Source organism: Juglans regia, unplaced genomic scaffold (genome assembly GCF_001411555.2).
Source record: "Juglans regia cultivar Chandler unplaced genomic scaffold, Walnut 2.0 Scaffold_674, whole genome shotgun sequence".
Classification (NCBI taxonomy): domain Eukaryota; kingdom Viridiplantae; phylum Streptophyta; class Magnoliopsida; order Fagales; family Juglandaceae; genus Juglans; species Juglans regia.
This window is the reverse complement of record NW_023361600.1, coordinates 52,955-111,169: the sequence shown is the minus strand read 5'-3', so window position 1 is coordinate 111,169 and position 58,215 is coordinate 52,955. Positions and strand designations below refer to the sequence as shown.

Sequence of the window (58,215 nt, the reverse complement as noted above, 5' to 3'; positions counted from 1 at the left end):
GTATCGGAAGCCGTATCGGTGAAGGCACTGGAACGAAATATTTTGATACCGGTACAGTCTCGTGTACCATTTTGGGATAGTCGATATATGAATAAATTATATATATAAATATATATAAATTATATTCCAAAATAATAGTCTATATATAAATAAATTATATATAAATACATATATATATAAAAATTATAAATAGCCTAATCTGAGTTGGGGGTCAAAAAATAAGTTGTAATTTAAAAAAATGAAGAAAAAAATAAACATTGGATGGCCAAAATATCGGCCGGTATAGGCCGAAATTGACGCCGGTACCGGTCGGTATTTGAGTTGGTACGAAACATATGGAGTACCTGTACAGGCCCAACGGCCAATACGAAACATTTCGTCGTACTGGCCGGTACGGTCCAAAATTTAAAACAGTGCCTCAAATTGATCAAATTGAAATGTTATGATTGTGTTAATTTACAATTAATTGTAATGTTGCTACAATAGTTAATAGTACAATTTGTAATATTTACTATTTTTATGTGTTTGTAATATTGTAATAGTTTATTAGTTCTTTTAATTTGTATAATTGTAAATTGTAATAACTTAGTACCTTAGTGATGATTATTAGCTAATACTTAATAGTATTAATTGAACTTAGAATATAGTTCATACTTCATAGTTCTATCTATATATTTTATTTTTTGTTTTCATTTTTAAAAATATTATTTTTTAGTTAAATTTTGGGTCCAAAGTGGCCCAAAAACAAATTTCGGGTTTTGGGCCTAGATAACTCAACTGGGACGAAGGATGAGTAGGGGGCAGAGGGCGGATGGATGGAGGTCTAGCCCCGCACCCGCATGGACCACTACAACAAAAAAGACTTTTTGGGACGATTTTGTTTTGGAGCGAAATGAAAATCATCCCAAAAAGTGGGATTTAGGGACAAATTTCAAATTTCGTGCCAAAAAAATGACGTAAAAACAATACCGTTTAAACGCGTTCGAACGGTATAGTTAGGGACGAAATATTTTGTTCCTAATAATGAAACCGTTCAAATATAATGTTTTAAGACGGTTAAATTTAACCGCTCGAAAGTACATTTTAGCGTGTTAAGTAAAATTATTATAGTGGAAAATTACTCTACCGTTCGAATGTACATTTTGGCGTGTTAAGTAAAATTATTATAGCGGGAAATTGCTGTATCGTTTGAACGTACAATTTTCACCGTTCAAATGATGAATTAGCACTGTTCGAACGTTATTTGTAGGGTTCAAACAGTGATCATATGTTTTTTTTTAGAGAATTATATTTGTATTAACTAGTAATTATAAGAAATTGATCAATTAAATAATAAGAATAATATAAATCAATAATTAGTTTAGAAAATATAAAATAATACTAATTCATAATTAAATACTGAATTTACAAAACACTAAATATTGTCCATTCTAAAAATAATAAATAAATAAATAAATAAAATATAGAAAGTACTATGACCGCAACTCTTTGCACGCTTTCTCGATTGCAGCTAAGCGTTCCTTTATCTGTGTTAGTTGAGTACTGATGGTGACCTGAGTCGCAGACATGACATCAAACTTCGTACGTAACTTAGAGATGCAGCAGTAATCTCTGTACGAAATTCAGACACAACAGAACGGACCTCCATACGCATTGTATCGATCACCGCTGATGTATGTCTGCTTATCGCTGCATGCACGATCTCGGCCATGTCCTCACGAGTAGCGTTGTGAACTGATGCCTCGTCCTGTTTGGATGTCTCAGTGGCTGATACTCCATGATCTCCCAGCTGTGCTTCTCTCTGAGGATCAACCGAGTCTGGAACATGTCCACGAAGACGCATTCTCGAGTGTCATGTGTTGCGTGAGAGGGTGGTGCTATTGATCGATCTCATCGGCTTCCCGTTTACGCTCGGCAACATTAGGCACGAAACCGGCAAATAATAGAAATCAGGTGATCAGGATCTCGAATGGCAGTATATGTGACGCCCCCAAATTCCGCTTGGGATCGGACGGACATTTGAAGCGTCGAGACATGCAACACAAGATTACCTGCCCCCGTTCATGACATATAAGATGCAATATTCCTAACATGCATCTAGCATTATGCAATATTCGCAGCGGATAATTTTTTTTTTCGGTAATACTATGCACCAAACTGAAATATCCCAAATACTTAAAACATACTTCATACATAATGACGTACTAAACAACTGAGATCACAACACTAGTCCAAAATGGTTGTGATCAAAAGAGTGTTGGAGATTGAACTCACAAATACAAGTAGTAATCTGAGGTAACTACTGTACTACCATCTACGTCACACCATTGTTTAGTCGATCATTTCCAGTTGGTCGATTCTCGATTCTCCTTCAGATCCTGTAACAAAATCTACCATTCGGGGGGAATGGTAGTTGGGACTACCACAGTGAGATTTGATTACAAATCTCAACAAGTTAACAGGAAACTTCCATACAGGTTAATGATGCATGCATGGCAGTACATGCATGGCAGCAAAAGCATGAATGCATAATCAAATCATAAGTAATCATAACATAACTTGACATACAACATAACATAACTGGCATAACTTAAACTGAAACTGAAGCTTAGCATGAACGTGACTTGAAACATAATACAGACTTGAAACATAGCACGAGCGTAAACTTGTAACATAACATAAACTTGAAACATAACATGAACGTGAACATGCATAATTTGAACATGAATTTGAAACATAACATGAACCTGAGCATGACATAACATAAATGTGAACTTGGAACATAACGTAAACGTGAACATAACATAACATGAACTTGAAACATATTCTTGTCTCATGGGATTACCATGATTGTGTGAACGTAAACTTGAACAAAACATAACGTGAAACATGACTTGCACAAGAAATGCATGAACTTGGAATCTTATTCAATAGACTTAATCATTAAAGTGACCATATGGGTGCTACACAGGTCCCCTTGAGCCGTGTGTCCCTGTCGATTACCGCATCACATCACAGGTTTCTATACCAGCTGTGAGTGCGTTAATACGTACTCCACAGTTGTTGTGGCCCCACGTATTCTATGTGTCACAATTGTTGTGTCTCACATAGTGTATGCTCCACAGTTGTTGTGGCCCCATACTTCATGTCCAAAGTTGTTGTGGCCCCATGACTTATTTGTTTGTGCCACACTTGCTATGGACACACGTAACATAATGTGTGGCACCATCGGCTTTAGTGCCTGGCCCGCTCCGGTGACCAGCTAATTAGGCCCCATTCTCAACCTGTTGACTGTACTTCATCAACCCAGGGAATTTCACACCTATTTAGACACTCTAACTTGAACAAAGGAGTTTCACTAAGATATTACCCCATCCTAGTGCCTAGGGTCGTGATTGACATGAATAACTTAACTGGCATACATGACATTTCGTAACGTGACGTAACATGAACGTGACATAAAATACAGAAGTCCTGACGTAGCATAACGTGACATGAACGTAAAATGACAGACATGACATACTTCGAGACATAAATGTAACATAAAACATTTCATAACGTGGCATACATGTAACATACAACATTTCGTAACATGGCATACCATACAACAGACAACATTTCTTAACATAGCGTAACATGTAACAGTGAATATTACGTGACATGAAATACATGTAACAGATGGCATACTTAACATGACATACTTGCAATGTATAGCAATACGTGACATAATATCTTGTGTAACAGATGAATAATTCATGACAGAATAAATTATGTGTAACCGATAAATATGCAATGACTTGGCATGGCACATATGATAACATGCATACATACACTTTAGTTCCCTTACTTATCACTCATACACATTAAACTGATAGTAAGTTAAAAGCTAACTTACCTTGATCTTCGCGCTTCGAGACAAAATTCAAGTGCGATCACGAGAAACTGAAAGTAGTGATTTCTAAAAATTAGAACTTAATCACTAACAATTATGAATATGGAAAGATATCAACTTAGAGTAAAATTACCATTTTACCCTCTACATGTGGGAAAATGACTATTTTACCCCTAACTTAAAGATTTTGCATCTTGACTCCAAAACTTACCACAATTTTCATACCTTATATAAATTTTGTTCTAAGCTCAAATATCAATTCAAAAAAAATTTAAAACTAAACACAACCATCAAAACTCTATTTGGCCGAAACTTACAAGGCTATTTCCTTTGATTTTGTTGTAATTCTTTCAAATCTCAAAACTCATAATTAAACCAAAATTTTTCCTTCTACTATACTCATAACATATTCCTAAGAATAATCATGTTTTGAATCATGAACAAAAGTCATCAAAATCACTAAAACCATACTTGAACTTTTTGGTTTCCCTTCTAAGTTTAAAACAGATTTTTGTTTCTAACTTGTTTTGATCAACCTCTTGATCCATGACTTATATAGATGTGATCTTCAAACCAAAACATCACATGGCTTAAAAAGGTGTCCTAAAACAGATACAAGCTTCAAACTCAAGATCACATGGTTAAACATCACCTAAAACATAAATTTAGCCAAGAACATCATCACTTTGGCCTAACCAAATATCTCAATGCATAAAATTTCATATCTTCGAAACTAACATCAAATATCTTCAAAATAAAATTCCAACATGTATATAAGATGCTTAGGATCTTCCAATAAAAATATCAAAGCCATTGGAATAAGATTAAACCATAAAAGATTTAAACTTTCTCAAAACAGAAACTGTTTTTCCTCTTCCAGTTTCTAAGTTTCTAGACTTAAGAAAATATTTCAACAAAAACTTTTAATCATGCAACAAATCCTCAACCAATAATCATATACACATCTTAACAGTACTCCATAAAAATTTCGGACCAAGATCTATTCATTAGCTTGGTCAAAAACTCCAAAATATAACACATTCTCCAGTGTATCGCTTAGAATGACCTTTCTGGGGTCTAAACAACTTTTAACCGATCAAATGATCTCCACATGGAACGAATAAGGTATCCACATAAACTAGACTCCAAAAGAAAGAACTTTAATGAAGAAAGCTTTGCGAGAAAACACTTACAAAAGCTTCGAAACAGGCGTTCAAAAGAGGTAAGAAAAACTGTCATAGAGTGTCTTTTGTGTTCTATGAAGGAAAAGTGTAAATGAGAGCTGCTTTTCGTGGGAAGTGGACTGGAGAGCTTCTTACACAAGCTATGTAAAGTGATAGGACTGAAGGAATAGTTGAGTGTTGGCCTTTTCTTCTCATAAAAATCAGACCAAGATCTTTTCTCAAGGTGGAGTGTGAGAGTGAAAGAGTGAGGTGGCCCTTTAGCTTTGTCTTTCAAGAACCTTCTAGGCCCTTCTTGTAAAGATCTGGCCAGCCAAGTGGGGGTACAAAACTTAGCCATGAAGCAATCCTATGGTGACCAAATTCGTGGGCCTTAATGGGCCTAAACCGAATGGGCCTAAATTTTGGGGTTTAAAGAGGGTTTGGGTTGCTATCAAGCCCAAATCCAATATCACTTGGTCCAATCAATTTTTCAAGGTTAACAAGGTTGGATAATGATGTTCTAACACAAATTTGAAGGATTAATAGCATGTGGAAGTGATTTAATCAAGTGATTAAACACAATGCTAGAAATCGGATTAGAAAATGTTTAGAGGCCAACTTTAGGGTTTTGGAGAAAACCGTTTAGAGTTTCGATTTCAACAAAGCTTTTGGGCTTTCAATTGGATTCCCACCATTTAGGGTTTTACTAGGATTGAAGCCCTCTTTGATCTGGCACAATTTGGTTGAGCAAATGAAACAAAGTTTGCTTAGGTGACATGATCTCACACCTTGATTCCTTCAAATCCATCAAACGCTCCTCATGGTGCCAAGTGTCTAATATTATTAACTAAGTGTGGCTAATATCTTGCCAAGTGTCCACATAAAAGTTCTCTAATCTAATTTGGACATTCCACATTGTGATTTTGAAACACTGCAATTGGTGCGCTTACCGAGGTTACTATTCACTCCGAAAAAGTGAATCGTAAACTTAGCACTAAAAATTCCTAAATATTCATATTAACCGACAGTGAAAATCGTTGACCAAAATTCAACCTCGAACTGCCCCTAAAAATAATTTCACAATTTCCAACAGACGTTTCGTCTGGAATTATGAAAATAAGATATTGCGCCATAAAATTCTAAATAATCCACTGAGTCTAATGGCGTAGACCATAATACATTATGACACTTCTAACCACCTCAAATAAATAAAACTCATATTTCTAGCACCATAGTGAGTGATAACACTGACTATGTTGACAAACTAAAACCTATGCGATTGGTCGATTCGTAAAAACTTATGGGGTTTTCACGAGATTCCTAAAGTCAATAGAAATTTCACCAATGAATTTCTAACGGGCTGTTACAGTATATCTGTCAAAATGTACAGGTATTCTGATCTAATCCTATCGAATATATACCCTACCAGGTCGATAGGAATACCAAGAGCGACCCGTATCATAAATTTCATTTAATTAATGCCAACCTCTGTCTTGTACTGCCGAGCGTCAATATTGTTGGTGATTATCAAATTCAGGATCTTGAAAAAAGAAGATAGATATGCCTGCTTGATGCTCTTCGTCCCATCATATGGGGGAGCAGTTGGACCAACAACCAAATCCCTCACCTCATGATCAACAAGCGTATCGACCTCATTTGTATAAACTGGTGCCTCCTCCTTAGCTGTCTCCGTCTCAGCTTGAAGGATAAGACTCTCTAGGCACCATGTTCGGATATGCATCTGGCAGTCTAGAAATACCGAGATGCTCATAATATTTGTCATATTTGTCATTTCGCTTCATAATATTTTCAATTTCTTTGCAGGAGCGAAGTTCTATAAACAAAATAAATAGATCAAAATTGAAGATTAATCATCATGCAGGTTCAAAATCTTTTCATCGCCTCTCTAAGAAATTGGTATTGCTATTTTTTTTATTGGATATAGTTAATTATTTGGATGAATCAAAATGAATTTATATCTTAACATATATTTATTGTAGTAAGATTTAGATACCAATTATGATCTAACAAATTATATACTGCATCGCACACTGATCATAATGGAGAGTGAACTCATCCTGATGTAAGTATTATAACATGTTTTAATTAAATATATTATAATATTTATGACGATATTAATTCTTTATCTTATATATATCTAGGATAAAATGGTAGTCATACGTGCTGAATCTGCGTCAGATCAAAATTCTTCAACAAGTGATATTGATATTTTTACACAAGTCCTGGTTCAACGTTTAGGATATTTGAGGGGTTTGAATCGCTGTGTAAAGCCTTCTCTCTCTTCCTCTTCTTTCGGGTTTGCATCTATGACTTCTATAGTGCTAGAGAATGCGAATTCTAGAATCGAAGAATTGATTGCAATGTAACATGAGTTAGATGCTCAATTGGCAAAACAAGCAGTCATGGAGATGGGCCTCAAACAACATGAAGAGCAACAAGAAGAGTTCAGAAGACAGATACAACTCCAAATGCAGCTGCTTATGCAACAGTACAGGCCTCTAAGCAACTGATGGTTTTTTGCATATAGATTTTGAGATTATCTATTTATGTACGAACAATGTCAGTCTCACGATTATTTATTTAGTTTGCATTTATTATAAAACTTGTGTAAGTATTAAACAGTTTCTAATTTATTTTTTCAAATATTATGAATGTTTATTTGGTTTTTTATTATTGAGTTTAAATAAAATAGCTATCATTCAAACGACCACATAATGTTTGAATGCAATTTATTATATCGTTCGAACGATCACATAACGTTCGAACTCCATTTATTTTCATAGCGTTCGAACGATCACATAATGTTCGAACGCCATTTGTTTTCGTAGTGTTCGAACACAACTTCTAACGTTTGAATGCTTATATCGTTTGATCTGCCCCTTGAACGTTCGAACGGAAAGCTAAATTTTTACCATTCAAACGTGTGTATAATTTATTTTTGTTCAAACGTATTTTGCAATCATTCAAACAAATTAATACTATTCGAACGTAAAATTGTAATCGTTCGAACGAGTTTTTGGGACGAATTTCAACCGTGATAAAAGAAATTCCCATTCGAACGTGTTCGAACAGTTTCATTCAAATTCGTCTCGAAAGATAGTTTTTGAAACGAAATAATGATTTTTGTCCCAATATATCTTTTGGGACAGTGTTGTTGGAACGAGTTCGAGACGAATTCTTTTCGTCCTAAAAACTATTTTGATACCAATTAACTATAATTTGGGATGAAAAATTTCGTCCCTAAAGAGCTTTTCTGTTATAGTGGATGGGGGCGCGATACAGGTAAAATTTCCCCACCCCCACCCATGCGGGGGCGGGTAGCACCATGACTTTCCATCTAAGGTTGACTGGTACTAGTAGTATTTTTATTTATTTTTGTTTAATAATTAAGGAAGTAATTATTATTAAAGTTGTATATATTTTTAATTTTTTTAATAATTACAGATGTTAAAAAGTTACTTTAAAAAAAATAAAAATTTCAAATATTAGAAAAGTTAAATAAAAAGATAATAAAAGAGAGTGAAGACTGTCATTATGCTCCTTTGAGTTAAAGGAGAAGTAATGCTACGTAGAAACTTGGTATGCAAATTCATTGGCCTATGCGTTTTAAATTTCGTTCTTTTTGTATGCATAATTAATATTGATGATTACGAAAGGAGAAAGCGGACCAAAGTCGACTTTTGAGTAGACCACTATATATATCACTACGAAAGGAGAATAATAAATTTCAACTGAGAATTCTGATGTACTCAAAAACGGCAACTGATAATTGATGTGATTTTTCATGCCACCGCTTGACGTTTTTTACTTTTTTCCGATTTAGTGGCTTTTATTCGGTACTATCTCTATTGCAATAGATAACTCCTATGATCATATTTGTCAGTTCTCAAATGCAATAGATAATTCCTATATGGATGATGCTACATAATTGTCGGTTCTAACGACACATCAGCAACAGACTCCGCTATTATATGTCGGTTCTCAACTGACAACTGCAATAGATAACTTCTATGACCATAATAATTGTTTGTTCTAACGACACATCAGCAATAAATAACTCCGTCATTATCTATAGTAAAAGATTTGTAATCTTCACCATATCAAATTAATTTCTTCGATCTTTCTCTAGAATATGTAGCCAAGTCACTCAACAGATTTACCATATTAATTTACATTTTTGCCATCACCCTATTAAGTACATGGTGAGAGAAGTTGTGTAGAACCTTCGTATGCCATAAGGGCTGTGATGGGTTATCATCAGAGTTTAAGATTACGTTTAAATGTTAAATTGAGTTGAATTGAATTGAGTTGAGATGATAAAATATTATTTTTTAATGTTATTATTATTTTAAAATTTAAAAAAATTTAATTATTTATTATATTTTGTATTAAAATTTAAAAAAATTATAATGATGAGTTGAATTTAGTTTAATAACCAAACATACAAAAAAACCGAAAGTTTATGCTGTCTACCTAGAACTAATTTCCATCTCAGGTCGACCAGTACAACTAGTACTCCATGGCTAGCTTCTACTATATATACATACAGATTACCTCTCAATGTTCTTCACATTGTCTAAGCCCGCAAATTACCAATCTTCCCTTCCACAATTAAGCTTCTGAATCTCTCGCATTGCATTCATGGCCACTCAAACACTCTCTTCATCTACTTCTGAAATAAAAAGAGATCATTCATCTTCGCCTGGATGGAAATATGAAGTTTTCCTTAGTTTCTATGGCAAAGACACTCGCAAAGGTTTTACGGGTCATCTACATGATGCTTTAAAACGGAAAGGCATTTTCATCTTTAGGGATGACGAAACACTCAAGCAAGGAGAATACATTTCTGAAGCGCTTCCGAAAGCAATTCAAGATTCACAATACGCCATCGTCATTCTTTCAGCAAATTATGCTTCTTCCAAATGGTGCCTCATGGAACTTGCCCACATCGTTGAATGGGAGGAAAAGACGAAGCTGATCACAATTATTCCTATTTTCTATCATGTGGATCCTTCAGACATAAGAAATCAAAGAGGGACTTTTGCAGAAGCTTTTGCCGCTCATGAAAAAGATCCCAAAGTAGACATCAAAGAAATTGATATGTGGAGAAATGCTTTCAGAAAAGTTGGCAACATTAAAGGAGAGCACATACATGACAGGTAACATTTCTTCTTTTCTTCTTCCAATGACAGATAGCAAGCCATTAATTAACATCTATCTATTTACTTAAATTATGACATTTATAATTTTTAAAATGTTTACATTGTGATCTGGTCTGACAACTCGAGTGTTACAAGAGGGAAAATATATGAATTTAAATGTTTTTTTGATCGTGTGGTCTAGTCAATATTAATTGTTCTATCAATTTACAGGTACGAATCAACAATTATACAAAATGTCTGTGGACGTATATCTAATGAGTTGAATTCTAGATTCTCACGTCATGATTACGATAAACTTGTAGCAATAGACTCCCATGTAGACGAAATGATGAAGTTATTGGATATGGAATCGAACGATGTTTGCTTTGTAGGAATTCATGGGATGGGTGGCGTTGGTAAGACAACGCTGGCCGAAATAATTTATGATCGGGTTTCTTGTCAGTTTGAAGGAAGCAGCTTTATTCCTTGTATTAGAGAAAATTCTACTACTGCTCGTGAAATAGCTTGTTTACAAAAAGATCTCCTTTATATGATCATGCAAGAGGAAATACATGTATGCAATCATCTCCATGGAATTAGGATGATAAGTAGCACGATGCGGAATAAAAAGGTTTTTATCGTCCTTGATGATGTGGACAGTGAAAAACAACTAATGGCATTAGCAGGTGATCGAAAATGGTTTGGTCCAGGGAGTAGGGTGATTATAACATGCAGAGATAGTCATCTGTTGAGTACACATGAAGTGAATGATATCCACAAGGTTGACCAGCTTGAAATAGAGAAAGCTTTGCAACTCTTTAGTTTGTTTGCCTTCAAGCAAACCCATCCAACGGAGAATTACAAGGATCTATCTATGGACTTTGTAAATTATACTCAAGGCCTTCCTTTAGCTCTTATAGTTTTGGGTCGTTTCTTGCATACTAGAACAATAGATGCATGGAAAAGTGAGAGAGATAAACTAAAAGCAATTCCTAATCCAGAAATTATGAATGTACTTCAAATAAGTTTTGATGGGCTGCAGGAATTGCAAAAAGAGTTATTTTTGGATATGGCATTTTTGGATAACATACTTCATGAAGAGATGTTATTAGAAAGTTTTGGTCATTATCGCATCGACCTTGATGTTCTCGTCGAGAAGTCCCTCGTAAGCAAAACAAAATATGGATCGTTGTCTATGCATGATTTGCTAAAAGAACTGGGTAGGGAAATAGTTCGCCGCGCATACCCTGAAGAACCTGGACGTCGTAGTAGACTGCGTCGTCTGGAGGATCTCTATCACGTACTGAAGAATGATACTGTAAGTTGATTAGTGTAGACATTAATATAAAAAGGTATATTTTCAGCCTAATTCTTGCTAACCTGTTGTTCTTGGTTACCAGGGAACTGATGCAACTAAAGGCATAGTCCTGGGTTTTTGTCGTGAAACGAAAGATCAGAGACTCAACGCCAAAGCATTGTCAAAGATGAGAAAATTGAGATATCTTAAATTCCATGATTTTCAAACTTTAAAATGGCGTGGAAATCCTTTAAAATACTTGCCAACCAATGAGTTGCGATTTCTAGAGTGGCGTGGATATGATTCGAAATTCTTTCCGAGCAGTTTCCATCCAAAAAATCTTACTGTACTAAGGATGCCTGGCAGCCGTATCAAACAACTATGGAAGGGGTCGATGGTAAGTTTCTCACTCGTATAAATACGTCTTCTTCTTAATAATTCCCCTTTAATTTTCCAAACAAGTTAATATATTTATATTTTGATCCAATTAACTACTTGTTTATAACAGATTTTAGACAATTTGAAGGAATTTGATCTGAGCTATTCTCAGAACTTAATTGAAATACCAGATTTGACTGGAGTCCCAAATCTTGAGAAAATAAACCTTTCAGGTTGTACAAGCTTGTGTGAGCTCCACCCATCCATCGGAAGTCTCAAAAAATTAAAAGCATTGGGACTTGACAAATGTTCAAGCCTTGAGAAGTTACCAGACCTGAGTAGTTTGGAATGCCTGACCGATCTTAGAGCAGAGGAAACTGCTATAACACAAATACCATCTGTCAATCTAATGCCCAAGAGCATCCGTAGGTTTCGTCTTCAAGGATGCAAGTTGATGCGACTTAAATCAACAGATCCCTTCTATGATATCGGATCACTTGTAGAATATCAGAAGGAAGGAATATATGATTACGTAGAAGCAACGTGGATTGATTTTGACAGCAAAGGAGAAAATGTTTTAGACATGGCAGGTGCATGTGCTTCGGCTTTAGATGACGATTTGGTGAGTCAGTTTGTCTCTCTCATTCTTTTCTATAGAAACAAATAAAATATGCCAGAAAAACGCTTTAATAAAATAGATTTCATTTCACAAATAGAAAAATTAATCATCGCCTTGCAATTGCTTTATGTTTGCTGCAATTAACATCTCTTTTTGTGATTATTTTTACAGAAGATGATAAGTGGATGGTCGTGGGGATTCCATATCCCGGAGTGGGTCCAGTATAAAAGTAATGGTTCCTCTATAAAGATGGATTTGGATGTTATTATGAATTTGGAGACGGGGTTTACTTTCTTTATTGTCTGTGATTCTGATCAATTCTTTTCCAATTATCAATTAGGACATACTTCAATTTCTTCGTTATTCAAGGGGTCGATTACGAAAAGTTCGAACGTGAGTCTTACATTATATTTGGAGACGAATGTAGAATTTGGAAGGGTCGATTGTTCGATTGCTTTATTCCCCTTGGACGTATATTTTGGTAAGCAAATTGGGTTGTGGGTGTATATACCGACGGTTTTGCAGTTTATGAATAGACGGCGGTTTATGAATATACAGAGGGTTTTGAGGTTTATGGATATACGGAGGTGGGTCATTCATATTTCATTTCAAACGTATTTATCCAAGAGTCTTGGAAAAAAAGTAGAAGTGAAAGAATGCGGGGTGCATTTAGTATGTCCAGATGATGCTAATTCAAAGTTCTTTAACAGCATTGCTCCTTTTGGCCGTTCGAGATCTTCTAATTTAGATTTCCATCGACAAATTTTTACCCATATGAGAAAGAAAGAGGATAAGGAACGTTCTGTGTTCTTTCGGAAAGAACACATAACTTTCACTTGAGACGCGTTCGAGTGATGATTTAGACAGAGAGTTCGCTTGACACCCGCTCAACAGTTCCCGTGATTGGGAGGCCATCCCGTGAGTTTGCTTGAGTTCTGCTTGACACTTCGCTCGAGCGAATGTTTTGAAATTAGGGTTTTGCACTGTTTGATATAAATACATGTTTTTGATGGATTTTTACGTTTTGGGTTCATTTAGAGCGGCCAGAACTGGTAGAGGACACCAACTTGATAGAGACCTCCTTGTGAGTTCCATTTGTGAGCTTGAGAGCTCATTTGGGTGTATTGAAGTTTTGGGATTAATGAGTGTTTTGTTATACATCTCTTCTACTTCATTTTTGTTAGTGAATTCCTTTGAAGATCCACTCTGCCAATGGACATAGGCTATATTCTAAGCTGAACCACTTAAATCTTGATGTCTTTGTGTGATTGTCATTATTTCTTTTGTTTACTTCCGCTACGATACTTCAAATTAGCCTTTGTTGCATTTGGTGTCTCTTCCCAACATACTTTAATCTAAATCTTGTATATTTTCAAAGATTCTGGCTTGTGATGTATTTAGAGCAACTGCCAATGAAAATAGTTGCATAGTTATCTTTCTCAGTGGGGATACTGCACTGATCAACACTTATAGCTTTGGCAACGAGCCAATTCCAAATTTTGGTTAGAACTTCAAGTTTTGACTATGGTATTAATTTTTGGCTAGGTAAATTCATATTGGACTAACCATTTTAAAGTCAAAATAATAATATAATATTATATATTTTAATAATATTTTACAAATTATTTTTTAATATTTTACAAATACACTCCATATATTAATTAATAATTTATGTTTTACTTAAAATTATTGTTTTCCAACTATTTTCTTCCTCAAACAAACACATTTTAATATACAACATTATCTTTCCTTTTCTTGACCTCTATCTATACAACAATATGGTTACCCTCTCACTTATCAATCCCAAGAGAAAATGCAAACCCCTATGATATAATAGATTACAAAAATTTATTTCCTCCACTCCTTTTCATCTTTCTAATTTCATACTTGCACAGAAATTCTTGTTTTTATAGGTTTCAACTTCAGGCCCATACTTTCAGGTGAAAGAAGCTCCAGAGCAATGCAAGATGAACTCAAGGGGCTTCTTGGGCTGACACTTGATTGAGATGGTCTATACAAGCCGTATCCCATCAGGAAGTACTCCAATAGTATCAACATGGCATGAGGCTACTCCTCTGTTACCATTGACGCATGCCTGAACCTGTACGTTTATTCCCCATAGCCCCTAGTAAATAAAGCTCATTCTCACACTAGCCATATATGAACATAAAATAGGATGGGATAGAATTGTTGCAAACCTCAACTAATGCACTGTATCGCCTATCTAGATTGGAAGTCATGTGGAGAGCCTCTTGAGTGAAATGGAGAGTTATCTCACTCCCTCTGTAATGTCAGGTATGTAGGTCTCCTACTAGACATCACAACATAGAGTTACTTCAAATCTCTAGGCATTAGCATGTGTGTGAATCACGTTTTTTCAATGTGAGACTTCATGAATTATAAAAACACAAGGGCAAGGTAACCCACACCATGTAAGACAATCATCTATAAAGCAGTAAACAATCAATGCACACATAATCGATAGCATATTTTCTAGAGGATGGCAAATCCTCACACTAATCAGTTATGATATATAAAGAATATAAGATATATTAGATGGGTGAGAATATACATAAAATTTGCATATTAATATTTGAGGATGCACGGTCCCGTCCTCTTCCATAAAACAATATGTGAGGATATTGCACTCTAGGGTTGCACTCAACCATTGAAGCATCTCAAATTAGACATTCATGCCCTATGTACTAAATTCCAAGGATTTTACCCTTACTATGGAAAGTAAAGCAAAACCATCTTAAAAATAGGATTTACCCATTGATTGCTCCCAGAAACTGCCAAACATTTGAACTCTGCCTCTTCTCCAAAGACTGTTGAAGGAAACATAATGTCATGGAAGTTAGAGAAAGTGCTCAGTGCTCAGCCTTTGACCACAATTATCACTCATCTTTCAATTAATAAATAGATTATCAAAAGAAAAAAGGAAGGAAAGATGGGAAAAGTTGGAGGACTGACTCTTCTACATGTCTGAACTATATTTGACTCTGATATTTGAGCACTGCCATGAACTTCCTGCCACCATTATTTAAAATCCAGTTATCTACCGACCAAAGTCTCAAAACATGAAGATCAATGGAGGAAATTAAGCACAGACATACCTTGCTGAAGTACCTCTTAAGCAATAACTAAGTCACCACTCCACATGCCATCAAAGTAGAGTAAGTTTTTTGACATCACTTACAGATTATATTAAATCTCGTAAAAGAATAAGACTCTCCAATCCAAATAATTAGCAAAAATGTTTAGAAAAAGAATTTGCAAAAATATTCTCCGACCCTAATAATTAACAAAACATGTGTGCTGTGCCATGGGAGACAACTTACAGCAAATAGGGTCAGGACATAAGCTCATGTTGTAATCCCCACACGCATCACAACAACAAGTCTAGGTGAGAGAGAGAGAGAGAGAGAGAGATCAGTCACTTCCTTTAATTATATATAGATCATGATGAAATAATAAAACAACATAAATGAGATCATTTTTTATAAACATTTGAAATGTTATATCACAAATTAAATAGGCAATAAACTCCTCAAGACCCAATATCCATTCCTGCCATCCTATTTGTGAATTCCCAACCTTAGAATCAGAGCAAAGCAAGGTCTAGTTTTGTTGGCGCTACAGTAAAGCTTAACTCAATTTAAAATACAAAAACAACCATGTAAAAAAAATACAAAAACAAATGAAACCAATCTAATACTAAATCCTAACAGCAACATTTACAGTCAACAACCAGAAGAGCGACTTTAATGCTAACAATTTTTCCAAGCATAGCATCGGGTATTGCCTTGAAAACATAATGAATTAACCGACAATAGAGACAGAGATAATATAACAATCATGGCAAGAGATAATAAAATTTGTTCAAAAGAACATCAAGTTGGTCAGATGTTTGTAGTATGATTGTTCAAAATAACAATCATTTGCGTGCGGCCCTGCACGTGGATCTGCCCATAACAGAGTAGTCTGTTACACCACCATGGTGCATGGCTCTGTGCCAGGTGCGCCTTACACAGCGCACAACACCCTCGATGCATCTTTGTAGCGGAGCTTGCCGCAGCCTTGTGTACGGAAGTGTTGCTCCTTTCCCTGCACATGGTGCTGCGCTTGGATGCGGCCATGGCAGTGGAACACCAAACAGTTGTCGTCGCAACTCCAGTGGGTGTAACATTGTGGGCTGCACAACATGGGTTAGCGTCGCATCGCATGCGACGCAGCAACGATGAACCCAGATGGTCCTCGCTGTGTCTCTTGTGTCGCACAACATAGGGGTGGTGCACTTGTGTGTCTGGCCGTAGTGCTGCCTGTGCAGCATAGTGCCTTGGGCACGCAATATCCAGATAGTGATTACAGTGTCATAGGCTACTTTGCTCGTGGTCGGAGCATCATACTCACTATGGACCCCAAGAGAACTTAAATGTGGCTCCATCGGCATTTGTGCTTGGTGTGCTCCTGTGACCAGCTGGTTAGGCCCTGCTCACTACCCTTTGACTCTATTTCGTCAACTCATGGAATTTTATACCTATTTAGATACTCTAACATGAACAAATGAGTTTCACTAAGATATTATCTCATCCTAGCACTTAGGGTTGTGATTCATGACATGAATCACTTGACATGACTATTCTCGAAATACACAAATTGTATCCAAGATGAAATGTGGCTGAAATATGAAAGGACAGAAGTCCTGACGTAACACAACATGACTTGAACATAACTCATAAGACATGACTTACTTGAGGTAGAAATATTTCATAACATAGCATAACATATAACAGACAATATTTTGTAACATTACATAACATATAACAGATAACATACTTAACATAACATACTTGTAACAATGCATATTACATGCATGACATATATGTAATAGATGACATACTTAGTTTAACATGACATACATGACATTCTCCTTCTTTCTGACATTGTCTTGATAAATTTTATCGTTGAAATGAATAGTACTTACTAAGTAAGTTTCCAGAAAAGATTGAAGGGTCACATTAATCTACTTAAGTTCCAATCTCCTAGACAAAATTTTCTTAAATTGTACACATCCATACTACTTGCAATGTATAGTAATACGTGACAGAATATCTTATGTAACAGATGAATAATTCATGATAGAATAAATTCTATATAACAGATAAATATGTAATGACTTTACATGGCACATATACATACATATACTATAGTTCCTTTACTTATGATCCATACACAATAAATTGCTAGAAAGTTAAAAGCTAACTTACCTCGGTCTTCTTGTTTCTAAATAAAACTCAAGTGTGATCACGAAAAACTGAAACTAGTGATTTCTAAAAGTCATCAAAATCACTAAAATCATACTTGAACTTTTTGGTTTTCTTCTAAGTTCAAAAACAGATCTTTGTTTCTAACTTGTTTTGATCCACCTATTGATCCATGACTTAAAAAAATGTGATCTTTAAACCAAAACATAATATGGTTTAAAAATGTGTCATAAAACATATCTAAACTTTAAACTCAAGAGCACATGGTTAAAAATCAACCAAAACACGAATATAGTCAAGAACATCATCACTTGGTCTATACAAATATCTCTTTGCATAAAAATTCATATATTTAAATATGACATCAAATGTCTTAAAACTAATATTCTAACATGTATATAAGAGACTTAGGATCCTCCAATAAAATAACAAAGTCATTGGACTAGGTTTAAATCACAAAAGATCCAAACTTTCTTAAAACAAAAACTGTTTTTTCGTCTTCCAGTTTCCAAGTTTCTAGATCTAAGAAAATTTTTCATCAAAACCTTTAATCATGTAACAAATCCCCAACCAATAGTCATATACAAATGTTACCAGTACTCCATAAAAAGTTTGGACCAAGATCTATTCATTAACTTGATCAAAAATTTCAAAATATAACACACTCTCCAGTTTATCGCCCAGAATGACATTTATGGGGTTTAAAAATTTTTTGATAGAACAAATGGAACCAATAAGGTCTCCACGTAAAATAGAGTAAAAAAGGAACAACTTTAATGAGGAAACTTGGTGAGAAAACACTTACAAAAACTTATAATCGGGGCGTCAAAAGGAGTTCAGAAAAGTTGTCTGAGAGTGTCTTTTGTGTTCTATCAAAGCAAAGTGTAAAGAAGGGATGATTTTCATTGGAAGGGGGATGAAGGGCTTTTTATACTAGTTATGGAAGATGATAAGTCTGAAATGAAGCTTGAATGTTGGTCTGTCCTTTCCAATATAATATACAAATATCAACCCAAGATTTTTTCTCTAAGTGGAGTGTAGAACTGAAAGAGTGAGGTGGCTCTTTAGCTTTTTACTTCAAGAGTCTTCTAGGTTATCTTGAACAATCTGGTTAGGCATGTGGAAGTGCAAAAAACTTAGCCAAGAAGCAATGCTAATGTGGCCAAATTCGTGGGCTTTAATGAACCTTAACCGAATGGGCCTTAATTTCAAGTTTTAAGAGGATTTGAGTTGCTATCAAACCCAAATCTAATTTCTCTTAGCCCAATCAATTATCCAAGGTTAACAAGGTTGGATAATGATGTTCTAACATAAATTTGAAAGATTAATAGCATTTGGAATTAATTTAATCAAGTGATTAAATTCAATGCTAGAAACCGATTCAGTTAGGTTTTGGAGGTCAACTTTATGGTTTGGATAAAAGCGCTTAGGATTTCGATTTCCACCATGATTCCTTCAAATCCATCAAACGTTACTCATGGTGTCAAGTGTCTAATACTATTCACTATATGTGGTTAAGATCTTGCCAAGTGTCTAAATAAAATTTCTCTAATCTAATTTGGACATTTCACACTATGATTTTGAAACACTGCACTTGGTGTGCTTATCGAGGCTACTATTCGCTCTGAAAAAGTGAATAATAAACTTATCATTGAAAATTTCTAAATATTCATATTAATCTACGGTGAAAATCGTTTACCAAAATCCAACCCTGAAGTGATCCTAAAAAATAATTTCATAGTTTTGAACAGGCGTTTTGTCTGAGAAAATGAAAATTGACTATTATATCATAAAATCCTAAATAATCAATTGAGTCTAATGGCGCAGATCTTAACCCATTCTGACACTTTCAACTATCTCAAATAATTAAAATCTCACTTCTGGCACCACAGTGAGTGATAACAATGACTATGTTGATAGACTAGAACCTATGCGATTAGTTGATTTGTGAAAATTCAGGGGGCTTTAACAAGATTTCTAAAGCCAATAGAAATTCCAAGCTGGCTGTTACAGTGGTCCTTTGACTTTTAGCCGTAATTGGAGAGTTTTGTACTTTCGTTTTTTGGATAATTTAAAAGACTAACTCTATGTAACACTGGACGTGTCTTTGGAAAGATTGCACAAGAAGATCTAAGTGTGTGATCTTCTTGCACATGAAGAGGCTATAAGTTGTGGGGGGAGAAGAAATAAGTGGAAAAAGAATGAAAGGGGAAGGGCTTAGCCTGCAAAATGCATCGTTTTGTTTATTTTTTGTTTTTAAATAATATCCGTTTGCGATGATATAATGTCTCTGCAAGTAATTACATATTTGGTAATGTATTTAGTGGTGACCTAATATCACTAAAAAAGACTAAAACACGCGTCAAATCGGAATTAATTTTTGCAACTAGATTTTTTTAGGATGACATGATTTTACTACGTTTTTAGTGGTGAGATCTTGTTCGCTCGAAATGAAATGATGAAAATAAACAAGATTAGCCTTTTGCGGCCAACCTTGCGACATTGCTACTCCTAGATAGGCTAAAGTCATATAAATCATTTTATATCTATAAGCAAAAATAATATTGGGATCATGGTTCACACAACATTTATATCTAACTGTAAGCTAATTAAGAGGAGACACACCAAGTGATCTAGTAATATGGGCAACAATTAGGGGTGTAAATTTTAATCGGAAAACTGGACCAGACCAGCCCGACTCGGGAGAGCCGGTTTCTAAAATGCAAAAATCGACCGACTTGTTCCAGATCTATGATTTTTACGACTATACCGATTTACTATATTATATATTTAAGTTAATATTTTTTATATTATAGAATATATATAATAATATAAATTATAATTATATTATATAATATATATTATAATTATATATAAGATATTATATAATTACCACTATGACCATGTATTATTATATAGTATTAATATCACTATTAGTATAGTATATAGTATTAGTAATAATTTAGTATCAATGTATTATTATATAATATATAATTTATATTTCATAATGTATAACATATAGTATTAGTATCGCTATATCATTATGATATATATATATATATACTTGTTTGTATACACTATTAAGAAAATTCTAACGGTTATCCATTTCGTCTTAAAATTCATGATAGACTGCATCATGAAGTAACTGTCTCTATTCTTGGTTAATAGAGACTGTTATTTCAGTATACAATTTCTAAAAATCTATCCTATTAAGAATATTAATAAAATTATCTATTTTGTCTTTAATGACTATCCGAGGCCTATATCCATTGTATACACTCTTCGAATTGCATATCCAAGAAAACTATATATATATATATATACATATTAATATATATATATATATATACACACTATATGTAGTAGTAATACTAAAATATACTAATACTAATATATAGTATATATTAAGAGTATATATTAATATATACTAATACTATATATTAATATATTATAAGAGTTATAGCATAATATATATATAATTGTATAGTTAACTTAATATGTTAGTATTAATATCATTATAACTATAAATAGTATTTATATCACTATAACTATAAATAGTATTAATATCACTATTAGTATAATATATAGTATTAATAATAATTTAGCATCAATGTATTAATATATAATATATATTCCATAATATATAAGATCTAATATTAGTACATTGACATACTCTAAGTTAGTAACAAATTAGCAACTAACATCATAAATAAATTTCTTTTTAGATTTTTTTGTATAACATTTTGTTTTATAACAGATTTTTAATAAAACAGATTTTTTTAAACAGATTTTTTATGAAAAATTTGTAAATTATTTACACCAAAAAATCAGACTAGATTGAAAACGGTAAAACTGAAGGTACCAGTTTAGGAGGGGTAGCCAGTGTATCATCGGTTTTAGAAAATACAAAACTGGTGCATATCGATTCGGTCATAAATTTTGTTCAAAATCAGACCGGACCAGACCGGCAACACCTTTAGCAACAATAAATATATGTTGAGCAGCTCACTTTATATATTTATTTCTCTATTCCTTCAGATCCTCAAATGAGTAAACTGGAGAATTTTTTTTTTCTTCAAAATATTACAAGTCATTCGAAAAGTCAACCATTGAAAGATGATCAACCGGCTTCAAAGAATTATTAGTAATGGTGGTTAGATTTTCCTCTCTCTCTTATTTTTTCACAGTTTCATATAACTGTGGCGCATGGCTTCATGGTTCTATATCTATTCAGTTGAAATCTAGATTCTCACGTCATAATTACTGGAAACTTGTTGCAATAAACTCCCGTGTAGAGGAAATAAAGAATTTATTGGCTATGGAATCGAACGATGTTTGCTTTGTAGGAATTGATCATGGGATGGGTGGCGCTGGTAAGAAAACACTAGCCGAAATAATTTATGATCGAGCTTCTTATCAGTTTGAAGGAAGCAATATTATTTTTTGTATTAGAGAAGAATCTAAAGCTTGTAGTCTAGCTTCATTACAAAAACAACTTCTTTCAATGATCGTGCAAGAAGAAATACATATATGGGATCATCGCGAGGGAATCAAGGTGATTATAAGGAGCATGTTGCGTATATAATAAAAAGGATTTTATCATCCTTGATGATGTAGATGGTGAAAAAGAATTAATGGCATTATTAGGGAGTCCTGATTGGTTTGGTCTAGGGACTAGGGTGAATATCATAACTTGCAGAGATAGTCATTTGTTGAGAAATGAAGTGAATGATATTTATAAGGTTATATCATTCACTTCTTCTAGAAAATGTAGCCAAGTCAATCAACAGTTTTACCAAATTAATTTAATGTTTGGCATTAGGATTGAGTAAAAATTCAAAAATTTGTAGCAAACTGGATATTAGTTATAAAATACATAATTCATTGGATGGGCTATATTGAGTTATTTCCTTCAAATTTTACAAAAACATGAATTTTATATAATCTATAGAGAATGCTCTTCAACATATCGGACATGTTCAATCTATACATGGATTGTTGGCAACTCCAAACAATAACTATATATATTGTCTATGGCAGAACGTATGGATTCTATATGGATTCAGGCTTTATGGTTTTTTTTATTATATATCCTATGGAGTTGGTGAAGGTTGAGCCGATCCCTTCTTTTGGGCTCAGGCTTTCCAGGTCGGGCCAAGGACTAACTTGTGAAAAACCCAATTTCAATTTCAATTCCAATTACCAAAACATCATTCTGAATAAATAAATCAAGACCAATGCAATATGATTTTAGTTTTTAAAGGATGGTATTTCCGAAACAGCAGGTAACTCATTAAGCACGTGACAAGTGAATGAACATATAAGGACTTGTGATGGGTTACCATAAACAGGGCTTAAATAAACATATATATGGAGGGTCACGTACATAGTATGACAAATCTGGCAGAAGTAACAGAAAAAATTAGCAGGAAATTTGGTAATGGCTGGCTCCATTTTATCAATTAGAATGTGTAGATGAGACGAAATGACGTGATTATGCTATGATCTCCTTGAAAGACGATCGCTCTCTCTCTCTCTCTCTCTCTCTCTCTCTCTCTCTCTCTCTCTCTCTCTCTCTCTCTCTATATATATATATATATATATATATAATAAGAATAATGTTTTTACGTCTTTTCAATTTGTTTCTTTATTTTAACCACTCATGTATTGAAAGCTATTAATGTATTGGTAAGATTGATTAACATGTATGATAATAATTATTTAAGAAAATTTAAAAAATACTTAGAAGAAAAAACACTCAAATGACTTTGTGTTAACTTTAAGACTCAGTTTAGATACAGAAACATTCTCAATTCATCTCATCTCATTATTATAATTTATCTAAACTCTTATATAAAATATCATAAACAATTTAATTTTTTTAAATCTTAAAAAAATAATAATATTAAAAAATAATATTTTATTCAATTCATCTAAAATCATCTCGTCATTTCACTATTCAAACAAGGTTTTAAGTCATTTGTTTGCTCAACAGGTATAACAGTGTTCATGATTATTTGTGTTTTAGTTAAAAAGTTCTAAAGTGGGTGGAAGCCACCCTAGAAATTACTTTCATACACGCTCGTAAGCAATGCATTCGATCTATAATCGATAGTTGATGCTGCATTTACTTTGAACTTTCCATCTCAGGTTGACAAGTACTAGTACTACTTTTATTTATTTTTTTAATTTTTTTTATTTAATGATTAAGGAAGTAACTTTTAATATAATTATATATTTTTTTTAATGATTAAGGATGTTAAAAAAATACTTAAAAAATAAAAAAAATAAAAAGTTCAAATATACTATAAAATGATAAAAAAAATAATAAAAGATCAATAATAAGACTATCATTGTCAATCAAGAAGAGGCGAAGCTACGTAGAACCTTAGTATGCAAATTCATTGGTTTTAGTCATGATTGGAAAAAAATCTAGTAGCTACTAATTTGCAATCACTATATCAAATGACTTTCTTCTTCTTCTTCTAAAAAATGTAGCCAAGTCAACCAACAGCTTTACCAATTTAATGTTTGGCATTAGGATTGAGTAAAAATTTAAAAATTCGATTCTGCTTCTAATTTTGCACCAACTCCAGAGTCGTTTTAACCAAAAAAGTTGGAGGTAGTGATGTACCGACTCTAATTCCGATATTGTACATATTTTATAAAAATATATATTTTTTATATAACTATAACTTATATAATTAATTAAATTCACTAATATACTAGTATGAACAAATTATTATAAAATAATATGCTTATACTATAATACAAATAGACTACATTAACTAATAATTGTTAAGTATATGTAAACACTATACTACTAAGTATACGTATAAACACAAATGTATAATAACATATAATACTAATTATATAATAGCTACTGTACAATAACATTTAATACTAATGTATTATGTATAAACACAAATATATAAATTTATAATAACATGTAATACTAATATATAATAACATTAATTTGTACAATGATTTTTTTTTTCAATTTTGGTTATGTTTTAATAAAATTGAAATTGAAAAAAAATATTTTTAAAAAAAACTAAAATCTGGAAGCCTAAATCTGATTAGTGAGAGCCCAAGATTGTCAAATTAAAATTTCAAATGGATTAATAAAAAAAAAAAAAAAAAACCCAATAAGAAAGCCTAGATCTGACTCCGCTTAGACGAAGTCAAAGTTAGATTAGAGGCTATGCTAATCGGAGTCGGAGTCAGAGGTAGGGCTGTGATAACCGGGCTTTAGGCCCAGCCCCTTTGAAGTCAGGACGAAACCCAGCCCACGAGCAGCATGTGATGGACAGACGGCGTCGTTTTGGGGAGGGATTTAATTCCCTTTCTGTCATGCACTGCTTTTCTTCTTCTTCCGCTGCGTTCCTTCATTTTGCATTTCGGTCTGCACTTCCGTGATTCTCTCCCTTCCCGTGCAACTGCTTCCCATGCCCCACGATTGCTATTTTCGGTTCCGCACATGAAGAGCCTTCCTCACCACATTTCCGAACCACTCAGACTCTCTCTCTTGCGCGGACTGGTGTTTCATCCTTAGTCGACATATCTGTTTCCGTGGGTCTTGAATTTTCTGGTTCTTCGAAGGTGAGCGATCATTCTCTCTTTCGTTCTATGTTTTCTTTTCGGGCTTCACCATCTGTTTGTGATTTGCTTCATGGGATTTTGGCACTTTGCAGTAGACTGTAGGCACCAAGTTTGGGCATCGGGGTTGCCTATGATTTTGAAGTTATTTTTGGTAACTTCCGCCACCCATTAAATCCTTAGTTTCTCTTAATTCTTGCTTGCCGTTACACATTCCATAAATCATTTTATCTCTTTCCTTCGGTTTGTCTATCGCGCACACACACGCTGCTTGGTTTAGCCGTGCATCACACTTAGTCATAATTTCCCCTCTGCGCAGACCATTAGCATTTTCAGTAGAAGAATTTTTGACATTTATTTTTGAGTTGATGTTTTATTTGTTGGATTGCGGTAGAGTGTGTTGGAATTCTGAATGTGAGGAGTATGATTTTGGATGAATTGTGAGACTGTTTTGGATTATTATTTGAGACTATTTGGTGTAAAAGGATGGGTGTTTTGAGCTAGTTGTATTGAACTTTTATGCAAGTTTTGAATTATTGAATGACTAGAGTATTGATGCTTACACTGAAATTACTTTATTCGGAGGTTGGAAGTGAAGTTTGGTTTGGGTTATGTTTTAATTATTGGAGTTGCAGTTGTTGGTTTTGGAAATAATTATAGTTGGTTTGGTGTTAATAGAAGGTGGTGGCTGTTTTGGGTTTTAAATGCGAATACTTTGAAGAGAGAGTTGTTCGGGTTTAAATTGTTAGATAGTTATGGAGCTGTGAAGGGACTGTTTTGATTTCTTACTCAATAAATAGTAGCCTACTAGATTAGTTATTAAATGATGGATATATGTTTCTTTTGTTTAGATGGATATATGTTTCTTTTGTTTAGGTGGTGTTACTATTAGAGTTCCGACTCAAGGTGTTGATAATACGAAGAAGTCAGGTAAGCGGGGTTCATATACTAGTTTTGCATAAAATAAATAAAATGAGGTTGACTTTGAGAATAAATTTATTTATTTTTTTGAAAGAGATGATCTGAAAACAATCTCAGATGTTTATTCTGCATATGCATAAATTCTATATAAGAGGAAGTGTTTTTCTGTCATGACTGGTGTAGACATGAGCTAGTTTTGTGTTCCTTATTTCTGAACTATGTAAAAGAGCGAATATGAAAATCTAAAAGTTTTTTTATGAACAAATGAGAATATTTTGTTTATGTTTATATTGAACATGTAAAATGATCTGAAGTTTTTCAGTATTTTGTCTTGAAATGATGTGTCATCTGAAAACCTTAGCATGAAGTTCTGATTCTATATATGATTGTAATCAGATTTTCGATGAAATATGTTCTGTTTCTGTTAAGGCCCAGCCACGGGTATAATAATGGTTTATAACCCTACTACGGGGGTCAAACATGGAATATGGCCCAGCCACGGGTATAATGGTGGTTTATAACCCTACCACGGGAGTGAAACATAGAATATGGCCCAGCCACGGGTATAATGCTGGTTTATAACCCTACCACGGGGGTTAAACATGGTATTGTCCCGATGTGATGCTAAGTGATGATATGATGATAATGTTTCAGTTTAGAAATGCCAACGGATCTTTTTTTTGGAATAACTTTATTTTTTTTCTGAAAATTTCGCTCTAATGTTTTTGTATGAAGTTTTGTTTCTGCATTCTGAAAGTAAATGTTTTGTTCTGCTTATCAAATGTTATAAATGCTCATATTTATATGCTAGTATATGCTCTCTGCTTGCTGAGTTGTTGATAACTCATCCCTTTAATCTTCATAATATTTCAGATGACATTGACGGTTCAGCTGAGGATCGGTATTAGAGTTTGTGGAGAAGATTAGCAGTGAATGGTTGTTGAGTATCTCGTGGTATTAGTGTTGATGTTGGAAGTTATTTATGTTTCTTAAGTTTCCTTCAAAGGATTTAGACGTTTTATGGAGACTTATGTTAATGTTGCATTATTTCTAGTTTGTTATGTGAGACATGAAGAAGAGTTGATTTTATTTGAATTGTTGGATTGAAAATTGGATAGATGAGTTTATATGGTTTATTTAATTGAAGTATTTACGTTCGATTTGAGGTTTTGGAAAACAGATATATTCTTGAATTTGGAAGTACTCTAGCCTTGTTAGAGTTGATTATCAGGTTTTATGAGTTAACTCTCCGGACCCTCGGGGACAGGGCGTTATAGTTGGTATCAGAGACAGGTTTGAATTTTGCATACTGTAGACCTTGGAGGTTTAGATATCTGTGGGTTCATAAGATGTGGAAATTTCAATAGAGGAATTGGAAGATTATAAGGATAGTCATGGGGGTATTTAAGTTTGAGTTCCAAGAACATTAAGATTGATTTTGATGGGATTTAAGGTTTTAGATTTGGCTGATGTTAGGATTGAATTTGAAACTTTGAGGATTCTAGTGATATACGTGTGTAATAAGTGATGTCAGATTTGCATAGTTATCTGATATATATATATATATATATGTATATGTGTTTATATGCATATTTTATTTATCCTCTTATTTTATTCTATTTACCTGGTATTTTCGTTTTCTTTTATTTTAGAACATTTCACCGAGTTTAGACTTTTAGGATGGCTGCTCTTCGTAGAGTTCGAATTCTTGAAGATTTGAATGAAGACGACAATGGTGGGGGTTGCACGTTCGAACAATTTAATCGAACGCATCCTCCCATCTTTGATGGAAGAGGCGATGCGAACGCTGTGGAAGATTGGATACAAGACATTGAAGAAATATTTGGTGTTTTGGAGTGTACCGATCAACAAAAAGTCAAATTCGCAGCCTTCAAACTATCTGGAGAAGCAAAGAGATGGTAGAATTTTGAGAAAGTTATCAGGGAAGCTGTGGGGATTGGAGTAATTGTTTGGGCTCAATTCAAGTAGAATTTCTTTGATCAATTTTTCCCTAAGGCGGATAGGGATGCTAGAGCCCGAGAGTTCACCAACTTGGTGCAAGGGACCATGACTGTGCGCCAGTATGCTGCAAGGTTGGCGGAATTATCACGTTTCGCCACATACTTGATTCCCGATGAGGAGAAAAAGACTAGGAAGTTTGAGGAAGGTTTGAACTACAGGATTTATGAACGGGTGATGGTCTTACAGATTCAGAATTTTTCAGAATTAGTGCACAAGGCGATGCTAGTTGAACATAATCTTAAGAGGGGTGCTGAATTGCAAGAACAGAGGAAGAGAGCTGCTCCACAAGGGTTTCCTAGTTCGGATCAAGTGCAATGGAAAAAGAGAAATGAGGGGAGCAGTTCAAATCAGAGACAGATATAGGGAAATCATACACCTAACCCCGGTAAGTTTTGTAACCGCATACACCATGGGGAGTGCAGGAAGGAAGTGGGATCATGTTTCAAATGTTGTAAGGATGGGCATTTCATTAGAGAATGTCCATTGCTTGCAAAGAACAACAAAAGGCCCAACCCACCCCAAAACTTTAGGCCGAATAATCAAGGCAACAATCAGCGGAGGACTGTACCTGCTCGGGTGTTTGCTTTGACACTGGGAGAAGCTGAGGACAAGGATGATGTCATCACAGGTATAATTTTCTAACCATCTCTTAAAATTTTCTTTGTTGAGAATTAAGGAATATTTATCTTATTATCTCTATGGGTTATATGACGTAACCAGAAATTATTCCCTCATTTCTCAATAAGGCTACTGTTTTATTTGACTCGGGAGCTACCCACTCCTTTATTTCAATGGATTATGTTAAGTTGTGCCCCATTGATACTGATGAGATGGACTACAATTTGAGGGTCTCAACCCCAACAGGCGATTTAGTGACTTGTAATAAGATTATACTCAAGTGTCCAATAACTATTAGCGGGAAGGAAATGCCGGCTAACTTGATAGTCTTTCCTATGTTTGGGTTTGATGTAATTTTGGGAATGGATTGGTTAGCTTCCAGTTATGCTAGTATTGACTGTTTTAGAAGAGAAGTAGTGTTCAAGTTCCTGGAAGAAGAGGAACTTCGATTTATGGGTTCCAGGGTGCGTATCCCTCCTTCAGTTATTTCTGCTCTTCAGGTTGATAAGTTAATACGTGACGGGTGTCAAGGGTATTTGGCTTTTGTGGTGGATGAACCAAAGGAAGAATTGAAACTAGAAGAGATTCCTATTGTGAGGGAATATCCAAAAGTTTTTCCTGAAGATTTGTCTGGATTACCACCTGAGCGGGAGGTAGAGTTTGCTATTGAATTAGCCCTAGGCACAGCGCCTCTTTTCAAAGCCCCTTATCGAATGGCGCCATTAGAGTTAGCCGAGCTCAAAGAACAGTTGCAAGACTTGTTAGACAAAGGTTTCATTAGACCTAGTGTGTCACCTTGGGGAGCTCCAGTCTTGTTTTTGAAGAAGAAGGATGGGACAATGAGGATGTGTATAGACTACAGGGAACTGAATCGAGTGACCATAAAGAATAAATATCCGTTGCCCCGCATCGATGATTTATTTGATCAGTTGCAAGGTGCGCAGGTGTTTTCTAAAATTGATCTCAGATCGGGTTATCATCAATTAAAAATCAAGGTGGAGGATGTGCCTAAGACAGCTTTCAAGACCAGGTATGGCCACTTTGAATTTTTAGTCATGCCTTTTGGTTTAACCAACGCCCCAGCAGTATTTATGGACTTGATGAATCGAGTATTTCATGAGTTTCTGGATAAATTTGTAGTAGTGTTTATTGACGATATATTAATCTACTCCAAGAGCAAAGCTGAACATGAAGATCATCTGGGACAAGTACTAGGGACACTCAGGGATAAGAAATTATTTGCCAAGTTGAAGAAGTGTGAATTTTGGCTTGAGTCTATTGCATTTTTGGGACATGTAGTCTTAAGGGATGGCATTTTTGTAGACCCCGGGAAAATTGAAGCAATAGTTAACTGGACTCAACCAACCAATGTGCATGAAGTTTGGAGTTTCTTGGGCTTGGCTAGTTATTACCATCGATTTATAGACAATTTCTCAAAAATAGCGGTTCCCCTTACCGCCCTTACTAGGAAGAACAACAAGTATGTTTGGACTGAAAAATGTGAGGAAAGCTTCTAGGAACTGAAGAAGAGATTGGTGACAGCTCCAGTTCTGACAGTCCCTAGCGAAAGAGGAGGATTTGTGGTTTATAGTGATGCTTCGCGTTTGGGTTTGGGATGTGTATTAATGCAACATGGGAAAGTAATAGCATACGCTTCTCGGCAACTAAAGACATATGAACAAAATTACCCAACACATGATTTGGAGTTGGCCGCCGTTGTCTTTGCACTTAAAATCTGGAGACATTATTTATATGGTGAAAGGTGCGAAATCTACACTGATCACAAGAGTTTGAAGTACTTCTTCACTCAGAAAGAACTGAATATGAGACAGAGGAGATGGCTCGAACTAGTCAAGGACTATGACTGCAACATTAACTACCATCCAGGCAAAGCTAATGTTGTAGCTGATGCACTTAGCAGGAAGCTAGTGGGACTAGTAATTGCAACTCTTACCACTTAGCCCCACTTATTAATGGACTTGGAAAGAGCCACTATTGAAGTAGTTGTGGGTGACTAGCAGGCATTAATAGCCAGTTTAATAGTTCAACCAGCTTTGATAGACAGAATCAAGCTCGCCCAAAAAGAAGATTCTAAGTTGGCGAGATTAATTGAAGAAGTAGAAAAAGGGGATAAACCTGAGTTTAATGTTTCTGAAGATGGAGTGTTAAGGTTTGGAAATAGATGTTGTGTGTCGGACAATGTTGTAATAAAAAGACTTATCCTTGAAGAAGCGCACCGCTCCCCTTACACAGTTCACCCAGGTAGTACAAAAATGTATCGGGATTTGAAAGAGTCTTTTTGGTGGGAGGGCATGAAGAGAGAGATTGCGCAATTTGTGGCACAATGCCTAACTTGCCAACAGGTGAAAGTAGAACACCAACGACCAGTAGGATTTTTCCAACCACTTCAGATTCCAGAATGAAAATGGGAGCATATTTCTATGGACTTTGTTACAGGCCTTCCACGGGCACCGACTGGACAAGATGCAATTTGGGTGATAGTAGACCGTTTGACGAAGACAGCTCATTTTGTACCTATCAAAGTTTCTTATCAGTTGGAGAAACTAGCCGAGCTTTATATACAGGAAATAGTGAGGTTGCATGGGGTACCTGTGTCCATTGTGTCGGATAGAGATCCGCGTTTCACTTCGAAATTTTGGCGAAGCTTACAAGAGGCCATGGGCACAAAGTTAAATTTCAGCACGACTTTTCACCCACAAACAGATGGTCAGTCGGAAAGGACCATTCAAATTTTGGAAGACATGTTGAGAGCTTGTATGTTGGATTTTAAGGGAACTTGGATTCGACACTTGCCTTTGGTCGAGTTTGCATATAATAACAGTTACCAGGCTAGTATCGAGATGGCACCTTATGAGGCACTTTACTGTAGGAAGTGTAGATCTCCTTTATATTGGGACGAAGTGGGTGAAAGACAAATTTTGGGTCCAGAAATCATACAGAAGACAACAGAGAAGATTGAGACCATTCGAGCTAGAATGAGAGCAGCTTAGAGTCGACAGAAGAGCTATGCAGATAATCGTCGTCGCCAATTAGAGTTTGAGGTTGGGGATAAAGTATTCTTGAAGATTGCACCCATGAGAGGGGTTATGAGGTTTGGAAAGAAAGGTAAGTTGAGCCCTAGGTACATCGGACCATTTGAGATTCTTGATCGGATTGGACCAGTGGCTTACAGAGTAATCCTACCACCCGCGCTCTCAAGTGTACACAATGTATTTCAAGTATCTATGATGAGGAAGTATGTACCCGACCCCACTCACATTATTGATTACGAGCCTCTTCAATTTTAGGAAGATCTGACTTATACAGAAGAGCCGGTACAGGTTGAAGAGAGAAAAGAACAAGTGTTACGTAACCGGACTATTCCATTGGTTAAAGTGGTATGGAATAGTCATGCTATCAGTGAAGCCTCTTGGGAATTAGAAGAGGATATGCAAGTCAAGTACCCACAGTTATTCGACGATGATCCTAATAGCTTGTGACAAATTCCGAGGACGAAATTTTTATAAGGGGGGAAGAATGTGATAATCGGGCTTTAGGCCCAGCCCCCTTGAAGTCAGGACTAAGCCCAGCCCACGAGCAGCATGTGATGGACGGACGACGTCGTTTTGGGGAGGGATTTATTTCCCTTTCTGCCGTGCACTGTTTTTCTTCTTCTTCCGCTGCGTTCCTTCGTTTTGCATTTCGGTCTGCACTTCTGTGATTCTCTCCCTTCCCGTGCAACTGCTTCCCACGCCCCACGATTGCTATTTTCGGTTCCACACATGAAGAGCCTTCCTCACCACATTTCCGAACCACTCAGACTCTCTCTCTTGCGCGGACTGGTGTTTCATTCTTAGCCGACATAACTATTTCCGTGGGTCTCAAATTTTCTGGTTCTTCGAAGGTGAGCCATCATTCTCTCTTCCGTTCTATGTTTTCTTTTTGGGCTTCACCATCTGTTTGTGATTTGCTTCGTGGGATTTTGGCACTTTGCAGTAGACTGTGGGCACCAAGTCTGGGCGCCGGGGTTGCCTATGATTTTGAAGTTATTTTCGGTAACTTCCGCCACCCATTAAATCCTTAGTTTCTCTTAATTCTTGCTTGCCGTTACACATTCCATAAATCATTTTATCTCTTTCCTTCGGTTTGTCTATCGCACACACATATGCTGCTTGGTTTGGCCTTGCATCACACTTAGTCATAATTTCCCCTCTGTGCAGACCGTTAGCATTTTCAGTAGAAGAATTTTTGACATTTATTTTTGAGTTGATGTTTTATTTGTTGGATTGAGGTAGAGTGTGTTGGAATTCTGAATGTGAGGAGTATGATTTTGGATGAATTGTGAGACTGTTTTGGATTATTATTTGAGACTATTTGGTGTAAAAGGATGGGTGTTTTGAGCTAGTTGTATTGAACTTTTATGCAAGTTTTGAATTATTGAATGACTAGAGTATTGATGCTTACACTAAAATTACTTTATTCGGAGGTTGGAAGTGAAGTTTGGTTTGGGTTATGTTTTAATTATTGGAGTTGCAGTTGTTGATTTTGGAAATAATTATAGTTGGTTTGGTGTTAATAGAAGGTGGTGGCTATTTTGGGTTTTAAATACGAATGGTTTGAAGAGAGAGTTGTTAGGGTTTAAATTGTTAGATAGTTATGGAGCTATCAAGGGACTGTTTTGACTTATTACTCAATAAATAGTAGCCTACTAGATTGGTTATTAAATGATGGATATATGTTTCTTTTGTTTAGGTGGTGTTACTATTAGAGTTCCGGCTCAAGGTGTTGATAATACGAAGAAGTCAGGTAAGCGGGGTTCATATACTAGTTTTGTATAAAATAAATAAAAGGAGGTTGACTTTCAGAATAAATGTGTTTATTTTTTTGAAAGAGATGATCTGAAAACAACCTCAGATGTTTATTCTGCATATGCATAAATTCTATATAAGAGAAAGTGTTTTTCTATCATAACTGGTGTAGACATGAGCTAGTTTTGTGTACTTTATTTCTGAACTATGTAAAAGAGCAAATATGAAAATCTAGAAGTTTTGTTATGAACAAATGAGAATATTTTGTTTATGTTTATCTCGAACGTGTGAAATGATCTGAAGCTTTTCAGTATTTTATATTGAAATGATGTGTCATCTGAAAACCTTAGCATGAAGTTCTGATTCTGTATATGATTGTAATCGGATTTTCGATGAAATCTGTTTTGTTTCTGTTAAGGCCCAGCCACGGGTATAATGGTGGTTTATAACCCTACCACGGGGGTGAAACATGGTATACGGCCCAGCCACGAGTATAATGGTGGTTTATAACCCTACCACAGGAGTGAAATATGGAATATGGCCCAGCCAAGGGTATAATGGTGGTTTATAACCCTACCACGGGGGTTAAACATGGTATTGTCCGGATGTGATGCTAAGTGATGATATGATGATAATGTTTCAGTTTAGAAATGCCAACAGATCTTCTTTTTGAAATAAGTTTATTTATTTTTTTCTGAAAATTTCGCTCTAATATTTTTGTACGAAGTTTTGTTTCTGCATTTTGAAAGTAAATGTTTTGTTCTGCTTATCAAATGTTATAAATGCTCATGTTTATATGCTAGTATATGCTCTCTGCTTGCTGAGTTGTTGATAACTCACCCCTTTAATCTTTATAATATTTCAGATGACATTAATGGTTTAGTTGAGGATCGGTATTAGAGTTTGTGGAGAAGATTAGCAGTGAATGGTTGTTGAGTATCTCGTGGTATTAGTGTTGCTGTTGGAAGTTATTTATGTTTCTTAAGTTTGCTTCAAAGGATTTAGACGGTTTATGAAGACTTATGTTAATGTTGCATTATTTCTAGTTTGTTATGTGAGACATGAAGAAGAGTTGATTTTATTTGTATTGTTGGATTGAAAATTGGATAGATGAGTTTATATGGTTTATTTAATTGAAGTATTTACATTCGATTTGAGGTTTGGGAAAATAGATATATTCTTGAATTTGGAAGTACTCTAGCCTTGTTAGAGTTGATTATCAGGTTTTATAAGTTAACTCTCCGGACTCTCGGGGGCGGGGAGTTACAAGGGCACTCCCACTCAGACATTGTTGTTACTCAACCCTATTTGGCATCATCCTCTTGAACACAAGACATGAAGAGAAATTGCACAAAACCTTCATAATTTAGCTCTATTTGGCATCATCCTAATGGACACGAAGAGAAATTGCACAAAACCTTGGTATGCATTCATAGGTCCATAGTATGGGTTTTAATGAATTGTATGTAGAGTTTTTTTTTTTTTTTTTTTTGAAACAGGAACAAATATTATAAATCCTCAACGGAGTCCGAATTACACATCTTATCCTGCACTAAAACATTGAAGATTACAAAAGGACCCCTTTCGATCCAAACCCTTTCTTCTCCAAGCAATAAAGCATGTTTTGCCAATAAATGAGCAACATAATTTCCTTTTCTAGGAACATAGCAGACTGACCATCATTCCTTTTGATGAAAAACCTGTTTTATATCATTGATAATATGCCCCATCCACGACTGATCTTCACCTTCCTTGTTGATCTTTTGAATAATCACAGCTGCATCTCCTTCAAATACTAGTTCAGAGAAAGAGAAAGAGAGGTTATTACTTATCTCGAGTGCTCTCCACAAGGCTAGACTCTCAGCCAAAGTAGGGTCATTCACATGCTGTTTCATGTCACACACAGATGCCAGAACCTCCCCATCTTCATCTCTAAACACAATGCCCATTCCCATTCTCTTGTTTTCAAAATCCATAGTCGCATCCCAATTAGCCTTTACCATGTTGGTGCTAGATTTTTTCCATTTCTTCTGCATTCCATGTGAACCACCACCTATTTCCAAAGGAACATTTATGTTGTTTTGTGCTGTTTTGTAATCCTCCAGACCCTCACCAGCCATCGAAATGACTTGTTTAGGATTGTAAAACTTGTTCTCGAAAATAAACCTATTCCTCTTTAGCCAGATCCTGCGCATAACCACTACCTTCCACTCAAGTTCTTCTCTCTTCAAATCATGAATCATTTTAATCCAAAGAGACATGAAATCTACTTCCTCATTTGCCCATTTCTTCACTGGACTGTTATTTTTTGCCCATACATCAGTAGCTGAAATACAATTCCATAATATATGGATCATTGATTCCTCACTTGAACCACATATTGGGCAAAGGGGACAATCAGCTATCTTTTTCTTGAATAAGTTACTTTTAGTAGGAAGAATATTGTTCAGAGCTTTCCACAGGAACATTTTAACCACTGCAGGCACTTCCAATCCCCACAATTGTTTCCACACAGCATCACTCTTTTCAATCTTTGAACCATCCCCTTGAAGTCTTCTTTTTCTCTCCATACCAAGGTGATATGCACTTCTCACTGTAAAACACCATCCTTGGTAAAGCCCCAAATCTGTTTATCACAAGTTCCCAACCTACCCAATGGTATCTGAAGAATGACAGTAGCCTCCTCATGTGAAAATAAGTTTCTGATCACCTCCTCCTTCCATGTCTTAGTAACTGGATTAATCAATTTGCTTACCTTCTCCTCCTTCCATTAACCCATCATTGGGGATTGTACACAATTAGTCACAGGGGTTGGCAACCATTTCTCCCCCCAGATTTTTACTTTGTTCCCATTACCCACTCTCCAATGCAACCCCTCCAGAGATCTTGCTGATAAAACACTTCTCCAAATAAAAGAAAGGTTGATCCCAATTTTAGCACTTAAGAAATCTGAATTTCTGAAATATTTCTCCCTGTAAATTCTGGCAACCAAAGATAAAGGATTAGTCAAGAATTGCCATCCTTGTTTAGCAAGCATAGCAGCATTCAAGGTTTCAATATCTTGAAAGCCCATGCCCCCTTTTGCTTTCTGCCTCCCCATTCTTTCCTAGTTCCGCCAATGCACTTTCTTTCCATTATCTTTGTGACCCCACCAGAATCTAGCATACAAGAAATTAAGCTCCTTACACAACGAACCAAGCAATCTGAAGACCCCCCAAAGTGTAAGAAGGGATAGCCTGCATCACATCTTCGATAAGGATTTCTTTCCCAGCTTGAGACAAAAAACTGTTTTTGCAACTATCAATTTTCTTCCACTCCTCCTTAACCCCTCTGAATGTGTTATATTTGGACTTGCCTGCCATAGTAGGTAATCCCAAGTATTTTTCATAGGATCCACAAACCACCCCACCTGCTGCAAGAATAATATTTCTTTTATCTGATGCAGTAGTGTTTGTACTAAAGAATAAGGATGATTTTTCCTTATTAAGAGACTGGCCTGAAGCTACCTCATATATTTTCAACAAAAGCACCACTGTCTCCATTCCTCCTCGTTAGCTCTATCAAACAAAACACAATAATCTATAAAGAGCAGATTATTGACTCTTAATCCACCTCTAGCCACTGCCACCCCTCTAATACAGCCTCTCTGGTCAGCTGAATTCAATAAAGAGCGGAGACATTCAGCACAAATAATGAATAGATAGGGAGAGATTGGTCTCCCTGCCTTAAGGAAATTACTTTTTTTACATGTTTCATTTTAATGATCTTCCTCGGGATCATTATGCCGCATATTGACTGTATGGACAATGAATGGCACGAGATTAGACTTGGAGAATGATCAATGTGCGACTTGTGATTAGACTGTTACTACTTTTAGTATCGTCCAAATTCGATTTCAAATTATAAGGGCCTGTGATGGGTTACCATAAACAGGACTTCAATAAACAATATATATATATATATATATATATATATATGGTGGGTCACGTACTTGGTACGACAAATCTAGCAGAATTAACCGACAAAATTAGCAGCAAATTTGTTAATGACTGACTCCATTTTATCAATTAGAATGTGCAAATAAAATGGCATGATTATCCGTATGATTTTCTTAGAAGACGGACACACTCTGTATATATATTAAGAATAATACTACTATGCCTCTTCAATTTGTCTATTTATTTTAATTGCTTGTCGTGCATTTATTTATTTTTTTAAAGTGACTATTAGTATATTGGTATTATTTTAAAAAAAAATGTTTAAACATGTTTAAAAGATGTTTGAAATAAAAAGTGAAAAAAAAAAGAGCAATTTGTGCTAGAGACACACCAAGTAGGCAAATTGAGGAGGTATAGTAACACCATTCATATATTAATATTCTGTAAGATTTTGATAAACGTGTATGATAATAATTATTTAAGAAATTAAAAAAAATACTTAGAAAAAAAAAACACTCAAATGACTGTTAACTTTAAGACTCGATTTGGATACAGAAACGCCATCAACCTATCTCATCTCATTCTTATAATTTTTCTAAACTCCCATATAATATATAATAAACAATTCAACTTTTTCAAATCTTTAAATAATAATAATAATAATAATAATAATAAATATTTTATTCAACTCATATGAACTATCTCATCTCATTTCATCTCATCTTACTATCCAAACGAGCCACCCTGAACGGGTCTAACAATGTACATCTAATTAGAGCACTAGCATTAGTTCTATATATGCATATTTAAAGTCACATCTTTTAAAAATTGATTTCACATATTAAGAAAAACTCTTACATTGAATTATGCATCTTTGAACTAAATAATAATAAAATATTATTTTTTTTATTTTTTTTAAATTATTATTTTTATATATTTTACAATTGGTACCATGTGCTCAAAAATACAAATTCCATATATCTAAATATTACCTATTTCATATATCAAAATGACTAATTTTATCAATAAAAATTAATATGTACTAAAAAAACATTTTGTATCATCAACTTAATACAAATTTCATATATCAAAATCATCTTAATACAAATTCAAGTTCTATAAAGTTAATTTTAATGGGCCGGCTAAGAGAGAGAAAAAATAGTAAAATAATGTTTGGAGAATGAATCATAACTATGCAAAATTTTAAAGATGTATAATTTAATTAGATCAATTTAAGGAGATATTATACAAATATAAAGATAAATATAATAAAGATGCATCATCTATTACGAATGCTCAAAGTCATCTAAGTCATTTGATTGTCCAACAATATGCTCGACGGGTCTAACAGTGTACATGATTATTTGTGTTTTAGTTAAAAAATTCTAAAGTGGGTGGAAGTCACCCTTGAAATTATGTACATACGCGCTTGAAAACAATGCATTCCGTAAACGATAGCTAGTTGACGCTGCATCTACTTTGAAATTTCTATCTCGGGTTGAACAGTATTAGTACTACTTTTATTCTTTTTTATTTTTTTATTTAATAATTAAGGAAATGATTATTAATAAAATTGTATATTTTTTTAATGATTAAGGATGTTAAAAAATATTTAAAATAATAATAAAAAAATAAAAATTTCAAATATATTGTAAAATAATAAAAAGATAGTAAAAGAATAAGACAATCATTATCTTCGATTGAGTCAAGGAGAAGCGAAGCTACGTAGAACCTTCGTGTGCAAATTCATTACCCTATGCATTTTAAATTTCTTTCTTTTTGCATGCATTATTAATAGCTATCTCTATCCATTTACTACGTATATTATATTTGAAATTTTTATCATTTTATTTTATGTATTTTTTCAACATATTTAATTATTAAAAAGATTAAAAATATATATAATTTTATTAATAATCACTTTCTTGCTTTACTAGGCAAAGTTTTTTTATTCTTAATTAAATTTGTGACAAACTTTTGCCTTTGTACTTCATGTTCTTTATTCTCTGCAATATTCACTATATCAAATGGATTTCTTCGATCTTCCACTACAAGAAATTGGGTTTGTTGCGGCAAAATGTGGTCTGCTGTAAATAATATCGCCGCAATAACTAGTTATTAATGGCGATTTCTTGCTCGACGTGGGTTACAACCTGTGCGATTTTACTGAATCCTTTTGCAGTGATTTTTAACACATTTACGGCGCTAAATTGGCGCCGCAAGTATTATCCCAACTTTTGCAGTGACTTTAATGATAGTTAAGGCGAGTTATACCGCCGTAAAAGATTAAAAACTTATTCCGACGCTCAATTTCGCTGCAATCGTCATTTTAATGTAGACCTGCCGAAACCACAATTTCGATACAAGACCCTCAGGTTTCCCCCCAAATCCCGATTTCACAGTCGTCCCCAACTTCTTCTTCTCCATTTCTCTCTAGCTGCACATATAGCAAAACCCACTCAAAATTTTTGCCGTGTCCCTTCCACCGAATGAAACCACTATCATCGGCTCGGCTTCAGCCCAGTGATTATTGTGTGTTGTTATTACTCTGCTCCACCCCACTGAAAACTCAGTAATCGGCGTCTTTACTCGCATTTGCCGAGGCCACACCAGTGAAAAAGGTTCCATTTTTTCCACACCCTAAGGCTTTGTTCTTCATCATCGTCGGCCCGAGGCCTAAGTTAGTGGGTTGGAGTCGATTGTCCATCCCTTCGTCTCCGGTGTAGCATCGGTTGGAGTCGATTTCCCAAGGTATGAAACTCTGTTTTATATCTTAATGGTTCTTAATGAAACCCTAGCTTAATGTGAAGTAGAAACAGGGATGTTTTCCTATAATATTTATGCTTAGGTTTTGAGAAGCACACACATTGGACAATCCCGTAAGCGAGAGTGTGTTTCATCATGTGTTTGTGAGGAATATTAAACCATTCACATGGCTTTTTCCGATTGAACCACAAACTCCAGAATGCTTGGATGTTTTTCAAATGTTCTTAAGAGAAAACTAAATTCCCTTTCTGTAATTATTCTTCCTCTAAAATGACAGGCTCAAAATCAACCAAATATAACTTGGTATTGAGTTATGGACAGGACAAACTATACCCAATGATTTTTTTTTTTACTTGCATATAACAACAGCATTAGCATCTCATTAATTATATGCAATGGTTTAAAATTATCATTCTAAATGGATGCTGGATGAGGAATTGTTGATCAATTTGCTTGCTTGTATATAGTCCAATTTTCATAAAAAATCTTAGGATGGAGAGACAGTGCCGAGAGGAGGAGCTAAAAACTCGATCTTCAAAAAAGGGACAAGAGGCAGAGCAGGCAACACTAAACAGAGTACGATATTTCCTCCGATGTTTGTTGTAGAACAATTACATTGAGTTGATTTTGTTTATTTTCCTGAACGGTATATCTTGTTGATGAAGTCATCTTGGTCTTCCCATGCCTTGCTCATTATGGAGGAAAGACATTTTCGAGGAGTCATCACTTTGGAGGTAATTACAAATGTTCATACTTTTCTACGTTTAGATCTGAATTTTGTAACCATGTTGTTCCCCAAGTTTTTATGAGGCCTTTTTCTGTTTAAGATTCTATCATTGTCACTAATGCTGGACAGGATGTATCGAGGGTTCTCGGGTAATAAACTGTGCAATCAAAATGAAAATTTCATTAATTCTGGCAGGTGTATCAAAATATGGGCTAGTGGGGGGAATTTTCATTTGTATTATTAACGTTATTTTTACCTATAAAAAAAAAAAAGTTATTGTGGAGAATTTTTGCCTGATCTCTTGTAATTAGGCGTTCTCTCTAGCATACTCCCTGTGTACTCGAGCTATGCCTAATTATATATATTTACGACGATTTTGAGCGCTGAAAAAGACTTAATTTCTTGTAGCGTTCCTCTAAAAAATGTAGCCAAAGTCAGTCAACAGCTCTGCAACACTAATTTGGTTGTCAGAAAAATTAGAAACCAAAAATAAAAATCAAGTCAGTAAGTCAACAGCTTAAAATTAAATAAAAAAAAAAAGTACAAGATGAGAGAAGTTGCGCAGAACCTTCGTATGCCAGAAGTTGCCAAGTAAACCGAAAGTTGATGTTGTCTACCTGGAACTTTCCATCTCAGGTCGACCAGTACTACAAGTACTCCATGGCTAGCTTCTATTATATATACATACAGATTACCTCATGATATCTTCTGGTCTGACTGCGGCTCGAGTGTTGCAAGAGGGAAAATATAGAAGTATGAATTCAATTGTTTGGCTTTCTCTAATAAACAATGCTAATTATCAGCTGAAGCCTTTTTTTTTTTTTTTGATCGTGTGGTTTAGTCAATATTAATCGTTCTATCAATTTACAGGGACGAATCAACAATTATACAAAAAGTCTGTGGACGTATATCTAATGAGTTGAATTCTAAATTCTCACGTCATGATTACGATAAACTTGTAGCAATAGACTCCCATGTAGACGAAATGATGAAGTTATTGGATATGGAATCGAACGATGTCCGATTTGTAGGAATTCATGGGATGGGTGGCGTTGGTAAGACAACGCTGGCCGAAATCATTTATGATCGAGTTTCTTGTCAGTTTGAAGGAAGCAGCTTTATTCCTTGTATTAGAGAAAATTCTACTACTGCTCGTGATCTAGCTTCTTTACAAAAAGATCTCCTTTATATGATCATGCAAGAGGAAATACATGTATGCAATCATCTCCATGGAAGTAGGATGATAAGTAGCAGGATGCGGAATAAAAAGGTTTTTATCGTCCTTGATGATGTGGACAGTGAAAAACAACTAAAGGCATTAGCAGAGGATCGAAAATGGTTTGGTCCAGGGAGTAGGGTGATTATAACATGCAGAGGTAGTCATCTGTTGACAACACATGAAGTGAATGATATCCACAAGGTTGAGAAGCTTGAAACTACTGAAGCTTTGCAACTCTTTAGTTTATCAGCTTTCAAGAAAACCCATCCAATAGAGGATTACAAGGATCTATCTATGGACTTTGTAAATTAAACTCAAGGCCTTCCTTTAGCTCTTATAGTTTTGGGTCGTTTCTTGCGTACTAGAACAATATATGCATGGAAAAGTGAGAGAGATAAACTAAAAGCAATTCCTAATCCAGAAATTATGAATGTACTTCAAATAAGTTTTGATGGGCTGCAGGAATTGCAAAAAGAGTTATTTTTGGATATGGCGTGTTTCTACGAAGGACATAAGGACATATTTTCTGATATGTATTTAGAAAGATGTGGTCATTATCACATCGACCTTGATGTTCTCGTCGAGAAGTCCCTCATAAGCAAATCAAAATATGGATTGTTGTACGTGCATGATTTGCTAAAAGAACTGGGCAGGGAGTTCGCCGCGAATGCCCTGAAGAACCTGGACGACGTAGTAGACTGTTTTGTCACGAGGATATCTTTCACGTACTGAAGAATGATACTGTAAGTTGATTAGTGTAGAGACAAATATAAAAAGGTATATTTTCATTATAATTCTTGCTAATCCGTTGTTCTTGGTTACCAGGGAACAGATGCAACTAAAGGCATAGCCCTGGATTTTTGTCCTAGAACGGAAGATCAGAGACTCAACGCCAAAGCATTTTCAAAGATTAGAAAATTGAGATATCTTAAATTCTATGATTCCCGAACTTCAAAATGGCGTGGAAATCCTTTAAAACACATGCCAACTAATGAGTTGAGATTTCTAGAGTGGCCTGGATATCATTCGAAATCCTTCCCGAGCAGTTTCCAACCAAAAAATCTTATTGTACTAAGGATGCCTTTTAGTCGTTTCAAACAACTATGGAAGGGTTCGATGCAGGTAAGTTTCTCACTCGTATAAATACATATTCATCTTAATAATTGCCCGTTAATTTTCCAAACAAGTTAATATATTTATGTTTTGATCCAATTAACAACTTGTTTATAACAGGTTTTAGACATTTTGAAGGAATTTAATCTGAGTTATTCTGAGAACTTGATTGAAATACCAGATTTGATTGGAGTCCCAAATCTTGAGAAAATAAACCTGGAAGGTTGTAGAAGCTTGCGTGAGTTGCACCCATACATCGGAAGTCTCAAAAAATTAAAAGCATTGGCATTTGAAGAATGTTCAAGCCTTGAGAAGTTACCAGACCTGAGTAGTTTGGAATGCCTGGCCTATCTTGGGGGACAGGAAACTGCTATAACACAAATACCATCTGTCAATCTAATGGCCAAGAGCATCCGTTCGTTTGATCTTCAAGGATGCAAGTTGATGCGACTTAAATCAAGAGATCCCATCTATCATATCGGATCATTTGTAGAATATCAGAAGGAATATATGATCACGTAGAAACAGCGTACATTGATTTTGACATCAAAGGAGAAAATATTTTAGACATGGCAGGTGGAGTTGTTTCGGCTTTAGATGACGATTTGGTGAGTCTCTCTCATTCTTTTCTTTAGAAACAAATAAAATATGTCAGAAAAATGCTTTAATAAAAAAGTATTTCTGTAACACCCCGTATTTTAGTGTAATTTTTTTACTGAATGATTTTTATTATTTATTCAAAAATTTATTCTCTTGTTTTAAAATTGTTGGGTTTATAGTTGTGTTATTTTTATGATTTTAATTCTGTGAAAATTATTTTTGAAGTGCTTTCTCTAAATTAATTATTTTTATGCGTTTAAATTTCTTCTCAAATTAAATTAACTTGTTGTGGGGTTTAATTATTTATTTTCATTTTAATCATTACGTTTGAATTATTTTATTTTACTTGCTGTTTTAAAATCGTTTCCGTTGGATCTTTTTTTTGTGACCCAAGATTTGAGGATTTGGACCTTATTTCTTTCCCTACATTTTTTTTCTCTTTTCTCTTTTTTTTGTGACCCAAGATTTGAGGATTTGGACCTTAGATTTTTGAGGTTAGATTTCTAAAGACGAAAGAGAGTTTAGAGCGATGTCGGGTTTGCAATATTAGATGGTAGGAATGACTATATGTGCTGATTAATGATATGACTAAGAATGGGTAAAACCATGTGTGCAGTACCAGAAAAGTTTAAAGGTTTAATTGGAAATTATTATTTTTATTTAACTTGAATTTATTTGGTTTTGTTTGATTTTATTTTATTTGAATTGAAATTATATTATTATATTTATTAAGTTTATTTTGTTTTGTTCGTTTCGTTCGAAGCTGAAAAGCAGGTTAAGGATTAAGTTATGGCAGGATGATGGTACGACTGAGAACGCTTTTGTTATTTTTAGCAGAGTAAGCTTGAACTTTTATCAAATTGGTGTGCATTTATAATATCAAGGTTTGAAAGGAACGTCATAGTCTGGGTGATCTATTTGGGGAGTAAGATATTTGAGATTTTCGATTTCATGGATGTATGACACGAGGGTTTAGAATAGAAGATTGTAAGTTCAACAAACTTTAAAGATAGACTTACAGAAATTTCACCAAAAGTTTAAGGTTTTGTAGATTTTAGGAAATGATTGTTATCATTTAATGTTTAGATTTTGAAAACTTTGGGAGTCAATTGTTTTATTATTGGATATAAGTTCATCGATCTTACAGATTTCGGAAAATGATTCTTATATAATTTAAGATCTTAGAATTGCAATTTGAAGGACTGATTTATAATGAGATTGAAATTTTTTTAATTCTGCAAGCTTGGAGTGTTAGCTTGATTTATTTTGGAGACTGATTAATCTGTGACCATTAATGGGGTTGATCGAAGTTGAGTTATTAATATAGGAAATTTTAAGGGAATTATTTCTTAGAGGATTGAAGGTATTGGTCTAGTTTGGATAATAATTGTTATTAATTCGAGGTTTTAGTGGTAGGTTTTGGGATTAGATCCATAGCAGATTTAAGGATATTAGTTGGTGCAGATCCAGGAATTAATTCTTGGTGAGTTTGAGGAAAGTGTGTAATAGTTCATGGTTTTGGAGATAAAGAATTTTTCTACCTAATGTGGTGAGAGTTTTTTTTTGGTTAGTAGGCGTTGAGCTACCTCGTACTCAATGGTATTATGTTGGGTTATATTTAAGGATTCAAACCTTATGCTGATCTTAAGGAATTAGAGATTAAACTTTTGGTGGTGCGGAATTAGGATATAATTCTTGTTGATTTTGAGATAATAGGTCTGGATGATGGAAATGTTTATTGATGTTTAACTTTGGAAGTGGCTAATAGGTTACCAACCTGTAGAATTCAATTAAGGTTTGTGAGTTTTAACATAAGAGTCGATTGAGGTTAGCGCAGATCGTGTTACGAAAATAGTAATAATCATTGGGATTCCTTGGATGTTGTGTAAAGGCTCTTGTGGAAAGATGAGATTTTGGATAGTATTGCCACCCTAAGAATACTGGACGTGTTGTGCCACTGGGAGACTAATACGAGTATGATGGAATTGCCTATGAAAATAGACTTGAGAGAACATTACTCATGCTTGTTGGGAGTTGTTGTTGGTATGGTCTTTTCGAGCGTGTTTTGAGTTGTATCTGGCATCCTGCTTTAGCGTGATGTTTGACCTTACAAATTTCGAGGACGAAATTTTTTTAAGGGGGGAAGGATGTAACACCCCGTATTTTAGTGTATTTTTTTTTATTGAAAGATTATTGTTATTAATTTAAAATTTATTCTCTTATTTTAAAATTGTTGGATTTTTAGTTGTGTTATTTTTATGATTTTAATTTTGTGAAAATTATTTTTGAAGTGCTTTCTCTAAATTAATTATTTTTATGCGTTTAAATTTCTTCTCAAATTAAATTAACTTGTTGTGGGGTTTAATTATTTATTTTCATTTTAATCATTACGTTTGAATTATTTTATTTTACTTGCTGTTTTAAAATCGTTTCCGTTGGATCTTTTTTTGTGACCCAAGATTTGAGGATTTGGACCTTATTTCTTTCCCTACATTTTTTTTCTCTTTTCTCTTTTCTTTTTCTTCTTTTTTTTCTTTCTTTCTTTTTCTTTTTCTCCCCCCTGCTGCCGCGCGGACGTTTCTCTCTCTCTCTCACGCCGTGCAACCGTTCCTCACCCAGCCCACCGCCGTCGCGCCGCCGTGCGCGACACCGCCCACCCCATCGTGCTCCCCACCGGCCGGCGACCTCCCTCTCCGATTTCCAGCCCCAGCCGCGCCGCCGTTAGCCTCCACGCACCACACGAAGCCGCGGCATTCCTTGCGCCGCTGCGCCGCCGTCGTTCCACCACCTGCCACCATCTTCCTACCACTTCATCCCTGACCTCTTGGCAACCCTTTGGACCCAACCCCAGCTCCGATCCGTCACCGGTGAAGCCCCACCAAGTCCATTTACGATTTGTACGTTTTTGGCCTTAAAACACCATTTGCGCCGTCATCCACGGCAAACCACCACCACCATTGGCTTCACCGACCTCTCTAGGCCCTACCCTATCATTTTGGGGTCTTCGTTTGTCTCCGTTGAAAAGTGGGTATTTGTGACCCACGGCCACAGTGTATTTTACACTGTGGTGTTGCTCAGACGTCGCCTTTTTCAGTTTCGTGATCCTTCGGAAATCATTATATAGCAATGTAAGTATTTTTTTCAAAGAATTCTCGTGAATTTAATGTATTTTTGCACTAGCACATTACACTGTATTTTAATTGCTGGTTGGTTTTGCCGGACTGAGTCCGAGGAGTAACGGGGTTGATTGGATTGGGTGATGGAGTTGTTAGTATGATTGGTTTAGACTATGAGATTTGTTGGCTGTTCGGGTTTAAATATTGGTGTTTTGTGTATGACGTGGGTTGTGGTGGATATTGGTGATTTTATGAAGTAATGATATACTTTGGGATTATGAGGATTTTTAAGTTTTGAGAAATTAAGATAGATTATTTTAGAAGCTTAGGCTTAAATATGGAAATCCGTAATTGGTTGAAAACTTACGGAAATTGTGTGATTATTTTTTTATAGGTGACGATTATTAGTCGACTCAACATTTTTTGAAGAAATTTCTGAAAAGCTAAGAAGTCCAGGTAAGCGGGGTTTATATACTAGTTTTGCATAAAATAAATGAAAGGAGGTTGACTTTGAGAATAAATGTGTTTATTTTTGAAAGAGATGATCTGAAAACAACCTCAAATGTTTATTCTACATATGCATAAATTCTATATAAGGGAAAATGTTTTTCTGTCATGACTAGTGTAGACATGAGCAAGTTTTGTGTACTTTATTTCTGAACTATGTAAAAGAGCGAATATGAAAATCTGGAAGTTTTGTTATGAACAAATGAGAATATTTTGTTTATGTTTATCTCGAACATGTGAAATGATCTGAAGCCTTTCAATGTTTTGTTTTGATATGAGGTATCATCTGAGAATCTTGGCATGATGTTCTGATTCTGTATATGATTGTAACCGGATTTTCGATGAAATCCGTTCTGTTTCTGTTAAGGCCCAGCCACGGGTATAATGGTGGTTTATAACCCTACCACGGGGGTGAAACATGGTATACGGCCCAGCCACGGGTATAATGGTGGTTTATAACCCTACCACGGGGGTGAAACATGGAAAATGGCCCAGCCACGGGTATAATGGTGGTTTATAACCCTACCACGGGGGTGAAACATGGAATATGGCCCAGCCACGGGTATAATAGTGGTTTATAACCCTACCACGGGGGTTAAACATGGTATTGTCCCGATGTGATATTAAATGAAGATAAGATTATAATGTTTCAGTTTAGAAATGTCAACGGATTCTATTTTTGGAATAAGTTCATTTTTCTGAAAATTTCGCTCTAATGTTTTTGTACAAGTTTTGTTTCTACATTCTGAAAGTAAATGTTCTGTTCGGCTTATCAAATGTTATAAATGCTCATGTTTACATGCTAGTATATGCTCTCTGCTTACTGAGTTGTTGATAACTCACCCCGTTAATCTTCATAATATTTCAGATGACATCGATGGCTCAGCTGAAGATCAGTATTAGAGTCTATGGAGAAGATTAGCATTGTTTTGTTGTTGGGTATCTCATGATATTAGTATTGGTGTTGGAGGTTAATTATCTTTCTTAAGTTTGCTTCAATGGATTTAGACGGTTTATGGATACTTATGTTAATGTTATATTATTTCTAGTTGTTATTTGAGACATGAAGAAGAGTTGATTTTATTTGGGTTGTTGGATTGAATATTTGATAGATGAGTTTATTTGATTTATTTAATTGAAGTATATACGTTCGATTTGAGGTTTGGGAAAATGGATAAATTCTTGAATTTGGAAGTACTCTAGCCTTGTTAGAGTTGATTATCAGGTTTTATGAGTTAACTCTCCGGACCCGCGGGGTCGGGGTGTTACAATTTCATTTCACAAATAGAAAAATTAATCATCGCCTTGCCATTGCTTTATTTTTGCTGCAATTAACATCTCTTTTTGAAATTGTTTTTACAGAACATGATAAGTGGATGGTGGTTGGGATTCCATATGATCCCAAAGTGGGTCCAGTATAAAAGTGATGGCTCCTCTATAAAGATAGATTTGGATGCTAATACGAATCCGGAGATGGGGTTTGCTTTCTTTATTGTCTGTGATTCTGATCAATTCTTTTCCAATTATCAATTAGGATGTAATTCAATTTCTTCGTTATTCAAGGGATGGATTATAAATACGTCAGAGGTGAGGCTTACAATAGTGGATGAAGAATATTATGTGGAATATAATTGTTCGCATTACAATTTAATACCTCCTATCTTGAACGTATCTTTGGGTAAGCGAATTGGATTCTTGGCATATATACCGGCGGTTTTGCGATTTTTGGATATACGGAGGGTGATTAAGATTTCATTTGATACATGTTGGTCTTATCCCAAAGGTCCTCTACAAGATGTAGAAGTGAAAGAAAGCGGGGTGCATTTAGTATGTCCAGATGATGCTAATTCAAAGTTTTTTTAATAGCATTGCTCCTTTTGGTCGTTCGGGATCTTCAAATTCCGATTTCCATCGACATGGGACATTCTGCGTCCTTTTGGAAAGAAAAAAAAAGACGAGGAACATTATGTGTATATGTTCCGCGACCCCAGTGAGCCGGCGTAATCGATCCGAACCGACATGTGTAAAGTCGGTTCCTCAACCCAACTAGTATCGGGTTTGTTCTTCAGGTGTTAAACGACCGAACTATAAATTTGTTCTTACATTTTCTGTTCTCTCGAAGCCTAGCCTCCAAATCCAACTTGCCGCTCATTGTCGCCGTCCCATTGGTGCACTTGCAGGTGTAGGGGATTCAGATCATCTCCTTCACGAACAACATTTTGTCAACTGGGCTGGAGGTGGGGAAGTTGTTTGCACCCGTTAAGCATTTCGATACTACATCCTTTTTATACTAATGACAAATGCTATATTTGTATGATGTTGTAGTGGGTGGACTGTTTAAACTGGAGGGAGGGTACAGAATGAAATTAACAACATCTTAGCAGTAAGTTTGTATTGTGCTCAGGATCACATTTTTCTTTTAGTTGACAACATCAAGTTATTTATTGGGATTGGGATTGAGATCAGATGCACACATAATCGATGGCACATTTTCTAGAGGACGGCAAATCCTCACACTAATCAGTTATGATATATAAAGAATTTAAGATATATTACATGGGTGAGAATATACATAAAGTCTGCATATTAATATTTGAGGATGCACGGACGTCCCGTCCTCTTCCATAAAACAATATGTGAGGATATTGCACTCTAGGGTTGCACTCAACCATAGAAGGATCTCAAATTAGACATTCATTCCCTATGTACTAAATTCCAGGGATTTTATCCTTACTATGGAAAGTAAAGCAAAACCATCTTAAAAACAGGATTTACCCATTGATTGCTTCCAGAAACTGCCAAACATTTGAACTCTGCCTCTCCTCCAAAGACTGTTGAAGGAAACATAATGTCATGGAAGTCAGACAAAGTGCTCAGTACTGCTCAACCTTTGACCACAATTATCACTCGTGTTTCAATTAATAAATAGATTATTAAAAGAAAAAAGCAAGGAAAGATGGGAAAAGTTGGAGGACTGACTCTTCTACATGTCTGAACTATATCTGACTATGATATTTGAGCACTGCCATGAACTTCTTGCCACCATTATTTAAAATCCAGTTATCTACTGACCAAAGTCTCAAAACATGAAGATTAATGGAGGAAATTAAGCACAGGCATACCTTCCTGAAGTACCTCTTAAGCAATAACTCACTCACCACTCCACACATGCCATAAAAGTAGGGTAAGTTTGACATCACTTACAGATTATATTAAATCTCGTATAAGAATATGATTCTCCAATCCAAATAATTAGCAAAATGGTTCAGAAAAAGAATTAGCAAAAAGATTCTCCAACCCAAAGTTTGATCATCGGTTTATGATAAAAACAAAAAACAAATATTTCCAAAAAATATATTAAAAGAGAGGATATATATATATATATATATATATATATATATATATAATTATAGCTAGGCAGCTTGCTGTAAAGAATGAAAGTACATTAATTAGCATATATTACCTCATGATCATATAGTTCTCCAAGATGAGTACTACGCATTTTTTATGCTAGCATGTATCATGAGCTAAAGAACCTAATCAATCTATCTGCTCTAAGCTGGAGGCATACAATATCTAATCATTCTCGTGTGTGTGTGTAAAGTTATGAATGCCTAATCATCAACATTATTTGTGTATCTATTTTGCATAATTGTATAGATAAAGCTTATGATTATAAGCATTTAATACTATTTAAGAGATTCACACCAGAAGTACTAATAAATTATGTAAAATTCAGGTTGTGTATTTATCTCTTGAATTTGCACACTAAGCTTCTTAAAAATTTTAGTCTGATCAATTCAATCTAATTCAAGAAATGATGAAAGTAATCATATTTTAGTACTAGAATTTTTTTTTTTTTTTTCCTCTTATCTAGCGATTTCAAACTTACCCAAGAGAGAGTGATCATGCACTCACCCCATTTTGGCATATTTATAGCTTCATCCTCAAAAGCATTGATTCTATATATATAAATTCGTTGTAACACCTCGTATTTTTTTTTCTAGTGTATTTTTTTTAATTGAATGATTATTTGTTATTAATTTAAAAATTGATTCTCTTGTTTTAAATTTTTAGATTTTAGTGGATTTATTTTTATGTTTTTTATTAATTTGTGAAAATTAAATTTGACATGTTTCCTTAATATTAATAATTGTTATGCATTTAAATTTCTCTTAATTTAAATTAGTTTGTGGGTTTTAAAATTATTGTATTTTTGGATTTAATTATTTTATTTTACTTAGTCACTGTGTTTAAATTTATTTTATTTAAAACAGTTGTGTTGGTTAGAATTTTGTGACCTAAGTTGTGAGTTTTAGACCTCATTTATTTTCCTTCATTTTTCTTTTCCACTTTCTTTTTCTCTTTTCTTTTTTTTTTCTTCTTTCTTTTTTTTTTTCTTTCCTTCTTTCCTTTTCCGGAACTGCTCCTCCCGCGCGCGACCCAGCCCCTCTCTCTCACTCCGTCCGATCCTTCTCTCCCGCAGCCCGCCACCATGTGCCTCTTTCTGGCAACACCGCCAAGCCCACAGCCTTCCCCACCCTCCGGCGACCATCTCCCTCCAATCTCAGCCCCTCTCGCGTTGCCGTTTGCCCCCACGCGCAACACTATGCCGCGGTGTTCCTTGTGCTCGTGCGCCGCCGTCGCGCCACCATCGGCCACCATTTCTTCACCACTTCATCATCGACCTCCTAGCAACCTAATGCACCCATCCTTGGCTCCGATCTGTCACCGGTGAAACCCATCTATCTCCATCTCAGATTCGTGCTTTTTGGCCTTCAACCGCCGCCCACGCCGCCACCCACGACAAACCACCACCACCACTAGATTCACCGACATCCCTAGGCCCTACCCTATCAATCTCGGGTCTTCGTTCACACCCGTTCAAAAGTGGGTTTCTAAGACCCACGGCCACAATGCATTTCGCACTGTTTTGTTGCTGCATTGCCGTTTCTAGCACTTCCGTGATCTTTCAAAAATTATATTTTAGCATTGTAAGTATTTTTCTCGAAGAACTTTTGAGATTTAAATGTATTTTCGCACAAACTCATATTTACTGTGAATTGATTGGTTGTGCCGGACTGAGTCCGAGGAGTCAGGGGGTCGGTTGGATTGGATGATGGAGTTGTTTGTGTGATTAGGTTATGCCATGAAATTTATTGGCTGTTTCGGATTTAAATATTGGTGTTTTGAGTTTGACGTTGGTCATGGTGGATATTAGTATTTTTTTTAGGAAGTGGTGATATATTTTAGAATTATAAGGGTTTTAAGTTTTGAGAAATTAAGATAGATTGTTTTAGAAGCTTAGGCTTAAATATGGAAATCCGTGATTGATTGAAAACTTACGGAAATTATGTGATTATTTTAATAGGTGACGATTTATAGTCGACTCGACATTTTTTAGGAAAATTTTGAAAAGCTAAGAAGTCCAGGTAAGCGGGGTTCATATACTAGTTTTGCATAAAATAAATAAAAGGAGGTTGACTTTGAGAATAAATGTGTTTATTTTCTTTTTGAAAGAGATAATCTGAAAACAACCTCAGATGTTTATTCTACATATGCATAAATTCTATATAAGAGAAAGTGTTTTTCTATCATGACTGGTGTAGACATGAGCTAGTTTTGTGCATTTTATTTCTGAACTATGTAAAAGAGCGAATATGAAAATCTAGAAGTTTTGTTATGAACAAATGAGAATATTTTGTTTATGTTTATCTCGAACATGTGAAATGATCTGAAACTTTTCAGTATTTTGTTTTGAAATGATGTGACATCCGAGAACCTTGGCATGAAGTTCTGATTCTGTATATGATTATAATCTGATTTTCGATGAAATCTGTTCTGTTTCTGTTAAGGCCCAGCCACGGGCATAATGGTGGTTTATAACCCTACCACGGGGGTGAAACATGAAAAATGGCCCAGCCACGGGTATAATGGTGGTTTATAACCCTACCACAGGGGTGAAACATGGAATATGGCCCAGCCATGGATATAATGGTGGTTTATAACCCTACCACTGGTGTAATACCCAGCTCCTTCTTCTTACGTACGCTTCTCTCTTTCTGACGTATGTTTCGTCTTGATGACGTAAGCAAATCCCGAAGGCAGAGATTATGTGATCATCTGCCTTTCTCACTACCGACTGTGAGTCACGTTATGCGTGTCGAACCATGATAGCGTATCTCGAAAGATATCGTGTGACTTCAAGGGCACGCCCAGTGTTTTAATATTATTATTAAAATGATTTCAATTATTTAAGATATTATGAGATTTAAATTATGTTGAGAACTTTTATTAAATAAATGGTTTAACCCTTTTAAATATGTTAAGTGAGACTTCATCATTCTATTAATGACGAAGAATATTATTTTATAAACTAAAGTTAGTTTAAAATAATACCTACCTTAATTCCTCTAAGTGCTTTTAATTAAATTAATGTTTTACGCATCTTCAAATCAGTGTTTTAATTATTCGTCGTTAGATCGTCGTGTAGACCCCCAGACGAAAGGACTGGGTTAAATACCCAGACCCCTCTCTTTCCCTCCCATTTCCCCGTAACTCTCTCTCTCCTCCCTCTCTCATTCGGCGTACGAGGTACGCATCTCCTCCACGCCGAAGCCTTCCAACGCACAGCTCGGCATCGCCATGCGTCGCCAGGCCACACCGCCGACACCACCAGCTGCTTCTCACGCCGGCGAGCTCAACCATGCCAACCCCTCCACCTCACGCTCCCTCTTCCTCTCCCTTCGAAGTGTGAAGCCCAAATGGGCTTAGTGCGTGTAGCGCCGCCGTGCGCCGCCCTCCAACGCCACCACTCCCTCGACGAGCTCCTCTCCCACCGGCCATCATCCTCCACCGAAGCCAGCTCCTATGATGCAGTCCTCCCCCTCCTTCCACGTCAAGTACCCGAAATGGGTCTCTAACCCATTTCCCACCGTGCGCCGCCATACGCGTGTAAGGCCCCCACGTCTAGTTGCCTCAAGGGGGGCAGCACAAGCCCTAGCCATGGAGGGTACTAGCACCTTGGCTAGCCCACAGCCATGCCTTCACAGCATGCGGGCTAGCGAGGCTAGCAAGCACACGGCAGCGCGCGCAGCACAAGTCAGCGCGTGCAGACGCGCAGCACAGGCCAGCGCGCACAGGCGCGCAGCACAGGCCCGCGCGCACATGCGCGCAGCACCAGGCGCCCCAGCGGGCCGCACGCCCAGGCACTTCGCAGTGCGCAGGCCCATGCGCACACCAGTGGGCCGCAGGGCCCTGCGCGCACCCATGCGCCACACAGACCAGCCAGTCCGCCCGCGCGCGCGCACGACCAGGCTGACCATGCCGCGCACCCGCATAGCCTTGGTTCCTCCTGCCGCACGCTAGCACGCCCATGCCAGCACGCCCACGCCCATCCTGCAGCGCACCAGCGAGGCTAGTGGCACGTCCCATGGCGTGCCATCCAGCGCACGGCTCCAGCCCGTGCCATGCGGAGCAGGCCAGTGGCATGCCATCCAGGCGTGCCATCCAGCGCACGGCTCCAGCCCGTGCCATGCAGCCAACGCCCAAGCCAACCACATGGGCCATGCCGAACCAACCAACATGCAACCACTTGACCCACCTTGGGTCCGTGCATGTCACACCATGGTTTAGTTCATGGCTCCCTTTTATTTGTTTTACTTATTTAGTCCTTTGATTATTTGTTATTTACTTTGAAGGGACCATTTTAGGGTTTCCAAGTTGTAACCTATAAATAGGACCACTAGTCATTACATTCCCATCTTTTGGCAAAACTCTTAGAGAGAGAACATTGTTTGAGAGATCATCTTCGGTGCAAGAGCACTTGGGCAATTTGGGTGCAATCCGTGAATCCCAAATTGATTTATCATTTTATGTAGTTTAATCATTCCTTGTGCAATACGTGAATCAAGGCTTGATTGTTCATGTGTTCTTTGTGTTATTTTAGTTTATTTAAGAGCAATAGTATTCTATAAATTGTTCTTGGAGTTCCACATTTGTTCTTGAAGTTCTTCATTATTTTTGGTCTCTCAATCCATGTGAATCCACATTTCGACTATAACAAGTGTTAGTCAACTTTCCATAAGTTGCCCTAACCCTTTTTGGTTGTCATAGCCGAATTGCATCACTTGGTAGGTCAAATCCCATTCGGCCAACTATTGCCTTATTGGGACTTGCCTAGCCGCCACCCAACATTCCTTTTGCATCCCTCATAATTAGGAAACTTTCCTAATTCCCATACTACCCTATTTCGGCAACCCTAGCTACCATCTACCATACCCTACTTGGGAACCCTAGCCGCCACCTCACTTACCACTTTGAGACAAACCCTAGCCGCCACACATACATTCCATAGTGAGCTAACCCTAGCCGCCAACTACCTTCCTAATTTGGCCAAACCTAGCTGCCCATTTCCGTACCCTTTTGGGTAGCCCTAGCCGCACACATCCGTACCCACTTGGATAAACCCTAGCCACCATTATCCCTTACCATTTCGGGAAACCCTACTATACCTCATAGCCGTGCATCACCCATCACCCTACCCTACACTTACATCATCCAACCCTAATATCATTTATCATTTCTAGCCGAAATACATATTTTCATATTGACACATTGGTCATCTTGACCTACATTGGACGTGGACCAAGCAAGAGAAGGACTTGGACTCGGTCACCTCAAGGTTACTATTGGCTTAGCAAGGCAAGTGTTTAGGGACTAGACCGGGGTCCCTAACAACGCGGCCACCCACGACCACCATGCGACGCCATGGACCTCCTCTCCCTTTCCCCGAGCTCCTCCACGTGACCCATGGCCAGAAACCCCCTCCTCTACCTCACGGGTTCCCCTCTCACGCACGCACGGATTGCACGCCGTGCACCGCCACCCACAGCTGGTAACCACCACCATCAGCCTCCTCAGGCCGCCACCAAGCCAACCCGACCTCCATTGGCCCCAATCTGCCACCCACGAGAGCACACTCTCTCTCACTCTCCCACGGCTTCTCCTCCATGGAATGGCCAGATCTGCCACCGTGGCGCCACCTTGACGCCACCACGAGATTCACCACACCTCCTTTAGCCAAGCCCTAGGTCTAAACCATCACTTTATGTGATGGGTAATCACTGCACGTGATGGACAGTCACTACGTGTGATTGACCGCCACTGTACATGGCTAGATCTGCCGTGTTATGCCCCTCGCCATCATCACAAGGCCATCACGAGCCTTTCCAAGACCACACCTAGCTATCCAAACACCTAAACAGTCACCGTACGTGAGTTAGCCGCCACGTACGACTCCTCCGACATCATCGGCTATGACAATCAGCAAGCAACGAACGGGTTATCCCGTCAATGGTATAACTCTCTATCCCTCGTAATTATGTTAGATATTGATTGGTTGACTAGGTTGTGGACTGTGCTGTTAGTATTTGTGGAGTTGTGGCATTGTGATGAAGTGTTGGGCATTTTGTGTAGTGAAGTGTTGGGCTTATATGTGTTGTATGGAGGTGCATTGTGCCGTGTAGGGTACTGTGATGTGTTGGGTGTAGATGGGAAGTGTTGTGGACTGTGCCATGTAGTGTGATTGGGAAATATGTGCTGTAATGGTGGCACGGTATATGTAGAATAGATACGATGCACACTGAGTGTACTCTGTGTACATGTGGCGTGTTATATATGTAGGGAGTACAAATGGAATGTACTCCATGTGATGGTGAGATGCACCATATGGTGGGTACGCCATAATGGTGACATGCCGTGATGTGTATGAAGGGAGTATACGATGGGTGTACTCTGTGTGGGGTATAGTATATGTGAGGAGTACACGTGGAGTGTACTCTATGGGGTGGAGTAATGCACCATGTGGCGGACATGCCATAATGGTGATGTGACATGTGGAATGGAAATAGTACACGCTGTGTGTACCTTATGTGTGGCGTAATGTGAGATAAGGAGAGTATATGTAAAATATACCCTCCTGACGTATGGTGGAACGGGATGAGTACAAGTGGAGTGTACTCAGTGGCGTAGTGCGTGTAAGAGGAGTACATGTAGAATGTACTTTATGTGGTGGACGATGCACCATATGGCGTGTATGCCATATTGGTGATGTGGTATGTATGTGGAGAGTGCATGTGGAATGTACTCCATGAGATTCTGCGATGCACCATATGGCGTGTATACCATAGTGGTGATGTGGCGTGTTGTATATGTGGGGAGTACAAATGGGATGTACTCCATGAGATGGTGAGATACACCATATGGCGTGTATGCCATAGTGGTGATGTGTCATAGTGTGTATAAAGGGAGTATACGAGGAGTGTACTCCATGTGATATAATGATGTACCATATGGCGGGTATGCCATAGTGGTGATATGGTGTGTATGGATGGAGTGCATGTGGAATGCACTCCATATGATTGGGGATGCACCATATGGCGTGTAGGCCATAGTGGTGATGGAGCGTATGTAAAGGGAGTAC

General features: G+C 36.2%; 1 protein-coding gene and 1 pseudogene across 1 annotated transcript; one reads left to right on the top strand and one right to left on the bottom strand.

The window, feature by feature from the left end:
• The first annotated feature begins 10,833 nt into the window (after nucleotides 1-10,833).
• On the top strand, nucleotides 10,834-14,018 carry LOC108979786 (disease resistance protein RUN1-like). The gene is made up of 5 exons (XM_035687105.1): nucleotides 10,834-11,535; nucleotides 11,618-11,911; nucleotides 12,023-12,514; nucleotides 12,683-12,811; nucleotides 13,890-14,018. Exons 1-5 carry the CDS (start codon nucleotides 10,834-10,836, stop codon nucleotides 14,016-14,018), a joined length of 1,746 nt encoding a protein of 581 aa, XP_035542998.1.
• A 374-nt stretch (nucleotides 14,019-14,392) lies between these two features.
• LOC118346095 lies at nucleotides 14,393-50,929 on the bottom strand (annotated as a pseudogene).
• Between the last annotated feature and the right edge of the window lie 7,286 nt (nucleotides 50,930-58,215).

Excerpts from the sequence above, each read along its gene's own strand:
- LOC108979786 (XM_035687105.1), top strand. The coding sequence starts at position 10,834 with ATGCGGAATAAAAAGGTTTTTATCGTCCTTGATGATGTGGACAGTGAA. Across the intron at positions 11,536-11,617 it reads ACGTACTGAAGAATGATACT|GGAACTGATGCAACTAAAGG; the intron begins GTAAGTTGATTA and ends CTTGGTTACCAG. Across the intron at positions 11,912-12,022 it reads AACTATGGAAGGGGTCGATG|ATTTTAGACAATTTGAAGGA; the intron begins GTAAGTTTCTCA and ends TGTTTATAACAG.